The sequence below is a fragment of the Bufo bufo genome, chromosome 1, assembly GCF_905171765.1.
Source record: "Bufo bufo chromosome 1, aBufBuf1.1, whole genome shotgun sequence".
Taxonomy (NCBI): Eukaryota; Metazoa; Chordata; class Amphibia; order Anura; family Bufonidae; genus Bufo; species Bufo bufo.
The window spans coordinates 691110524-691182612 of record NC_053389.1 but is presented as its reverse complement, the minus strand read 5'-3'; the positions used below and the strand labels follow the sequence as shown (position 1 = coordinate 691182612).

The 72089-nt window shown below is 46.4% G+C and overlaps 1 long non-coding RNA gene across 1 annotated transcript; it reads right to left on the bottom strand.

The window, feature by feature from the left end:
• Window positions 1–24387: 24387 nt before the first annotated feature.
• On the bottom strand, window positions 24388–47916 carry LOC120987168. The gene is made up of 3 exons (XR_005775942.1): window positions 47877–47916; window positions 42376–42380; window positions 24388–24573 (listed from the first exon to the last, which is right to left on the bottom strand). It is a non-coding gene; the product is annotated as an uncharacterized LOC120987168 (long non-coding RNA).
• Window positions 47917–72089: the final 24173 nt, after the last annotated feature.

The following is a 72089-nucleotide window of genomic DNA, read 5'->3' as shown; positions in this document are numbered from 1 at the left end:
GCATGGAATTATAACAGGACGCATAATGGATAAGCACCCAAATATATTGCAGAAATGCCACCAGGAAATTAAAATGGGATGTATATAAGATGACACAATTCTGTGTCATCTAAAGACGCTATGACAAAAGGTGAAGCCAAGGGGTATAGACAGTGGTCGCCGGGCAGCAAGGGAAACATAAAACCCAGGTATCACCGACCTACTGAAATACAGAAAAAAAATATAATGAAGAAAAAAATATAATAATGTGTTTCAGATACTGAAAGTGTACTATGCAAGAAGGTGCTGTCACCCCTACTTGCTATTGTAATAGGGGGAACAATGGACTGCAGAACTCAGATAAAGCAAATGTAGCTTATCTGTTCATTTAATCCCACTGGCTGTATGGTGTGGAGCTGAAAAATCCATTGTGCTTCTTTTTGAAGTAAGAATTTATTGGGAGGGCCAAACTTTTAAAATTCCCTGGAAGGACAGCACCCTCGAATCATTGTTGTGGCAGGTCTTAACATGTCTTGCGACAGGGGTCTCTCTTTCATTTCTGATATCCCCTACATGTTCACCTATCCTCTGTCTAAATTCATGGGCAGTTTTGCCAACAAACTTCATTCCACAGCTGCAGGAGGCCAGATAAATCACCCCTGTGGTTCTGAAGTTAATGAAGGAACATATGGCATACTTTATGTTATTTGACATGCCTGTGAATGACTTCCCCGTACTAATGAAGTCACACGCTACGCAATTCCCACACTTGAAAGTGCCTGTGAAACCATGCGCTAACCAGGTACGCGGAATGGAGGATTCATAGAGGCTGTGCACCAAATGGTCGCGAAGATTGTGACCCCGTCTGATTGTAATAGACGGAGCAGCCCCCACAAGATGTCCAATGTCAGGGTCTGCCTGAAAAATACTCCAGTACTGTTCTAAAACATGTCCCACTTCCCGATGGGCAGTATCAAACGTGCCAACAATGCGAATAGGACCAGCATTTTTCCCCCTAGGTCTGGGATGTAAAAGTAACATAGTAACATAGTACATAAGGCCGAAAAAAGACATTTGTCCATCCAGTTCGGCCTGTTATCCTGCAAGTTGATCCAGAGGAAGGCAAAAAAAACCTGTGAGGTAGAAGCCAATTTTCCTCACTTTAGGGGATTAAAAATTCCTTCCCGACTCCAATCTGGCAATCAGAATAACTCCCTGGATCAACGACCCCTCTCTAGTAGCTATAGCCTGTAATATTATTACGCTCCAGAAATACATCCAGGCCCCTCTTGAATTCCTTTATTGTACTCACCATCACCACCTCCTCAGGCAGAGAGTTCCATAGTCTCACTGCTCTTACCGTAAAGTTATTCCCTATTACTGCACAGTGCGTGTTGGTAAGCGAACTTCAGTGTCTGTTGCGGGTAACCCCGCTGTTGAAACCTGTTGGTCAAATCTTTGGCCTCCCTTTGAAAATCAGAGATAGTAGAGCAGATGCATCGAATCCATAAGAATTGGCCCTTTCGGATTCCGCGATTGAGTGGAAACAGGTGCCAGCTATCCCACCTGAATAGATTGTTAGTGGAGGTGGTTTGCTAAATAAATCTGTCACCACGTGACCATCCGGTTCCTTGATTATGCGAAGGTCCAAGAACGTAATCATGGTCTCATGTATTTCAAAGGTGAAAAAGAGACCTAAGTCATTCTTGTTCAAGGCACCTACAAAATTCACTAAACTCCTCCTTCGATCTCTTCCAAAAAATCTGAATATCGTCAATGTAACAAACCCAAAGATCAATCAGGTCCAACCATCTGTTCATGTCCTCCCCAAAATATAATCTCTCTCTCCCACAAGCCCAGGTATAAATTGGCAAACATGGGGGCACATGGGCTTCCCATGGCCACGGCCCTGAGCTGGTGGAAGAGGCGATGGTCAAACATGAACACATTATGCTCCAATATGAATTTGAGCAGGGATAAGACAAATTGATTATGTCTAAGGAATTGTTTCCCTCTTTGATTGAGGAAGTCACTGTCATCTTCTCACATCCAGTGTGGTGAGGGATGCTGCTATATAAGGCCTCCACGTCCAAACTAGCAACAAAACTGCCCGCTTCCATGTCCAGATTTTTTAAGATGTCCATGGAGACACGCACATACAACGGCAAGGAATGGACAAATAGGCACAAGATAACATCAACATAGGTGCCCACATTGTGTGTGAGGCTATCAGTGCCTGCCACAATTGGTCTCCCCTTTAAGGGACTTGTACCTTTGTGCATCTTAGGTAAACTGTAAAAACAAGCTATTTTAGGATATGGTGGTAGAAATGCATACTCAGTCTGTCTAATGAGATGTTCATTGAGGGCCTTGCTGAGTATGCCTTGCAATAATTTGCGATGCTCCTGCAACGGATTGGAAGGAATAGCCCTATACCCTTGCCTGTCATTCAAGATGGTGTGGCACATGTTGACGTAATCATTTTAATCCATAATTACAATATTTCCCCCTTTATCGGAGGGCTTGATAATAATAGAGGGATCATTTTCCAAAGCTATCAGCGCTTCTGTTTCGGCAGTGGTCAAGTTATTAACACCACCCCTCAGTCCCTCTAATTTAGTCAACTGGTCAGTCACCACTTTCAAAAAGGTGTTGATGGGAGTGTTGTCATTAATGGGGGCCATTTTTGAAGAGACCAGCCTGAGATTTGTAAATGGTCCTCTATCTCTTTCCCCCTCTTCCAACAGATCCACTAGAGATCCCCTGGATCAATCCCCAGTTCCTGACATTGATGGCGGTCATGGGACGCAAACATTTTTTTCCATTTTAACTTCCTCCCCAATAGCTGAAGATCCTTTACCCATTTAAACAAGTTTAACCCATGAGTGGGCACAAATGAAAGTCCCTTGCTCAATAACATGTTTTCCGTGGGAGTGATAGGTCTCTTAGATAAATGTATGATCTGCAGGTCTGTAGTTATTGAGGTAGTGTGGGACAAAGGGGTCAGTTGTTTCGTTTGTTGCGTAGAAGGTAATCTGAGACAGGAGGATCTTTCCTTAAAAAATTTCCCCTGCTATTGCCTCTCGTCTTTCCTCTGGAACCCCGTCTGTTACCCCTGACTGTACCCCTATTTCATCATGAGCCCTGACTAAGATTGTATTCTATTTAACTCTCCAGAGAAGATTTTTCAGTGTCAATTTCCAACGCACGAGTACTTTTGCCTGCAAACTCAAGGATACGACCCTCCCTGAAATCAGTAGTATCTCTGATGAATTGAGAATGATTGGGCTCCTTGAGTTGTGCTGTAAATTTCTCTATAGCCTGCTGTAGTGTGGACTCTTTGCGACTATAGTCAGGATTGTTCTTAAATTTGCGTGTTGCCTCAAGAGTGACAATTTTTTCTTTATTATATTTTTTTCTGTATTTCAGTTGGTCTGTGATACCTGGGTTTTATGTTTCCCTTGCTGCCCAGCGACCACTGTCTATACCCCTTGGCTTCACCTTTTGTCATAGCATCTTTAGAGGACACAGAATTGTGTCATCTTATATACATCCCGTTTTAATATCCTGGTGGTATTTGTGCTCCGCACTTCATATATTTCTGTGATATATTTGGGTGCTTATCCAATATGCGCCCTGTTATAATTCCATGCCCTCTCAGTATATTTTTTTGTACTATGTACCCTCCTCCATTCCCTCACTGTACTCCAATTTTCCCTGTCCTTTGCAAGCCGCCTATATGTTCCATGTACACCGTGGTAGAGTTACCTTAGTGCGATCTTACACTAGCTGCATGCTGACTAGAGGGGTCAGAGCCTCACAGGGTTTGTCTCGCTCCTGCTGCCCCATTGGTGGCCGCAGCGCTTCTCGCTCCACCTAGGGGTGGGTCTTCATCCTTATCAGCTGGCCCGGTGGTGCGCGCACCTTAAGGCCATACTAGCGCCTGTAATGTAATAATCGCGTAATGCGCGCGAAATACAGTCGTGGGTACACTTTTGCTACATTTTCCAAGCTGCTAGTAGTTTCCTGAGACTGGAGAAAACGGTTGGCATGGCAGAACATTAAAAATGGCTTTACATGCCGTTAGAGTGCTCCAATATATTTGCGATTGCGCAAATCGGCACTAACGATTAGAGTTGAGAGTACTCCTGGTTGTTCGGGTTCGACGGGTTCGGCCGAAAGTGCGCTGAAGTACAACAATGGCTGGGTATGGCCGGTATACATGTCTATTCTGCACAAGGTACGGGCAAGTCCTGTGGGATCCCTGCCTGGCTAATTTTAATGAACGTGAGCTTGTCCACATTGGCTGTGGACAGGTGGCTGCGCTTGTCTGTGATAACCCCCCCTGCCGTGCTAAACAAATGTTCAGATAATACACTGGCTGCAGGGCAGGCCAGCACCTCCAAGGCGTAAAGGGCAAGCTCAGGCCATGTGCCCAATTTGGAGACCCAGAAGTTGAAGTGGCAGACCCATCAGTCACTACGTGTAGGCATGTGCACACAAGCTGCTCCACCATGTTGCTGAAATGCTGCCTCCTGCTAAGATGTTCTATATCAGCTGGTGGTGCTGGTTGTTGTGGAGTGCTGACAAATCGTTTCCACATTTCGGCCATGCTAACCCTGCCTTCTGAGGTGCTGGCGGTGCCCCAGGTTCGTTGGCGACCTCTTCCTCCTCCTCAGCCTTCGCCTTGCTGTTCCACTGAGCCTCCACTGTCAGGTGGGAATGCCATCAGCAGCACGTCTACCAGCATGCTCTTGTAGTCACGCATCTTCCGATCAGTAACAGACGTTTTTACTAAATGTAATTCCCTGTCAGCAATGCAGAGCAGGGGTTTTTCACTGCCAAAAATGGGTTAATGTCAACCTACAATGTAACAGACAAATTTTTGAAATTTAGGTCCCTGTCACCTATGCAGAGCAGGGGTTTGTATACGGCAAAAATTGTAAAATGTCACCCGAGAATGTAACAGATGATTTTTTGACATTTAGATCCCTGTCACCTATGCAGAGCAGGGGTTTATTTACAGCAAAAATGGTAAAATGTCACCCGAGAATGTAACAGACGCTTTTGCACTCTGCTCCCACTTTTGCTGTGCTGATGCCTCTGTGCCACCACCGCCTCTTCCTCCAAACTGCACATGTCCCTTGCATGACCTTGGTTCCATGTGGGGTCTAGTACCTCATCATCCTCCATATCATCTTCCACCCACTCTTTACCCCTGCCCTCCTTGTCGGTCTGCAGACTGCAGAAAGCCGCAGCAGTTGGCACCTGTGTTTCGTCATCATCAGAGACGTGCTGCGGTGGTCTTCCCATGTCCTCCCATGTTCTACTTCTGGGGCAGGGCTATGTGGATGGCCCACAGAAACCCTGCCAGCAGAGTCATCAAAAAACAGAAGATACTGCTGCATGACTTGGGGCTCAGACTGCTTGGCTGATTTGCAACAGGGTGAGTCGAAAGACAGATGGTCATGGGCTGTAGGTGCCAATTCTGAGCTTTCAGCAGGGGACTGGGTGGTAGACAATGTGAAGGAACTGGAGGCACTGTCAGCCACCCAATCTACTATAGCCTGTACTTGTTCTGGCCTCACCATTCGTAGAGCCGCATTCGGGCCTACCAAATAATGCTGAGGAAGTTGTTTCACTTGGGCGTGTAGCTTGCACAGATCGACCATGTCCTCTACCTGCAACAGGAGCTCCACCAACACCAGCAGCACCACGACCAGGGAAACGTCCCTTATTTGACGCTCTCCTCATTCTTTGCGTTAACTTTGCATACTTTATAGCAACAAAAATTTGAATTTTTCAACAAAAAATGCAACTGCAGTATTATGTGGTTTTATTGGACTGTCAGAAATGCAGTACAGGGCAAAAGGGTACTTTGTTGCCCAAAAAAAAGGATTTCTTTAACCATAAATGAAATGATGGATTTAACTGAGATTATATTTTAATCTCACAAATTAAGCACAGGAGTTTTTTACATAAAAAATGGTGGATATGTCACCCCTACAATGGAACAGATGGATTTGCTAAATTTATGTGCCTGACTGTCACATATGCAGTGCAGGCCTCAGAGGTACTTTACAAGAAAAAACTGTAAATATGTCACCCCACAATGGAACAGATGGATTTACCTTATCATATTTCACTCTCAGAAATGCAGCACAGGGGTACTTTACAGAAAAAAATTGGGATATGTCACCTCCTGGGTCCCTGAACTCACAGACGGTATTATTTTCCCTTTCGCTGGCATATATGCAGTGAAGGTGCACTTTAAAAATGGGTATATGTTGGCCACTGAACTACAAGAACAGGATTAAATGATTGTCCCTGGCACATATGCAGTGCTGGTACACTGCTATTGCACAAAATGGCCGCCGACGCCCACCTAACTGACAGATTAAAACTTTTTCTTCAGTCTCACTGGTCTCAGGTCAGGGTACAAAAATGTTGCAGTGCACCCCCAAACAAAAAACACTGCAGATTGCAGACTTCACACCAAGTGGAGATATCAGAGTCTTTCCTAATCTCTCCCTCACAGCAGCAACATCCTATCCCTACACTAGTAAGAGCAGAGTGACGTGCGGTGCTGCGTGATTCCAGCTTATATAGAGGCTGGGTCACATGCTGCACTTGGCCAATCATAGCCATGCCATTAGTAGGCATGGCTGTGATGGCTTCTAAGGGCACACGAGTTAAACGCTTGTTGATTGGCTGCCCTGCCCTGAGGATAAAAAAAAATAAAAAATAATGTGGCGAGTGGGCCAGCCGTGGCGCTGTGATAGGGGCAGGGCTCCAGATGGTCTCTCCCTCCCCCTGTGCTGCTGCCGCCGCGGCCAATAAGAAGAGGGGCAGGGCCGGGGGAGGGGCTGTGGCCACTGCGCCACCAATGAAGATAACTGACCTGTTAATACAAATGCAGGAGGCGGGTGCCGGCTATTTGAATCCGGCACCCGCCTCCTGCATTTGTATTAACAGGTCAGTTATCTTCATTAACATTGAGTGCGGCCCCCCCCAGTATAATAAACATTGAGTGCGCCCCCCCCAGTATAATAAACATTGAGTGCGGCCCCCCCCCCCCCCCAGTATAATAAACATTGGTGGGCAGTGGGCAGTTAAAAAATAAAAAATTAACTCACCTTCTCCAATTGATCGCGTAGCTACTGCCGGTCTACTTGTAATTTCTTCAGGACCTGTGGTGACGTCACTGAGCTCCAGCCTCTATCACATGGTCCATTACCATGGTGATGGATCATGTGATGTATCATGTGATTAGCTCAGTGACATCACCACAGGTCCTAAAGAAAGTACATGAGACCTGCTGCTACGCGATCAATTGGAGGTGGTGAGTTAATTTTTATAAATTTTTTTAACCCCCATTGGCACTGCCCACCAATGTTTATTATGTTGGGGGGGGGGCGCACTGTGCCACCAATGTTTATTATACTGGGGTGTTGGGGGGGGGCGCACTGCACCACCAATGTTTATATGTTTATTATGCTAGGGAGGGGGGGCGCACTGCGCCACCAATGTTTATTATGTTGGGGGGGCACACTGCGCCACCAATGTTTATTATACTAGGGTGTTGGGGGGGGGCGCACTGCACCACCAATGTTTATATGTTTATTATACTAGGGAGGGGGGGCGCACTGCGCCACCAATGTTTATTATGTTGGGGGGGGGCGCACTGCGCCACCAATGTTTATTATACTGTGGTTTAAGGGGGTGCAGGTTTTTATTTTATTAAGGAAGGGTTAAGGGGTCGATTAAGGGGTGGTTAATGGGTTTTATTAAGGGGGGTTAATGGGTTTATTTCGTTAAGGGGGTGTGCAGAGGTTTATTTTATTAAGGGGTTTTATTTTTATTTATAAATATTATTGAAAACATTGAAAAAAGTTTGTGCATGTTTTCTTAACTTTCTTGGGGGGGGGGGGGGGGGGCAAACAAAGGGTTCGCCCTGGGTGCCAAATGCTCTAGGTACGCCCCTGCATCAGCATTCATACCCACCCACAAGCCAGCTACCTAGCAGCAGGGTCGGCTTATGACCCTTTTTCCATACCATAAGCATATTATCGCATAGTACATGGTATGAATGACTTTCTGATGTGACGCTTGGTGCCATTGGTTAGCACCTTTAGGCCTCTTTCACACAGGCGTTGCAGGAAAAGGTGCGGGTGCGTTGCGGGAACATGCACGACTTTTCCACGTGAGTGCAAAACATTGTAATGCGTTTTGCACGCGTGTGAGAAAAATCGGCATGTTTGGTACCCAAACCCGAACTTCTTCACAGAAGTTCGGGCTTGGGATCGGTGTTTTGTAGATTGTATTATTTTCCCTTATAACATGGTTATAAGGGAAAATAATAGCATTCAGAATACAGAATGCATAGTACAATAGCGCTGGAGGGGTTAAAAAAAATAAAATAAAAAATTAACTCACCTTAATCCACTTGCTCGCGCAGCCCGGCTTCTCTTCTTTGCTGTGTACAGGAAAAGGACCTGTGGTGACGTCACTCCAGTCATTACATGGTCCATCACATGATCTTTTACCATGGTGATGGATCATGTGATGGACCATGTGATGACCGGTGTGACGTCACCACAGGTCCTTTTCCTGTAAACAGCAAAGAAGAGAAGCCAGGCTGCGCGAGCAAGTGGATTAAGGTGAGTTAAATTATTATAATTTTTTTAACCCCTCCAGCGCTATTGTACTATGCATTCTGCAATCAGAATGCTATTATTTTCCCTTATAACCATATTATAAGGGAAAATAATAAAGATTGGGTCCCCATCCCGATCGTCACCTAGCAACCGTGCGTGAAAATCGCACTGCATCCGCACTTGCTTGCGATTTTCACGCAGCCTCATTCACTTCTATGGGGCCTGCGTTGCGTGAAAAACGCACAAAATAGAGCTTGCTGCGATTTTCACGCAATGCACAAGTGATGCGTGAAAATCACCGCTCATGTGAACAGCCCCATAGAAATGAATGGGTCGGTATTCAGTGCGGGTGCAATGCATTCAACTCACGCATCGCATCCGCGCGAAATACTCGCCCGTGTGAAAGGGGCCTAAGGCCTCTTTCACACGAGCATGACGGATTGGCTCTAGATGCGTTCAGGGTGCGTTCAGTGAAACTCACACCATTTTGCAAGCAAGTTCAGTCAGTTTTGTCTGCAATTGCATTCAGTTGTTCAGTTTTATTCCACGCGGGTGCAATGCGTTTTTATGCGCTTTTCACGTGCGTGATAAAAAATGGAAGGTTCACAAACAACATCTCTTAGCAACCATCAGTGAAAAACGCATTGCATCCACACCTGCGATATGTTTTTCACTGAAGACCCATTCACTTCTATGCTGTTTTTCACGCAACGCAGAACTGATGCTTTAAGAAAAAATCGTTCTTGACCTTATTTTTGTTTCCAAAAAAATACAATGTGACTATTACGTTTGTAAACTCACTAAGCATATAGACGTATACAATATATCCGCCGTCATGTATACTGATAAAAATACCCTATATACTTACATGTATTTATCTATTCTCTGCTGCAGTCTGATGAAGGCACGGATGTGCCGAAACGTCACTTCGCCGCAGCAACCACCATTGTATATGCAAAATAAACAAAATTGCACAAAATACTACTTGGCTGGAGTCTTTGAATTTATTGTCTAAAGGGGAGGGAACCCTACTCCAGCAGAATACCCACTGAGTGCTACAAGGGCTCTGCTTGTAATTGTAATGAATCAGCATCTGGTAATTATACCCAGCATGGGGTCAGAGGTCATTATACCCAGCATGAGGTCAAAAGTGTTGATTCTATTATCCTAATTGGACAACATTGTGTACGCAGTCCAGTGCAATGATGAATGCTCAGAACTGTATATCGGCGAAACAAAACAACAACTACATCAGCGTATGGCTCAGCATAGAAGAGCCAAAACCTCTGGTCAAGATTCAGCCGTGTACTTACATCTAAAAGAAACAGGTCACACCTTTGAAGACAGTCAAGTACGTGTTTTGGATTAGGAGGCCGATTGGTACAAACGAGGTGTGAATGAGGCCATCTACGTAAAAATGGAGAAGCCATAGATGCGGGGGGGGGGGGGGGGGGGTTAGACATCTATTGTCTGCCACATACAATGCTGTCTTGACATCATTTTCTGGGAGGTCATTGTCACCTACTGACTCCAATTAGGATAATGGAATCAACACCTTTGACCCCATGCTGGGTATAATGACCTCTGACCCCATGCTGGGTATAATTACCAGATGTTGATTCAGTTACATATTTATTCCCAAAGAATTCTTGTACAGTTACTTAGAATTGAGAAAGCTCGTTGGAAGAACGAGTGAAACGTTTTCAAGAAATCTACAGTACGTCCAGTTGCCTTGATTTATTCTTTATAGATATACCATGACCTGGATAAATGAGAACCTTCACAGATATAATATACAGTATTTAATCACAATTTATGTACAGTATATGTACATAAATGACACAAATATATTGCAAATTCCACAAATGTATTAAAACAATAATACTACTGAGCTTGATGGTTTTTGGAAATGTGTGAGAAACAGAATTGTAATTTTAATCATTGTACGCAAGTGCAAACAATAATTTAAGCATAATTTCGGGTTAAAGCACTGTAAAGTCCTCTTCACACATGAGCTTGCTTTGGTGTTTTTCTACTAATAAAATCCAGCCAATGCATAATAAATCAATAATAGTTAATGTTAATATGCAAAAACTGGGGCTTCAGCGGTCAGCAATGTGAATACAATAATGAACCATTGCTTCAAACCTTAATATGCATTTCACACAATGGCTTTTCACCATGATGAAGTTGTTGGATTCTGTAATATGTCTTTTTTCAGCAAAATACTTCCATTAGTTCTGACGTGGGCGCACTCAGATTCTATTATATTAAGGGGAAGAATAGATGGTGCTTGCTGTTGTGTCTACCCATCAACAGGAAATAATAAAATCTTCTAGAATAAGAGGTTGGAAAAAATAAATGTTGGAATTACTCGGAATTATGTTTTATTTAGTTTAGACTAAAAAGACACAAAAATAATAAATATGTTCTTCACAATATGATAAATGGACACGGATGTACATGGCCACAATAAAAGAAAAACATAGCAAGCATAACAGCATTCTCAAAACACTAAATGCAAGAAAAAAAATATAGATAGATAGATAGATAGATAGAATAGATAGATATGCAATAGATAGATAGATAGACAGATATGATAAATAAAAATGAGGTTTTTAGTAAATATATTTTAATCAAAAAATATCCAACTCCAAGTCTGTATGCACTCCTATTACCCTATTCATTCCACGGGCTGCTTTTAATTAGTGTGATACATAGAGTAGAGTTTGCTCCTCCTCTCACTGGATTCCTGATGGTACACAGAGTAACAAATAGCAACACAGTATATGTATAGGTTCTGCTTTCCTAAATTTGGATGCCCATATGGCAGGTAATCAGGTATTAAATAGAGTAGTTTCCTGCCTGAACTGAGGTCATCTTGACGTGGTGGATGGGCACATATGTTTTTTAATCAAAATATATTTGCTTGGAACCTTATGTTTACTTATCATATCAAATGGATTAATAGTTTATATGCAGATTTTGCATTTAGTGCTATAAGAGTGCAGTTCTGTTTTTAGTTTTTTTCTATATTTAGCTTAGAGCATAATGAAAAATATAGTTATTAGGAAGACATTTGTTAATAGAGCACAGATTGATCGGCGTAAAAGCAATTAATGGTAGCATTTTTCACTGTTTGTCCTCCATTAACTACATAGTGAATTTTAAACAGAAACAATTTGTCATGTCTAAATCAATGGACTAAATTCTATGAAATAGAAGTAGATGTTTCACAGCAAAGTTTTCACATCTTGTTCTGTCTCCTGTACATGCTGTATAATTTTATCACATTCTTAGGCTTTGTTCACTTCACATTTTTGGGTTCTGTTTATCATATATACAAGATATGTGCATTAAACACATGCCACTGATGGATACCTTTGTCATACACTGGCATCCGTCACTCATAGGGTCCCATTGTAAAAACAGCAGATGATATGTATATCTATCTAAGTATCGATCTATCAATCAATTTTTTTATTTTTCTACTGTTTATAGTCTACTGTGCCATTTCATCCTTTTTTTGCAGCACCCTGCATGAATGGGTTATTGTGCATTCCCCGGGGCCTACTTACCCCACATATAAACTCCCCCCCTTTTTTCCCCCAACCCTCTCACGCCCCTTAAATGAATACACACAGTCCGAGTTGGATTAAATCGGCCACAGCAGCCGTTTATTAATAAAGAAATAAATACATAACATATATAAATATATATATAAATATAACAATAACTTTGCCATACCCCCTGACGAGGGAGTTCATATAAGCCCCAAATTTCTAACATATATGTATAAACACACCAACCCGGCACTTCCATCTTGCCTCCAGCCGCAAAACTCCAGCTCGGAGACACCAACTGATAGACGCCTCTCTGAACGAACCAAAAATGCCCCAACTATGAGAGTCCAACCCCCCCCTCCTGGGGGCCCTCCCATTTTCCACACCATCCAAGATCACCAGCTTCTATGACCTTCCCCCGCCAACAACGCGCGGCTTGACTCCTCCCTCAAGCCCGCGCGTTCCTCCACATGCAAAGCGCCCTCTCGATGCCTCCCTGCAAGCCCAAAGACCACAAATCAATCCCCACCGCGTTCAAATGAACACCATCAGCCCTCCAAAATCCTCCTGTACCCACCTCCAACTCCACATGCCGAACCACCACGGCCTCATTCCTAGCCGCAAACTTACCCACCGCCCTGTTCACCTTCACCCTTGTCTTATCCACCCTCTTAAACGACCTGGCCTCTCGCCATGACTGCCTGTACACCATGTCCGACCAAACCGTGATCATCCCAGTAAACAAAGACCACAAGCGCAACAAGTCAAACTTGATATCCTTGATCAAATCCCGACAAGACCTAACCCCCAAGTCATTACCTCCCACATGCAGCACCAGAATATCCAGGGCCCTATCCAACCTCGCATGCCTATGAACCTCACCCATCACACTCCCCCACAACATCCCTCTGCGTCCAATCCATCTCACCACCGCCTCATCCCGGCCTATCCCCAACTGCCGTCCGTTGGGCCTCACATCCGCCCGCAAAGCACCCCAAAAAACAAAGGAATGTCCCAGGATCCAGACTAACGCCGCCTCACCACCTGCAACAAGAAAAACGAGAATAAAAACACAAACAAAAACACTGTGCCCTCCAACCCCAACTCACAAACCCCCCAAACGCACATACAACTTAAAACGGGCCGACTCCCACCGCCCAATCTTCTTAATCACCTCGTCCCCCAACCCCAATCTCGCAGCCTTCGTCGCCGCCCCAATACGAAAGGAATTACCCGTAAAGCCACTAGAGTTCATTCACTTCTTGAATACCGCGACAAATTGGAATCTTGACAAAAACAAACCATCCTGATGCCTCAACAACGGACCCTCCCCCACCCAACCTACCCCCGCCCTATACTCCCTTAAACAATTAACTGGACAAACCAAGCACCCTGCTACTGCATACAGAGACACATTACGACCCCTACCCTCCCTGTCCGTCTTAGATACCCTAATCCATACAACCATCCTCGTACAAGTCCACATCATCACTCCCCAAACCGCCCCCACAAACCGTACTCTTACTCACCAGTTCCCCCAGCCGGAAAGCCCCGAAATTGCCAACGCGAATGCAAGCCTAAACAAACGGACCTCACTCTCCGAGCTACAAACCGACTCCACACAAACCCCCACTCTCAACAGCAACTCAAAGGACACCGGCCTCCGACCGTCCGCCGCCCGGCCCCCACGTCGAAAACCCTTCAGCACCCGCTTTACCAAAAATGATTTGGTAACATCCGGAAGGCCCCTCCATCTAAAACCAAAAACTAAACCCGCAAAACACCGGTTAACCCTTGCCACCGACCAACCCTCCTCCACCATGTGCCCCAAAAACAACACCAATGGGATTTTCCCCCTATCAACACCAACCCCCACACTCACACACCACTGCTCTGAAGAACGCCACGACTTACCATAGTCAGACCAAGTACCTTCACTCAAAGACCTACTAAACAAATCCGCTATGGTACCTCCAATAGGTCCCAGAGCCACACCGGGCACTCCAACCCCTCCTCCTCCGCCTCTGTAGCCAGCTGACGAAAACGCTCCCACTGCAAACGAGAAAGAGAGTCAGCCACCCCGTTATGAACACCCGGCATATGCACCGCCACAACCCACGTGTTCAGAGGCAAACACATCAGCACCAAGTGCTGCAATAACCTAACCACAGGAGGCGAAGATGACATAAGACTATTAATTGCCTGCACAACACCCAAGTTATCGCAATGCCACCTTACTTTCTTATCCTTGAACTTGCCCCCCCACAGCACTACCGCCAGCACTATCGGGAACAATTCAAGCAATGCCACGTTCCTAACCCAACCCCTCTCAAACCAACTCACCGGCCATTCACCTGCACACCACTGTCCTTCGCAATACACACCAAAACCCACCCCCCCAGCGGCATCCGAAAACAAGTCAAAACTCTCCACCGCCTCCCCCATGACCAATGCCCTGCCATTAAATTGTCCCAAAAAACTGTCCCAAACCTCCAAATCCCTCCGCAATTCCTTCCTCAGCCGAATAAAATGGTGACCCGACACCACACCTGCCGTCGCCGCCGCCAACCTCCTACAAAATATTCTGCCCATCGGAATAATCCTACAAGCAAAATTCAACTTCCCTAACAAGGATTGCAACTCCTTCAACCGAATCTTCGCCCCCCCCCCCCCCCCCCTTTGCCGACCGCACCGCAGACCTCACATCAACCAATTTGTCCTCAGGTAACCTACATTCCATCCGAACCGTATCCAGAACTATGCCTAAAAAACATAACTCTGTAGTGGGGCCAACTGTCTTCTCTGCCGACAACGGCACCCCGAACTCCCTAAACACCGCCTGCAACGAAGCCAACAGCAACCCACACACCCCGGAACCCGCCGGCCCCAAACAAAGGAAGTCATCCAAATAATGAATGAGCGACTGACACCCCGCCACATCCTTCACTACCCATTCTAAGAAGGAGCTAAACTTCTCAAATTAAGCGCAAGAGATTGAACACCCCATCCGCAAACACCCGTCCACAAAATACCCCCCTCCCAAAAACATCCCAACAAGCGCAAACTATCCGGATGAACCGGCAATAAGCGAAACGCGGCCTCAATGTCCGCCTTTGCCAACAGCGCACCCGGCCCCAACTTCCTAACCCAACCAACCGCCGTATCGAAAGAGGTGTAAACAACCAAACACAATTCCGGATCAATCCCATCATTCACAGATGATCCCTTTGGGAAAGATAAATGGTGAATCAGCCGAAAAGCATTCGGCTCCTTCTTTGGAACCACCCCCAATGGAGAAACCACCAAGTTCCCCAAAGGTAACTCCAAAAACGGCCTGTACATTCTCCCTAAACTCACCTCCTTAGCTAGCTTCTGAGACACCACTTCCGGGCGCATCAAAGCCGACATCAAATTCTTACCTCTTCCACCCCCCGCATCCTCATGACAAGACGGAATCACAAACCCCTCCTCAAACCCCCTCCGCAACAGCTCCGCCCCCACCCTATCCGGGTACCTACTTAAATACGGCCCCATCACGTCCACCCTTACCGGAGTCCGCCCCTTTTCTAACCGTCTCTCCCCCCCTTGGCCTAAGCCCCCGGAAACACCGGCTGGCCCCGTGGCTCCCCCCACACCCCGAACACTCGTGCTTAAACTTAAATTTTTGACCGAACTTACAACTCCCCTCATTGAACAAAAAGCACAAGCCCTTGGCCGAGGCAGCGGCAAAACTTGACTGCCCGCCCCCCCTCCCCCCCCTGCTCTGCACGAAAAGGCTGCCCCTGTCTACCAGCCCCCATCACCCTCATCCACAGCCCTATGTCTTTATGGTCCCACCGCATACTGGAGCGGACCGCCTTCCTCTGACGAAACTGCTCGTCATACCGCAACCACCCGTATCCACCTTAAACCCGATAAGCTTCCCCTATGGCATCCATGTAACAAAACAGAGGCGAATAACTATCTTGCGCCTTCTCCCCTATCACACTCGCCAAAATAGCAAACGCCTGAAGCCAATTACTAAACATACGGGGTATCAGCCTATACCGTCTCTTCTCCACCTCCTCCTTCTTTCCCAAATCCTTCCTAACAACATCAAAATTAAAGCGCTCCAACGGGAGAAGCGAAAAAATATCCACGTACTCCCCCTTCCAAATTAGCTCCCTCACTTCCTGCTTTAAATGCACCCCCAAAGGGCCCTCAAACCACACATACACCTCACCCCTTGCCGCATCATCAACCCGCGGCCTATCTTCCTCACCGCCTACCTGAGACTGCACTGAAACCCCCCCCCCCACTCGCCCCCACCACCGGGGCCCACCCCCCCAAAACCTGCCCAGATCCCCCAGCCACCGCTTCAACCTCGCTTCCCCTACCCAACCCCCAAGCTTCCAATGGCCCTGCCCCGCCATGCCCTAAACCAGCCAACCCGCACAGTAACCGCCCTAAACCACCAAATAAATCAGCCTGACCACCCCCGCTGGCCCCCAACCCCACACCTTGCAATAATGTAAACAGTGTCCCCAAGGTTGCCTCACCTGGCTGCCCGGGTGCTGTGAACCCCGCAGCTGTTGATCCGCCGCTCCACTTCCGACCGCACCATCCTGGACCCCGCTTCCGGTAATCTTCCACTGCAGCCCGACGACCCAGCACTCTCAGGGCTGGCCGCGTCTTGTTCAGCCCCTGCCATCTGCTCACTCGACTCTTCAATAAGACCAGCCGCCGGCTGTCCGTCATTCATAAGGGGCCTGTGCACCCGCTCCGCCTCACGGTGCACAGCCCCGCAGACCCTCGCTCCACTTGCTCTCCCACGTCGGGCAGGCCTCCCCCAGGCCTAGGAGGGGAGCCTGCAGTACCTGGTCCCGCATTCCCGCCGTCTGCAGCCGCACGCGATGAAGGGGGCCGCCCCCCTCCCTTCACTGAATCCCGCCTTGCATGTGGATTCCTCCCGAGCAGTGAGGACTTAGGGAGGGGTTGAGAGTGTCCCCCACGGCCCGGAGGGTCCCTAGAGGGGCTCCTAACTCGGCGCTGGACTCTGGGGGTGTCCTCCTCAATCAGGCGCGCCGGCGGCCTAGCCCGCCGCGGCCGTTTTTCCTCTGACGGCGGGCAAACTGCACCCGCCGCCTCCCCCTGCAACAAGCCAGCTACCTGGTCTTCAAGCCAGCCTTGACCACGGACCTCCGCCGCTGCCCGCAGCCTCTCCAGGACCTCCTCGACACCCAACATGGTAAGCTGGGAGCTGGAGAGGATACCGAGATGTCCGCTCTCCTGCTCCTCTTCTCCCGAAATGGCGCCGGTCCGCTTGCTCCGCCCCCTCTTGAAGTTCTGCCCCACCCCGTGCCACTCCGCCCCCTCACTATCCTGACCCCTCCTAGCCACTCCTCGGCCCCGGAGCCCAAAACCCCTCATGCAGGCCTACCTCCAGCGTCCGGCCTTTCTGGAGTGGAACTGTATTGTTGTCCTCAGGATCCGATGGTTAGAGGACAATAAAGGGGCATTGTTTTTACGGGGGACACTTTGTTCTGTGATATACACTGCTCAAAAAAATAAAGGGAACACAAAAATAACACATCCTAGATCTGAATTAATTAAATATTCTTCTGAAATACTTTGTTCTTTACATAGTTGAATGTGCTAACAACAAAATCACACAAAAGAAAAAAATGGAAATCAAATTTTTTAACCCATGGAGGTCTGGATTTGGAGTCACCCTCAAAATTAAAGTGGAAAAACACACTACAGGCTGATCCAACTTTGATGTAATGTCCTTAAAACAAGTCAAAATGAGGCTCAGTAGTGTGTGTGGCCTCCACGTGCCTGTATGACCTCCCTACAACGCCTGTGCATGCTCCTGATGAGGTGGCGGACGGTCTCCTGAGGGATCTCCTCCCAGACCTGGACTAAAGCATCTGCCAACTCCTGGACAGTCTGTGGTGCAACGTGACGTTGGTGGATAGAGCGAGACTTGATGTCCCAGATGTGCTCAATTGGATTCAGGTCTGGGAAACGGGCGGGCCAGGCCATAGCATCAATGCCTTCGTCTTGCAGGAACTGCTGACACACTCCAGCCACATGAGGTCTAGCATTGTCTTGCATTAAGAGGAACCCAGGGCCAACCGCACCAGCATATGGTCTCACAAGGGGTCTGAGGATCTCATCTCGGTACCTAATGGCAGTCAGGCTACCTCTGGCGAACACATGGAGGGCTGTGCGGCCCTCCAAAGAAATGCCACCCCACACCATTACTGACCTAATGCCAAACCAGTCATGCTGGAGGATGTTGCAGGCAGCAGAACATTCTCCACGGCATCTCCAGACTCTGTCACGTCTGTCACGTGCTCAGTGTGAACCTGCTTTCATCTGTGAAGAGCACAGGGCGCCAGTGGCGAATTTGCCAATCTTGGTGTTTTCTGGCAAATGCCAAACGTCCTGCACGGTTTTGGGCTGTAAGCACAACCCCCACCTGTGGACGTCGGGCCCTCATATCACCCTAATGGAGTCTGTTTATGACCGTTTGAGCAGACACATGCACATTTGTGGCCTGCTGGAGGTCATTTTGCAGGGCTCTGGCAGTGCTCTTCCTTTTCCTCCTTGCACAAAGGCGGAGGTAGCGGTCCTGCTGCTGGGTTGTTGCCCTCCTACGGCCTCCTCCACGTCTCCTGATGTACTGGCCTGTCTCCTGGTAGCGCCTCCATGCTCTGGACACTACGCTGACAGACACAGCAAACCTTCTTGCCACAGCTCGCATTGATGTGCCATCCTGGATAATCTGCACTACCTGAGCCACTTGTGTGGGTTGTAGACTCCGTCTCATGCTACCACTAGAGTGAAAGCACCGCCAGCATTCAAAAGTGACCAAAACATCAGCCAGGAAGCATAGGAACTGAGAAGTGGTCAGGTCACTACCTGCAGAACCACTCCTTTATTGGGGGTGTCTTTCTAATTGCCTATAATTTCCACCTGTTGTCTATCCCATTTGCACAACAGCATGTGAAATTGATTGTCACTCAGTGTTGCTTCCTAAGTGGACAGTTTGATTTCACAGAAGTGTGATTGACTTGGAGTTACATTGTGTTGTTTAAGTGTTCCCTTTATTTTTTTGAGCAGTGTAGTATTTAGGGACATTGGAAAACACAGTGGGCACAGGCACAGTATTGGGCAGGATGACACTGTTGTGACAACAAGGTGGGGAAGATGAATGAAATTGAGGCATCTAAGATGTCTGTGTGACAAACACTGCAGAGCCATTTCATGACTGAGATAATTTGTTATGATGGTCTAGTCTTAATAGAGAAAATGAGAAAAGAAAATATGTACATCAGAGGAGACGTCAGTGAAATACATTTTCAAGGCGGTTTGGTTTGACTCGAGAAGATGAAGAAAGAGAACATCTACATCATATCACGTAGTAGGTATGTAGTGCTGTGTTCTACTGTATGTTTGGTAGTGCTAAAAGAGCAGGCAGGATGCTGAATGTAGCGCTGTCTTATTGTTGTGGCCCATTTCTCACTTCCTCACCCCCATCCCCTCAATATCCTAATTAGAGACAAGTGAAGAAGGAGGAGAAAGGAATGTGTCAGCTGGCACAGGACACTAAAGGGGGAAGCATATGTGGAAATATCTTGTGCTTCTGGGACACTGTATTGTACAGTAGTATTTGGTCCTGCTAGGGCAGTATATTGTGCTATACTGAGGTATCTTTTCTCCTTGGGCGGTGTATTGTGCTGCACTGTGCGCATTTGGATCTGCTGGACAGTATTTTGTGCTACACTGTGGTATTTCTGTCCCTGCATACTTGTATGGCCACTTTTCAATTTTATTCTGGGGCATCTTTAAAGTCCCAGCCAACCACTGCTGATGTGCACCAGTCAAAAAGATACATTAAAGGGAAATTGTCATCCCAAATTTGGATCATTATTTACAATACTACATGAGTAGTCCTGCAGCTATGGAGTCCAGAGCGTTATTTTTTTTCTACTGCTCCCCCTCCCCCCCATTCCACCACTGTCAGCTCTCAGAGCTGCAATGAAATACATTGTCAGGACTGCAATGCATGCGCACTGGGGGACTGTGGACTGTAGGAAAAAAAAAAATTGCAATCTGGACTCCAAATCTGCGGTACTGTTCATTAGGGAGGAATAAAGCAAGCTTCGGATCCTTACCTAAAACAGGTGTAGAAAATGCGCAAGCGGGGCGCGAGCGGTGAAAAGTCTCAGATTGCAGTGTAAAGCTCCTTTGCACAATAAATATGACTAATATAGGTGTATTTCTGTTTAATAAATGACCTTCTTAGTTCTGGACTAAATAGAAAAATGCCTGCACAGCACTGAAAGCAGAGCAAAATAACATGTTGGGCCCACAAATGGAATTAAAAAACATGTTTCTTCTAGTTGAAGAACACTGTTCAGTCATTTTGTAGGGAGTTTTTGAGGGACGATAGACCCAGTCTAGCCATACAAAGTCTTAGAACTGATCACTCACTTCAGCTCCTCCATCCATTTTGATACTGAATTATTGCAGGCATCTCTAATAGCTACTGCTCAACTTTCCATTTCATGAAAGCCCCCTTCTGGTGATAAATCTTCATAAGATAGGTCAAAACCCGGCATCCCGCCAATCAGCTGTTTGAGTGTATCTCTGTCACCAGACGTTGGCGCCAGAACCATACGGCTCCGTCAACCCAGTAGTGGAGGGATCTTGTTCCCATTGAAGTCAATCAAAGCAGCGTTATAGTCATTTTTCAGAATGGCAAGCGCCCGACAGTATAGGGAGGGTGCTTGCCATTCTGAAAAATGACTATAACTCCCCCCCTCCCCCCTTTTCCCCTTAGGAGCGTTCAGGGAGCTGGCCCCGTCTCAGTAATGGTTACGTAGATTGCAGATTAGGGTCATTAAGGGTTAATTCACTGAGGATCCTCCTTAGACAGGATGGGGGTGGTGCAGGAAATCCTGAAGGTCACATATACCTCCTCTCTGTGCTGGTCACTTCCTCTTGCAAGTGGAATCAGATTGGTGTGGTATGTACCATTTTGCTCTGTCCACACCAAGATGCCGTGGGAGGTGCTGCCCTCAAGGAAGCCTCCTGGCGAGTTTCATTAGGAGGGTGAGGGTTAGCTGCGCTCAGTTTTGAGCAGCCTCAGCTCTCCCCTGACATCCTCCTCCCCTGTGCCTGCTTTTGTGCCGAGTGTGGAGCTGTCGCAGTATGCATGCAGCTTCAGCTGGGGGCCGGCGGTCTGCTAGGCGTACCCGTCCCCCCGCCCGACTTGGTCATAATCCCCCAGCTGCCCGCTTCCTCTGGCATGTCTAGAGCGGAGTGCGCGCCATTTTTCTGTCCCAGCCTAGGGAAGTTTTGCAGCGCTGTGCCGGGGCTCTGCCCCTCCCCTGCAGCGCTTCTGGTACATGGGTGTTGGGCAGCGCATGACAGGCAGGATTGTTAGACATGAGGGGGGGGGGTGAAGGGGCGCGAGACAGCTCCTCACTCCCTGAAGAATTCAACCCCCCTCGACACCACCTCCATTGTAGCCTATTGTGCCCCCCTGCTAATGTGGGGCAGCATGAGGGGGTCAATGCTTCAAGGTATCTTCGCTCAGTAAGTTATAGTAGGTGGTGTCTGCCCTTGTTCTGTGGGCGTCTCCTTCTCCTAGGCTTCAGCGCTGGCCAATCGCAGCGCACAGCTCACAGCCTGGGAGTTTTTTTTCTCCCAGGCTGTGAGCTGTGCATTGCGATTGGCCAGCGCTACAGCCTAGGAGAAGGAGACTCCCACAGAACAAGGGCAGACACCGCCTACTATAACTTACTGAGCGAAGATATCGGAGGGCATAACGGGAGAACGGAGCCGCGCCCAGGGATAATAGTAAGTGCAGTGAGATCCCTGGGCGCCGCTCTCCATGTCAGCATACTTAGTTCACAATGTTTTTCCAGGTGAAAGGTTCTCTTTAAGTGGTTAAAGAGTAAAATAAATAATAAACAAACACAGAAAGCGACGAAGCACCTCTGTCAGTGTTGGTTTCGGGACGTCTATTTCTCCCCGGCATGTAAGCACGACTTCCCCCCTTTAAAGGGATTCCTACAGTGGTCGTCAAAAGTAGTGAAATGAGTAATTCATTTGTATGGTGTAGAAATCTTGTTGAGTTCAGAATAGGTCGTTCCTTAGTCGCCAGTTTCTTTATTTTGTCTATGCGATACCCCCCCCACGATCCATGTAACGGTTCTTGGTCCCACCGGTCTTTTGGCAGGTCTTCTTGCAGCTGGTTTTAGGTAAAGCTCAGTCCTTCTGGGTGTCCTCCCGTTTTCCCTTACAGCTTGGAGTGTAGGAGCTTCCTTCTCCTAACTGAATCGTATTTCTCCTTTTATGCAGCAGTTATAAAGTAAAAAAAAAAAAAATTGTAATAAAAAAAAAAAAATTATATATATATATATATATATATATATAAAAAAGAAAATAATGGTGGCAAAAAACACAAGGAGGGTGCTATGTCTAGGGATGTAGCAGCTTACCCCGTCTGATAGAGTTGAAAAAACGGACAGCACTCCAAGTAAAAGCTAGTGGTGTTTATTCACCCATGTGGATGGCAACGTTTCAGCTCATACAAGAGCCTTTTTCAAGCTTGAAAAAGGCTCTTGTATGAGCTGAAACGTTGCCATCCACATGGGTGAATAAACACCACTAGCTTTTACTTGGAGTGCTGTCCGTTTTTTCAAATATATATATATGTTGAACCAACAAGGTAATTCTATTGTTTTTATTGTCTTCAGGGGATGGTGTCAGTGGATCTGCTTTGTGCCAGGGGAGAACGGTGCAGGGCCAACCAATTGGATCATTATGGGACCTGGATTAGTCATACCACAAAGTTTTATTCTTTTTTCTTTATATACATTTAATAATTGGTAGTCCTTGAGCACTACAATATATGATTAATCCTTTTTGCACCTGGCTTATGATTATTGTCATGTGTAGTATTGCAGTGGGTGACCGATGATGTTCAGAATATGACCTACATTCTCTGGCCGATTATGGTGGTTGTTTTTGGAGTCACTGGTATCAGAGGGATAGGCGACACGAGGATTTTTCTTATGGGTGTTTCCTTTGTGATTGCCCCCCAACCTAGAGGATGACCCCGGGCTGTTACATCGGATCTCCAGGAATGGAATCCTATGAACAGGGGGTTACTTCAACCTGGGGCTATACGGTGACAACCGGGCCACATTGGTTGTGTTCCTCGATATGACTGGGAGGCTCCAGAATGACCACTTTGAATTTACAACTCGAATTGGTGCTCTGGCGGTACTACCGCTCACTACACACCTTTTCTTTGTTTTCCTCATAAGAGCGGTACTTCCGTTTAAGATGTTGCCGTGTAATCCCCTGACTAGCCAGTGACCCATATATATATATATATATGTATATACCTCCTAAATCGGGACCGGAGAAATGCGGCCAACACTGACATACGGTGTCCACTGTATGCGGATACAGACAAGATCTTCATATGCCGAGATGCAGACACCATTACGATTACTGTATAATTTAGCTGTATTCTTTTACATGTCAATATTTCTTTATGATGAGGTGATTATACATTTGAACACATGACTGGATATACGATCAGCTGTCCCTATACGATACATAGTGTGGAACATCAGCATCCCCTCCCTTTCTTGTGACGTGATATCCTTGATCACGTGATCGGGTGCGAGATCACGTGGTGCGATTACAAGCTCCAAGGTCCTTGGACATGCGCACTACGTGACCGGTGTACGCGCGATCACGTGACTACACTATTCTGAAAGGTCCTTAGACATGCGCATTGCATTGTCTGATACGCCGAGATCCATGTGTTGTGACTGCACTACGTGTTCCCGTGATCCTTGTCATCTCCCACTGAAGGTACACCTGTGCACTGTATATCATTAAGATATTGTAAAGATTTACACCTGTATCCACTATTTTCACAATTAATGAATTATGCTATATTTTCGATGGCTAAGATGTATTGTATAAAAAGGAACAATGCCATTGTATTACACGTAAATGATATGCTGAGTCTGATTGATTTAAAATAAGCGATAACATTATTTGTTTTGGTATTTTTTGTATTATATGTGATAAATGTATTTGATTTGTTAATTGACTAATCATGTTTAAACCGCATAAATATGCACTATGCACTGCCCACTTTTGTCACTGCTTGAAAAAGATCCCATTGAGTGGATCGAAACGTCGCGTGTCTGGTGAATAAAGTCGTTTTTTACTTTTTACAACTTGGATGTGCTGTGGATTTTTCAACATATATATCGTTGGAGGTGGATCGCCTCCTCAGCCGCTGGCACTCCGACCGCACCGTACAGACAGCTGTGCTGCCCACACCTTTCTACCTGTATCATTACTGCATCAAGTGGAGCTAAGCACGCCGATATACACAGGATGATTTCTGATACTACTTTTCCCACTGGGGATCAGCCTACACCAGGCGTCTTTTCATATTCTCAGGAGCAGGCGAGCAGAATCCTTGGTGCCCACAAAGGAAATGCCGAGTTTTTGTCCACCCCAAATATCATGGATACCAAACGGGACTTTGAACGTATTACCAAAAAACTGGTAAGTCTTGATTTACATCTTACCACCTTGGGAGAATATTTCAAAACCAATAGAATACCTCGTGGATTGAGGACACATTCACAACCTACTATGTACATGCATGACAGTGATTTTCGCATTAAATATGAATCTATCGCTAACAAGTTTGCATTGGACCTTATTCTACTTAATATGGAGTTTCTTCAAAAAGATTTAGCTGATACTACTGAAAAACAGGAAGCTTTACAAGCTACACTGTGCTCCCTGTTGTCCACAGATGAATATCAGGAATATTTATCTAAATCTCAACCGTTCCTGGATAAATTAAGGACTGACATACAGGATACCAAGCGCAGCAAATGGCAGCGCGATTCATCGGATTACAACACAGGGAACGTTTATAACTGGACAATGAATCACCAGCTACAACAACGCCCTCAAAAAACTGGAAAGAAATCCCTAAATAGGGACTTAACCCAAATGCAAGGAAATAATCTTGTTACTGAGCCTTTTTTAGAGCATACAGCAAGCTCGTCAGGAAGAAACGAACGCGACGCGGAGGACGAAAACGCCACCGCTATCAATACAAAAACAAGGAGCAAGAGGCCATTTGTCAAAAAACGCAACTAAATGATACCAACATTGTGGTAAATATTTCATCACATGTTTTGTCAGATACACAATTGAATGTGTTGGCCAGGGGTCTGAGCTTTTGTCCCAATAGTAACACAGATTGGTTGCAACTTGAAGCGGACTTATATCAATTTTTCCGTAGACTTAAGCTCAGAACCTGGTTTTCAACACATTCATTTACAGATAAAATCAGTACCCATACTGAATTGAAATTGAGTGATTTTAACCTGTACAATAAGAGTGATTTTGTTCCTCCTGTGTCCTCGCCAGCAATTGAGTTATTCATTGATGCAGTGACCAAAGATGTAAATACATTGAAATCGAATGCTCAAAGTAAATTTGTACATCCTAATATGACATTACTGGAATGGCGTGCTATTGATGAGTTGGTCCGTGACCACAGTCTCACCATCAAGCCTGCTGACAAGGGCGGTGGGATTGTGGTCATGGACACTCATCAGTACATTGCAGAGGCCAATAGACAGTTGGATGATTGTGAGGTCTACCAGAAATTGAATACTGATCCCAGATGGGATATTGAACGTAAGATACAGTGTGTGATACAGGGAGCCATCAATGCTGGCATCATTGATGACAAACTTAGAGATTTTTTAATAATTCCACATCCTATGATACCTTTTCTATACTTGCTGCCTAAGATCCACAAAAATCTTAAAATTCCACCTGGGAGACCCATTGTCTCGGGCCGAGGCTCCATCTTGTCTAATATTTCTATCTTTTTAGATAGGGTATTGCGACAATATGCAGTATCGGCTAAATCTTATCTTCAGGATACTTCAGATTTTTTGAATAAACTGGCATTGACTACTGTTCCACCGAATGCAATTTTAGCATCACTGGACATTACCAGTTTATATACCTCAATCCGACATGACTTTGGGATCGAGATAGTCACTAGGGCTCTGATCCAATCGACCTTTTCAGCTGAATGTCAGGACTTTATTTTGCAACTATTACATCTGGTACTGACATGTAATTATTTTTTGTTTGGAGATTATTTTTATCTCCAGAGGAAGGGGACCGCCATGGGGTCCAATGTGGCCCCGACTTACGCCAACATGGCGGTCTCCTTCCTCGAAGAGATGTACATCTATGTGTCGCCCCACTTCCGGCATGTCCTGAGGTGGTGGCGATACATAGATGACATTTTTTTGATTTGGACTGGGACAGAGAGTGCACTTATTGAGTTTTTTCATTTTTTGAATACGGTTGATATAGATATTAAATTCACATTGGAACATTCAAGTGAACAGATTCATTTTCTGGACACTGTTGTGACCATCAAGGAGGGTGTGCTATCGACGGGCTTGTATTCCAAGCCCACCGATCGCAATACCCTGTTGAGTTACAACAGTGCACATCCAAGAGCTATGGTGAAATCACTGCCTTTAAGTCAGTTTTACCGCGCTAAACGCGTTGTGAGTAATAATGATGAATTACCGGATACCCTCAAACGCATGACACAGGCCTTTGTGGATAGAAACTATCCTCTATCTTTATTAAATGAACATCTCATTACGACACAAGAGAAAACACGTGACAAGCTTCTCAAAAAGAAGGAGAAGAATAACAACAAACAAATCAAGAGAATTCCTCTAGTTACAACATACACTGAAGATAGTACACAGGTTAGACAAATCATATTAAAACACTGGCCGGTACTCAAGAGTGGACATGGGGGAATTGAAGAATTTTTTCTTCCTCCCCTCATGTCATACAAGAGGGCCAGGAATCTTAAAGATAAAATAATACACACTGACATAGGCCCACAGAAAGAATCTGGACAGACCTTTTTACGTTGCCCTAAATTGGGAAGTTTTCCTTGTTTGAATTGCATTAATTGTCGCTATATGCAAAAAGGCAGTTTCTTTCTGCATCTCTCGACACAGAAAAAATATCAAATTAAATATTATTTAACATGCGAATCCTCATTCGTTGTGTACATTCTCTGGTGCCCATGTCAGTTACTATATGTGGGGGAAACCTCACTGGAGTTTAAATGTCGAATCAACCAACATCGGTATACCATTCGCAAAAAACGTATGGATCTCCCGATTCCAAAACATTTCACTGACATGGGCCACAAAGAAAGTGACCTTAAATTTATGCTCATTGATCACATTCCTACTCCCCGAAAAGGTGGTAACAGAAATAGTCTACTAAAAAAATGTGAGATCCGATGGATCGCCAGGCTAAATACCCTGAGACCTCAAGGGTTAAACGTTGATTATAGGCCCTGGCTTTTGTCCTGAGTTGTCATGTTTGGACTCTGCTCGCCTACTCCATTTTTGAAGTTATTTGTGGTAGTGCCCCTTGTTGAACCAACAAGGTAATTCTATTGTTTTTATTGTCTTCAGGGGATGGTGTCAGTGGATCTGCTTTGTGCCAGGGGAGAACGGTGCAGGGCCAACCAATTGGATCATTATGGGACCTGGATTAGTCATACCACAAAGTTTTATTCTTTTTTCTTTATATACATTTAATAATTGGTAGTCCTTGAGCACTACAATATATGATTAATCCTTTTTGCACCTGGCTTATGATTATTGTCATGTGTAGTATTGCAGTGGGTGACCGATGATGTTCAGAATATGACCTACATTCTCTGGCCGATTATGGTGGTTGTTTTTGGAGTCACTGGTATCAGAGGGATAGGCGACACGAGGATTTTTCTTATGGGTGTTTCCTTTGTGATTGCCCCCCAACCTAGAGGATGACCCCGGGCTGTTACATCGGATCTCCAGGAATGGAATCCTATGAACAGGGGGTTACTTCAACCTGGGGCTATACGGTGACAACCGGGCCACATTGGTTGTGTTCCTCGATATGACTGGGAGGCTCCAGAATGACCACTTTGAATTTACAACTCGAATTGGTGCTCTGGCGGTACTACCGCTCACTACACACCTTTTCTTTGTTTTCCTCATAAGAGCGGTACTTCCGTTTAAGATGTTGCCGTGTAATCCCCTGACTAGCCAGTGACCCATATATATATATATATATATGTATATACCTCCTAAAGCGGGACCGGAGAAATGCGGCCAACACTGACATACGGTGTCCACTGTATGCGGATACAGACAAGATCTTCATATGCCGAGATGCAGACACCATTACGATTACTGTATAATTTAGCTGTATTCTTTTACATGTCAATATTTCTTTATGATGAGGTGATTATACATTTGAACACATGACTGGATATACGATCAGCTGTCCCTATACGATACATAGTGTGGAACATCAGCATCCCCTCCCTTTCTTGTGACGTGATATCCTTGATCACGTGATCGGGTGCGAGATCACGTGGTGCGATTACAAGCTCCAAGGTCCTTGGACATGCGCACTACGTGACCGGTGTACGCGCGATCACGTGACTACACTATTCTGAAAGGTCCTTAGACATGCGCATTGCATTGTCTGATACGCCGAGATCCATGTGTTGTGACTGCACTACGTGTTCCCGTGATCCTTGTCATCTCCCACTGAAGGTACACCTGTGCACTGTATATCATTAAGATATTGTAAAGATTTACACCTGTATCCACTATTTTCACAATTAATGAATTATGCTATATTTTCGATGGCTAAGATGTATTGTATAAAAAGGAACAATGCCATTGTATTACACGTAAATGATATGCTGAGTCTGATTGATTTAAAATAAGCGATAACATTATTTGTTTTGGTATTTTTTGTATTATATGTGATAAATGTATTTGATTTGTTAATTGACTAATCATGTTTAAACCGCATAAATATGCACTATGCACTGCCCACTTTTGTCACTGCTTGAAAAAGATCCCATTGAGTGGATCGAAACGTCGCGTGTCTGGTGAATAAAGTCGTTTTTTACTTTTTACAACTTGGATGTGCTGTGGATTTTTCAACATATATATATATATATATATATATATATATATATATATATAATAATAAAAAGATAAAAAATAAAATAACAAATAATTAAATAAAAAATAATGAACATAGGAGAGTATATGGGAACGGTATATGCGGGTGCTTTCATGTGTAATGTAGTACTGCCTGTTATGCTCCTATATGCGGGCACAAGGCTGTGTGTATGGAAATAAAAAAAAAATAATGTTCTATTTGGCCTTTCAATAATGACATATAGGGCATGGTCAGTTCATATGTACGGTGGCAAGGCGCAGTAGTAGTAATCCCTCTAGCATTCAGCTCTATAGCCCGTGGCTATGGACCTTCCTTTAATGTAAATGGTTGTGAGTTCATATCATCACAGCCGCAATTACGGTTTTCTTTCTGCAGTCTACGGTACTGGTCCGCCGGCCCAAGGTTCCGTTGGTATGGTTGATAACTGGGCACTTCTGCTCAGCTTCTAACATGTCTATGCAGACTGGCAGCTTGGTGGTGATGCACTTGTCTCATGTCCAGTGTTACAGGAGTTACAGTGCGGTGGGATCCAGTAGGGTCGAATCCAAGGGAGATGTGCAGTTTAAAGCTATAGCTCAGTGGTAAGCAGGGCTTTTTTTCTGGCGGAACGCACCGGAACGGTGTTCCGCCACCTTTTGACATCGCAGCCTGCCATGCTCCAGCATCGCAGGCTGCGATGTATCAGCGGGGAGGGACTGAGAGGAGGAGCTGGGGGCCGGTGCGTTCACTGTGCTCCGGCCCCGCCGCTCCAGTACAGTTATAAAATGTGTAATTCAATTAATAATGATTCATGCTGCCCCCTCTGTAGTATAACATTCAATATATCCTACTCACAGGGCTACTGTTATATCGTAATGCAGGCGAGCGGCAGAGTGACTGACTGACGTCACGTGCCTGCCCGGCCTACTTTATGAATGAAGCAGGCGGCGCAGGCACGTGACGTCAGTCAGTCACTCTGCCGCTCGTCTGCCCGGCTGGCCTGCATTACGATATAACAGTAGCCCTGTGAGTAGGATATATTGAATGTTATACTACAGAGCGGGCAGCATGAATCATTATTAATTGAATTACACATTTTATAACTGTACTGGAGCGGCAATGGGGGGTCTGTGGATGACACTGTTAAGGGGTGGGGGGGTCTGTGGATGGCACTGTTATGGGGTGGGGGGTCTGTGGATGGCACTGTTATGGGGTGGGGGGTCTGTGGATGGCACTGTTATGGGGTAGGGGGTCTGTGGATGGCACTGTTAAGGGGGGGGTCTGTGGATGGCACTGTTATGGGGTGGGGGGGTCTATGGATGGCACTGTTATAGGATGGGGGGGTCTGTGGATGGCACTGTTATAGGATGGGGGATCTGTGGATGCCATCCACAGATCCCCCATAACAGTGCCATCCACAGATCCTCCACCCCATAACAGTGCCATCCCCAGATCTCCCATTAACAGTGCCATCCCCAGATTCCCCATTGACAGTGCCATCCCCATCTGGGGGGTTTCTTTGCTGGGCTGGACTTTAATAGCCCCCCCCAAATTCTACTTGCATCCCTGTTCTCTAAAGGGGCAGTTTTAGGGGGCGGTCCTAGGGGTGGGTAGGGGCATGGCCAGGTGAGGGGGGTGAGTTCCGCCACCTTTTCTCTGAGAAAAAAAGCCCTGGTGGTAAGACACTTGCTTTGCATGTAATGTACATGGGTTCATAACCCTTTTCAGGCTTTCGATGTTAGCAGTACAAGAGACTTTATTCTAGTTCAGCTTGGTTGGTTGCCATGAGGGCGGTATTAGTATACTGGTGCCGCATGGTTTGTACGAAGCAGGGTTGCCCCTTGTTGAGTGAATATGACAAAATCAGTAGTCACAGGTATAACTAGCTGGTAAGCCAGAAGCGGATAACCAGGTCCATTCGTAGACATCGCTCAGGGTAGAGCCTTGATACAAACATAATTCATGGAGTTACACAGTAAAACGGCAGCCTTTCATTCCCCGTTCAAATCTAGGTTTTGATGCTGGTCAGACCCACTGACTGGTCCTCTTGACGGGACTTCACAGGTCAGCATGGTGACCCTCCAAGCATTACTTTGCATGTGTATCGTTTCATTGTACGGTAGGCGATACGGGTTTAGTTAGGGAGTATTTAGCTGGATAGCTATGTCCCGTCTCCTTCAGCCTTCTGTTCTGGCTTATTAATATTTTCTCCAAGGTGTTTGTCTCTTCATTCAAGGCCGCACTGCACGGGGGGTTGTTATTCCAGAATTTTTGTATGGGGTAATAGTACTCGGGATTGGGGTCCGTCTATACATGTCGATCCAGTTAATATAAAGGGGGGTGTACCTCCCCTCTGCCTGTTTTTGGTCCGGCTGGTCGGTTCGTTTGGTATTCGGTAATGACTTCACGCATGGTGGGGCTCCAATTGTTTTTCCCTTTAGGTTGGTTTGACAATTTACCTTGGTCATTTAAAAAAAAATAATAATAATAAGAAGAAAAAAGATTATTTTTTTGGATGAAATATAACTATTTTGTGGCTAGTTACACGATCCTCTTTTGTGTGTTGAGGCTCGGGCTAATTGTTTTTTTCTTTCAGATTTGTGGCATTCAGCGGTTTGATGGTTGGCCTTTCGTATATCTTCTGTGCGGAGAGAGGAACACAGGCCCGGTGGGTGCTCTTTGGTTTTTTCGAGTGGTGGAAGTCTTTCGGAAAGGGTCCTGGAATTCAGGTGGTCATAACTTCTTCCGGAGGTGGTTGGTATAGAGTTCCGCCGGAGGCGCGGTGATGCTGGTGACCCTCGCTGTGATAATGCCCCTTTGTCTATTCCAGAGCTCTGGACCTCATGTGTCCTGACATATGATTATCCCTTTCTTTTTCAGGAAGTTGGTAGTAGGGTGGTTGGTGGTTATCTCCCGGGTGGGTTGTTCTGGGCCATTTATGGAAGGCGTTATGAATATAATTCAAAGGTAGAGATCAAGGGGCGGTAGTTCGGCACTGTTATCGGGAGGATGCAGCTATATAGTGTAGTGGTTACAGTCCCTGGATCAATGACCCCTCTCTAGTAGCTATAGCCTGTAATATTATTACACTCCGGAAATACATCCAGGCCCCTCTCGAATTTTTGGTGAACTCACCATCACCACCTCCTCAGGCAGAGAGTTCCATAGTCTCACTGCTCTTGCCGTAAAGAATCCTCTTCTATGTTGTGAAAAAACATTCTTACCCATACTGAATGCATTCTACAGCTTATATACTTCCCCCATGGCTAAAATATGGGTAAACGGGGTGTTTTCGGAACCTTTCCAGATAACCAATGGGTCTCGCCAAGGGTGCCCATTGTCACCCCTCTTGTTCATTTTGGCCTTGGAGCCTCTAGCTCAGCATATTAGGAATACCCCCCTCATCCAAGAGGTAGATATTGGTGGTCGGGGACCACAGATTATCTCTCTATGCGGATGACATTATACTTACCCTATCTAACCCTCCTCAATCATTACGTTCTGCCTTTGACATAATAACGCGATTTGGCACACTTTCTTATTATAAAATAAACAACTCCATGTCCCAAGCCTTACCTCTCAATATCCCCCAAAAAGATATCACAATATTAAAATCCCAATATTCCCTGGACTGGCAAGATTCAGAACTCCAATACTTGGGAATTAAGCTAACATACCCTTGCTCCCTTTTAAACAAACAAAACTATGAGCCCCTCCTCTCGACCATGTCCTCTGATTTTTCCCAATATTCCATGAAAGAGATTTCATGGATGGGAAGGGTGGCAGCATTTCAGATGATGACATTGCCTAAATTGATCTATGTTTTCAGAGCTCTCCCCATCTCAGTTCCTATTATATTCTTCAAGAAGGCACAGTCAATTCTCTCAAAATACATATGGAAAGCGTCTAGACCCAGAATTGCCCAGAAACAACTCTTCCTACGAAAAAAAGCAGGAGGGATAGGTCTTCCTTGTATTAGTGACTACCACAAAGCAATTGGACTGTCATTAGCTAGAGAGTGGTGGAAAAAAAAGATTGTACCAAGGCTTGGCATCAAATTGAATCCCACTCAATTAACGAGGGCTCCCTGAGAGACTTGTTAATTGGCATCATATGGAATGGGAAGGTTCCTGACCTCTCCCTTATGATCGTGAAACACACAGGGAGGCTATGGTTACAAATACACAGCACATCCACAGACTCTAGAGAAGCCTTATTCTATCACTCAGACACCTATTCTCTGGAATGATTAATTCAGAATATCAATTTGCGCAGATGGCGAGAGAAGGGGATTGAGAGGATCTCTCAGCTTATTAATACTGATGGGATTCTCCCATTTAATACCATTCAGCAATTGTTTCAACTCCCACCCGGCGAGATATTTAATTACCTCAGGATTAAACACTTATTAATGACCACAGTCAAAACACCTCCTCCCACACATTTGGGGATCCTCCAACTATTCTGCTCCCAGGGCTTATTGAAAAAAGGGGCAACTGGACGTATCTATGATTTTATGGGTGATAAAACTCAGTTTGTTAAAACCAAACCTGTTGAGAAATGGGAACGAGAACTGGGCAGCACATTCCCTGAAGATAATTGGTCATTCGCCATTGGTTTTTTAACCTCCAACTTTAAATGTGTCACTCATTATGAGGCCGGGGTTAAGACGCTTCTGCATTGGTATTTTACACCCCAAAGACTCCATATTATATATCCTTCTACTTCTCCCCTATGCTGGAGGGGATGTGGCAAGGTGGGTTCACTGATTCATGTCTTATGGTCATGCCCAATTATCGCTAATTTCTTGAATCAGGTATTTGTGTTATTAGGAGAACTGTCCAAAAATAAGATTTTCCCATCCCCAGAACTTGCTCTATTATTCTTGGGTATCCAACATTTTCACCCTTCATATAGACCCATAATAGGGCATGTCCTGCTCAGTGCTAAGTTGATCATAACTCGCCACTGGAAGGAGATATCTCCCCCTGACATCTTAAAAGTAATAACTGAATTAAACACAACTTGTCCATATGAAAAGAGGATTCCACCCTCAATGCTTTCTCCAGTGAAATATAAGTACACATGGAACCCATGAATGGTTCACCCGAGGTTTTCCCCCTAGTTTGATATTCACAAGCTCGGCCTCCTGTTAGGGGAAAAGCTGGGAATACCTCTTAATGTTTCCTCATCTAGGTCCCTCTTGATGCTAAGCCTCCTTAAAAGACAGATCTCTTTATTAGTATTAGTTATCTGTAGTTTTATGTTAGAATACTAGAATTTTTATCATCTAGTTAGGGCCTATAAAGGACCAGTCGGGTCGTTAAAGTTGTCATAGCTACCTTGTCGATATCTAAATTTGGACGAGACAACAACTGTGACTTGTAATCATCCACAAAGATACTATAGAATACGTGGTTGTCAATATATATGCAACTTTATTATATGCAAATTCTCATACCCTTCATGTAATAAGACATAAAGTCATGGATGTTAATTGAAGTTTGGGCATATTGTACAATATCATTTGTCAGTGGCTGCGTCCACTGTAAACCACATTGCATTGTTATTCTATGCTATACTTTATATGAAAATTTATAATAAAAATGATGGAATAAAAAAAAAAAAAAAACATTCTTACCTCTAGACACAGAGTGTTCCTCCTTCACAGTCCTGGGGATAAATGGATGATGGGAGAGATCTCTGTACTGACCCCTGTTATATTTATACATAGTTATTAGATCTTCCCTCAGTCGTCTTTTTCTACAGTGAATAACCCTTATTTTGCTGATCTTCCGGGGCCTGGATGTATTTTTGGAGCATAATAATATTACAGACTATGGCTACTAGAGAGGGGTCGTTGATCCAGGGATTTTTTCTGATTGTCTGATTGGAGTCGGGAAGGAATTTTTTATTCCCCTAAAGTGGGGAAAATTGGCTTCTACCTCACAGGGTTTGTTTGTTTTTGCCTTCCTCTGGATCAACTTGCAGGATAACAGGCCGAACTGGATGGAGAAATGTCTTTTTTCGGCCTTATGTACTATGTTACTATGTTACTGTAGTTCCCTCATTCCAGTCATTACTTTAGTTGCCCTCCTCTGAACCCTCTCCAGCTCTGCTATGTCTGCCTTGTTCACAGGAAACAGAACTGTATACAGTACTCCATGTGTGGTCTGACTAGTGATTTGAAAAGTGGTTGGACTATGTTCTCATCACGGGTCTTATTGCCCTTGGTTTTTAATGGGACCTGATGGTGTCTTCTTCTTGGGTGTTAATTTGGACAATTCCTTTTCTGGCCTGTATGAGAGCTAAAACAGACTCGGTTCTGCTGGGTGGTGGTCGGAGCCCCGTTGGGAGAACGGGTCTCCTCCGTGGCGGCATTTGAGTACAGCAGAGATATGGTGGTAGCAGATGGGGTAACTGCCCAGCGGTTGGCACACCGCTCTGATGATTATGGTTTAACTTGCCCGCTGGGAGTCCAGCCTTTGGCATACAGCTCCGATATTATTGTTTATTAAGGTTTGCCGCTTTAATAAAGAAGCTGTGGCCGATCACCACCCAGCAATAAAATGATAGTTGTTGGTGTCTTTTGTTATGGGTCAAGGTTGGGTAAAGGAACCAAGGGTGAGTTAAAGGTGGCACCCCCTCCCCTGTTTCCCTGGATACCAGCAGTCTAAGTTTCCATTTATATGTGAGGAATAACACTATATTTGTCCATCATATGATTATTGTATCTGGCATTTTTAGCAGATTGCACATTAAGTCTGTAATTCATATTTTCTGAGCTACTGGGTGGAGACTAGCTGGTTTCATGTCTGCCTAAAGACAGGACATAGAGAAACAGGGTTTCAAACCCGCTAACTATCTGTAGCACACCTTCTTAAACAGCAGCAGTAATGTAGAACATTGCATAACAGAACTGAACAGTTTACATGTGAATCCAGCAGTTAAAGGGGTTATCCAACCTAACAAATGACCCCCCCCCCCCCCCCAAAATGCCCGGTCCCGTCACACAGTACTTACCTCGCTCCCGCATTGCTTCTGCTGCACACTGACCCATCACGCGCGATGCTATGAAGGCATGTCCCTGTTGTGTGCTGCTATTGACTGAAGCCCCCCCTAACTACCAGTCAGCGTGACACAAGTGACATATTTTCATTCTCTGAAGATGATGCCAGGAGAATCACTTCCATGGTAACAGCGTCTAATGATTTCCTATCCGCTACACTTCCAAGAGTGTCTGCCAACACATTGGAAAAAGCACTGAAGGCCTAAAATTATATCTGGCTGAATAAATCACATAATATTTCACCCTCAATTTTGGAGTGCTGTCAATTTGTTTATGCAACAAGAATAGGTTCCCATAGGTGGATTTGGGGACCCGCACAGACGAGCATCCTGTGAAAAGCCAGCAATTAGATGAGTGCTGTGATCAACCGTATTTGAAATACTACAAGATTCCCCTCCCCTCGTACGGTAGGTGTGTGGGCAGCAGAAGCGATGCAGGTGCTGGGGCGCGAGGTACGTACAATCTGTGTGAGAGGCCCAGGCGGGGGCATTTTTGAGGTTGGATAACCCCTTTAAGAAATTTACAAATCAGCAGCAGTCTATATGTCAGTTTCTTTCCCTATGCCTGTCTGCAGCAGCCCCTCTCTTCTCCTTCTCTCCCTTCCCTACTCTATAGACTCTATAGAATTCTATTCCTTCATTGAGGAATCTAAGCAATGAATTGAGAGTTGGTGAAAAGGAGAAGGAAGCAGAAAAGGAGCCTGATAAAATGGAGAAAGAAGTACAGATGAGAAAACCTCTGAACATTCGGTTAAGGTTCGTCATAGAGACTAATATGCTATGTGTTTCTCTGCAATATATATTCGTTGTCTGGGGGGTACTCTTTCTCATTGCAGAGAGCACCTAGTATGCGTTGTACATATGTGGAGTATTGCAGGCCAAATTAGCTTTGATAAGCCATTCTGATGTGAGCAGATGTAAGAGATAAATATGACTCTATAAATAAAATTTGCTACGAATTTAATAAAAATTTGTCAAATGAACATGAGGGTTTTCAGGTTCGCTGCAGATGGATCTAGAAGGACAGCGTGCAGTGACATTTTAGTGCACATGTAGGCAGGCAAAACCACAATTGAGGAAGAAGAAAGATGCTCACATGACCCCGGGAGGACGTCAGGGGGAGTGCTTGTCCTAATTGGCTGTGCAGAACCAGCAGAACATCATTCTGTGTTGAGCTATAAATGAGGGTGGGTGGGTGCATGCATTGTCTGACAGAAAGTGATGTTAGACAGTATACAGAGTCACAAGCAAACATATATTCAAGTGTAACAGGGATAGTGGAGGAAAAGAATAGAGAGAAAAAATTCAGGTTTTTTTTTTATCAGGGAAAGAAGTTGGAGGGAGTGAGCAGCTGGGGCACAGTGCTTAATAATACATCTGCTGCAAAACCTCATTCTACTGTTCTGCGCTACAAAACCAGCCACCTATGAGAATTTTATTTTTTTCTTATGTGAAGTTTTTTTTGCCAAAACCTTAAGTTTCTACATATTATTGCCAGCACAGCACCTCAATAGCATTCTGCTGCTGAGCAAGTGCACATTTTTTTTTATTATAGCAAAAACATTTTGTTTCAATAACACCATTTTAGACCAGTGAAATTAAATGCAAATTACACTGTAGACAGAAATATTACCATCGTTCCTGCATCGTCATCTTGCTGTTAAGGGGGTAAGAGTGGAATAATCTCATACCAGGTTTACAACATGTTTTTAAACTAGAAAGGACTTTTTGGAAACTGCTTAACATAGTAGGCAGAAATCATACAGAAAATTGTCACTAGCAGTGTTCAATGTGTTTGTTGAAAAAGAAGGACATTTAATTGTGCCTTTTAGTGTTGATCGAGCACCGTAGTGCTCGGGCCCTCGGGCCGAACACATCGGGATGTTCGGGTGCTCGACTGAGCACCTGAGTTTAATGGAAGTCAATGGGAGGACCCGAGCATTAAACCAGGTACCCCCTGCTCTGAAGAGGGGAGGGTGCCTGGTTCATAGGAAAATGTCAGAAATTGATGAAAACACCACCGAAATGGTTCGGGAACAGCATGGGGAGGATGTATGGATGCATCTTAGACTCCCAGGTCGCTGCTGGAAACGATGTTGTCCGATTAGTATGCCATTTTTACAGACTGACAATAATACGCACAAAACTGAAGATTAAATTGATTTTAGAAGAAAAATTGTTAGGAAACATTATTTCCTATATATTTACTTGTATATAAAGTGCAAGTTCAGCCAAAAATGTTGTTGATTTTCGGAATTGATTAAGAGGGACGGCCGGTGGCATCCATATTGCGCCGCTAGAGGTGAAATTCGTGAACCGGCGCAAGACGAACCACAGTGAAAGTATTTGCCAAGAATGTTTTCATTAATCAACAACGAAAGTCAGAGGTTCTAAGACGATCCAACAGGCGATCCGGCTACATTATTCTCATGATCCGCCGGGCAGCTTCCGGGAAACCAAAGTCTTTGGGTTCCGGGGGAAGTATGGTTGAAAAGCTGAAACTTAAAATAGAAGGCGGCTTAATTTGACTCAACACTGCAAACCTCACCCAGCCTGGACACGGAAAGGATTGACAGATTGATAGCTCTTTCTCGAGTCTGTGGGTGGTGGTGCATGGCCATTCTGAGTTGGTGGAGCGATTTGTCTGGTTAATTCCGATAAACAACGAGACTCCTCCGTGCTAATTAGTTACGTGATCCCCGGCGGTGTGGATTGTACTGACCAGACTCTTATGGGAGAGTGCCTGCTGCTTAGCTGACCATCAAAAAAAATCATGGTTGAGGTCCTGCAGGTGAGCTGACCATCGCAAATATTATGGGCGAGGGCCTGCTGCCGCTTTGTTGACTCTAGATAACTTCTGCCTGATCAAACGTCCCCGTGACGTCAATGATCCATTTGGATGTCTGCCCTATCAACTTTCGATGTTCTTTTATGCGCCTAACATGGTGACCACGAGTAACGAGGAAACAATGTTCGATTCCGGAGAGGGAACCTGAGAAACGGCTACCACATCCAAGGAAGGCAAGGGGGGGCACGCAAATTACCCACTCCCAACTGTCAGAAGAGGACACCGTCTATTTAAAATTACATTTTATGTCACAGGAAAATGTTAGAAGCGCACACGTTACACAGGAGATGTGGGCTTGGTCAGGTCAATGTCAGAAGAGGACACCGTCTATTGAAAAATAAAATTTTATGTCACAGAAATTTTTTAGAAGTGCACACGTTCAGGGCTGCCATCAGAAATTTTGGGGCCCCTTACACAGCTCAAGGCTTGGGCCCCCCTCCCTCTGTGGCCCCCTCCTACTCCGCCCCTTTAGAATCCATCCTGACTCCGCCTCCCAGCCCCCCCTCCACATCTTCAGGGCTGCCATCAGAAATTTTGGGGCCCCTTGCACAGCTCAAGGCCTGGGCCCCCCTCCCTCCGTGGCCCCCTCCTACTCCGCCCCTTTAGAATCCATCCTGACTCCGCCTCCCAGCCCCCCTCCACCCCCAAGTATCCACCCCCAATTTCATTATTTTTTTTACAACTACAAAGACAGTAAAAAGTGATAATCAGTGATTTCAGTAAGGATTTTTTTACCAAAGAATATGAAGCCTGCTACCACGACAAGGTAGACTCTTTTGACACTGTTATGGGCATCTGTGGATGACACTGTTATGGGCATCTGTGGATGACACTCAACCGCTCTCAAACCCAACTGGTCAAACTTGTTGAATGGCTCCCAAACACAATATGCACAATAACAACCCCCACCCCCTCCAACACTTAATTAACCTCTTCATGGACTAAAAAATGTTCAAAGCAGAACACACAGCAAAATGGGGCTGGGTGGGCTGGCAAAGGAGGGGTTAATAACAATAAGTGATAGAGGATGGCCCTGTGTTAACTAGACAAGCACCTGTTGTGACAAGTGCAAGGCGATCTCGTAACTGTATCCCCCCCCCCAGTCCTGCCAGACAACTTCACAATGCAATTAATAGCAGCACCCCCTACCCCTTCACAATGTTAAATGCACAGGCACAGCACTCTACTCAGTCAGCAGCACGTGGCACCACACCAGGCAGTGCAAGCTGCAATCAGGCTGTCTGCTCTCATATAGATACATTATATGATTATGTATGAATATACAGTCAGGTCCATAAATATTGGGACATTGACACAATTCTAACATTTTTGGCTCTATACACCACCACAATGGATTTGAAGTGAAACGAACAAGATGTGCTTTAACTGCAGACTGTCAGCTTTAATTTGCGGGTATTTACATCCAAATCAGGTGAACGGTGTAGGAATTACAACAGTTTGCATATGTGCCTCCCACTTGTTAAGGGACCAAAAGTAATGGGACAGAATAATAATCATAAATCAAACTTTCACTTTTTAATACTTGGTTGCAAATCCTTTGCAGTCAATTACAGCCTGAAGTCTGGAACGCATAAACATCACCAGACGCTGGGTTTCATCCCTGGTTATGCTCTGCCAGACCTTTACTGCAACTGTCTTCAGTTCCTGCTTGTTCTTGGGGCATTTTCCCTTCAGTTTTGTCTTCAGCAAGTGAAATGCATGCTCAGCCGGATTCAGGTCAGGTGATTGACTTGGCCATTGCATAACATTCCACTTCTTTCCCTTAAAAAACTCTTTGGTTGCTTTTGCATTATGCTTTGGGTCATTGTCCATCTGAACTGTGAAGCGCCATCCAATGAGTTCTGAAGCATTTGGCTGAATATGAGCAGATAATATTGCCCGAAACACTTCAGAATTCATCCTGCTGCTTTTGTCAGCAGTCACATCATCAATAAATACAAGAGAACCAGTTCCATTGGCAGCCATACATGCCCACGCCATGACACTACCACCACCATGCTTCACTGATGAGGTGGTATGCTTAGGATAATGAGCAGTTCCTTTCCTTCTCCATACTCTTCTCTTCCCATCACTCTGGTACAAGTTGATCTTGGTCTTATTTGTCCATAGGATGTTGTTCCAGAACTGTAAAGGCTTTTTTAGTTGTCGTTTGGCAAACTCTAATCTGGCCTTCCTGTTTTTGAGGCTCACCAATGGTTTACACCTTGTGGTGAACCCTCTGTATTCACTCTGGTGAAGTCTTCTCTTGATTGTTGACATTGACACACATACACCTACCTCCTGGAGAGTGTTCTTGATCTGGACAACTGTTGTGAAGGGTGTTTTCTTCACCAGGGAAAGAATTCTTTAGTCATCCACCACAATTGTTTTCCGAGATCTTCCGGGTCTTTTGGTGTTGCTGAGCTCACCGGTGCGTTCCTTCTTTTTAAGTATGTTCCAAACTGTTGTTTTGGCCACGCATAATGTTTTTGCTATCTCTCTAATGTTTTTTTTTTTTTTTTTCAGCCTAATGATGGCTTGCTTCACTGATAGTGACAGCTGTTTGGATCTCATCTTGAGAGTTGACAGCAACATATTCCAAATGCAAATAGCACACTTGAAATTAACTCTGGACCTTTTATCTGCTCATTGTAATTGGGATAATGAGGGAATAACACACCCCTAGCCATGAAACAGCCAAGAAGCCAATTGTCCCATTACTTTTGGTCCCTTAACAAGTGGGAGGCACATATGCAAACTGTTGTAATTCCTACACTGTTCACCTGCTTTGGATGTAAATACCCTCAAATTAAAGCTGACAGTCTGCAATTAAGGCTCATCTTGTTCATTTCATTCCAAATCCATTGTGGTGGTGTAAAGAGCCAAAAATGTTAGAATTGTGTCGATGTCCCAATATTTATGGACCTGACTGTATAATATAATCTCATGATGAAGTTGTGTGGCAGGACTAGGGGATAGGAGATCGCTTTGCACCTGTCACAGGTGCTTGTCAAGTAGCAGGGAGCCTCAGACCACAATGACCCTGTCCCTAGTTTACCACCAGTTCCCCTTCCTTGGGCCATATCCATTTTTGGTTATGTGCTTGCACTTGACTAACTGTGACAGAGGAAAATTTCACCTGTGCTGAATCTGAATAAGTAAATATCCAGTCTGGTATAATCCAGAAAAAAGCTTTGCATTTTACCCCCGAGCAAAGACCACACAACATAGAGCTAGACAACATAAGGATCAATATGCTAAATAAATAATTTGGAGCCTTTGAAATAGCTCAGCATGCCATTTTATCAGTAAAATGATGGATACCATTATGAAAACCTAATGGACCCCTTATTAAGGTCACCTTAATGTAATCAGTGGGGTGGTCCGTCAGTGGCCGCTGTGCCTCCAACATGTAATGGAGGCTGGAGCATGGAGCCGGCACTGACTCCTGGGCTGACTAATGGCAGGCTTTCACTTCCCGAAGTTCCCGCCACGCGCGAATCTGAAGGCGGCGTGCGGCAGAATCTGATGTAACGTGCGCTCCTCTGCACAGCAACTCAGCGAGTAGTAACTGACTCGGATCAGCGCGGCGGCTCAGAGTCAGAGCCTTAAATTTTGTTTTTAAAGGGAAAAGCAGCGCCAGTGGCACGGGAATAAGCGGGGGGGGGGCAAGGGGGGGCAATTGCCCCCCTGTAGTGACGCGGCCTATCAAGTCAATTAAAAGAAAAGGCTCAGGACCGGCCGGGCCCCCCAGGGTCCGGGCCCCTTAATGGGGTATCGGCTGTACCCCCCTGATGGCGGCCGTGCACACGTTACACAGCAGATATGGGCCTGGTCAGTTCACTGTCAGAAGCGGACACCGTCTATTGAAAAATGTAATTTTATGTCACAGAAAAAAATTTGCACTGGAGATGTGGCGCAGCTAATCTCACTGTCCGCAGCGGACACCGTCTACTGAAAAAGTTCATTGGAAGTCACTCATATTTTAGGGATGCGCACAATTTACACAGGAGATATGGCATAAATAATTGAACTGTCCGCAGCGGCCTATTACGCGGTATTTTGCGCAGGATGCGCAAAAAATATATATTGCTGCTGTCAAACACAAAAGGCCTTAAAAGGACTTTTGGGTCTCTGAAAAGTTTTTTGTAAAAAAATCTTCCTATTACTCTCCCTACACTGTCAGTCCCTTCCTATGCACAGCTCTCCCTAACACTGAGCAATTTAGCGCATGTTGCGCTACAAAAATATATTGCTGCTGTCACACACAATAGTCCTTACAAGGACTTTTGGGTCTCTGAAACATTTTTGTACACTTATAATATTCGATTACACTCCCTACACTTTCTGTCCCTTCCTATCCTCAGCTCTCCCTGACTTAGAATGAGCCGAACACGTGTCATCGGGTGCTATATAGCACCCAATAATGTGTTCCGGCCTGCCAATCACTGTAATGCCAGTAGCCAACATGGCTACTGGCATTACAGCAAGGCCAGTACTTACCTACACGTTTATTGGCTGCTTAGCAGCCGCAAAACATGCGGGGAGGAGACTCGAGCATTGCGCTCGAGCACATGCAGTAAATGTCTCATATTTGTATGACTGTGTACCAAAGACGCTACTTTCCATTTAGGAAAATTCTAAATTTTTATTATGCCTCATAATACAATGTCTGGAAAATGGAAGAGTGTAAAACAGAATACCCATGCCTCATCATCCAAGAGTCAGAATTTATTTATTAGCAGCTTAGCTATCTGGCCAGTAGTAGCAGTAGTAGTAGTAGTAGTAGTAGTAGTAGTAGAAGAAGCAGTAGTAGTAGTAGTAGTAGTAGTAGTAGCACTTGTAGTGGTGGTACAGTGATGGCAGTTGGAGCAAATACAGAGGAGAGAATTGGCAGGGAGCTAAGGAGTTCATGATGACATATCACAGTCTACTAAAAGTGACGGGGAGGGTAAGAACTATGGTGATGATTGCGTTTTGAACAGAACATCCATCGGGGTGCTGAGTAGGAAGAGAAGAAGATATCTGAGCAAACGGGCGGTATGCTTGGTGGCAATAAAGAGTGGAGGCAATGTACAGCCAAAACTTACAAAAGAACTGCCAGAGCCAGATCTGCTTATATTGTGGTCGGCCTTGGAACTGGTGTAGCCGCTGATAACGTGGATACAGAAATACACCAAGCTCAGCTTCTGCTAGCTCTGTGAGACAAACTCCTGTATGGTGTTTTCAGTGCCGGTGCAAGGATTTTTGCCAACACAAGCGAAGTTACTACATTTTGGCATCCCCCCCCTCGCAGCTCACCTGGTCCTGGTCTCATCTGCAGCAGCTGGATTCTCCTCTGTGTGGTCCTGGTATATTCTCTCTGCTTCAGACAATCGCTGGTTTGAGGACCGTATTTTTTGCCCTATAAGACGCACCAGTCCATAAGATGCACCTAGGTTTTAGAGGAGGATAGTAAGAAAAAAGTAGTTTGCTTTACACCTCAGGTCAGACCAGCAATCAGACCCCAAATGTTAATCAGACCTCAGCTCACAGCCCCAATCAGACCCCCAATGTTAATCATACCTCAGATCAGAGCCCCAATGTTAAACAGACCTCAGATCAGACCCTCAATGTTAATCAGACCTCAGATCAGACACCCAATGCCTCAGATCATCCCCCCATGTCAGCCATCATGCCCCCATGTCAGCCATCAGCCCCCCATGTCAGCCATCAGCCCCCCATATCAGCCATAAGCCCCCATCAATCAGCCCCCCATGTCAGCCATCAGCCCCCATTGTCAGCCATCATTCCCTTATGTCAGCCATCATGCCACCATGTCAGCCATAAGCCCCCCATGTCAGCCATCAGCCCCCATTGTCAGCCATCATTCCCTTATGTCAGCCATCATGCCACCATGTCAGCCATAAGCCCCCCATGTCAGCCATCAGCCTCCCATGTCAGCCATCAGCCTCCCAGCCATCAGCCTCCCATGTCAGCCATCAGCCCCCATTGTCAGCCATCATGCCCCCATGTCAGCCATCATGCCCCCATGTCAGCCATCATGCCCCCATGTCAGCCATCATGCCCCCCATGTCATACATCATGCCCCCCATGTCAGCCATCAGCGTAAATAAAATTAAAAAAAATAACTTACCTCTCCTGCTCCTGGAAGCCGCCGCTCCTCACCACCAGCACTCTCTCTCTTCCTCCTGGTTCTCGGCTGTCAGCTGTTAAGGCTGCGGACAGTGAGGTCACATGGTGCGCAGCCCTGCACAGCAGACAGCTGAGCGGAGGACCAGGAAGCGGTGAGTACAGATCCTTCACCTCTTCCCGGTCCTCCAGTACTAATAAAGCGCTTCCAAAATGGAAGCGCTTCATTATTATTTGCCCCATAAGATGCAGGGGGGGGACAGCGCCTTATGGGGCGAAAAAAATACAAAAAAGTTACATTTTTCCGCCCCTCGTCTCTGCGCCCTTAGGCAAACGCTTGGTCTACCTTATTATAGCGCCGGGCCTGGGTATCTTTTTCTCCACAAGACCGTCACATGAAACCACAGCTGTGTCCAAGATCTAAAATAAGCAGTGAGCGATTAAACACAGACATAAGTACCAGGGCTTTATTACAGTACTTTAGCGGCATCACCGGATGCTTTGGGAAACAGAACTGCTCAACATTCCCAATCAGAACAAGTCTGTTCTACTTCTCCTGGTCTGTGACAGCCTGCATGTCCAGTCATTGCAGTGTCCTTGTCATCATCATCAACCTCTTTTTCTCCTGCTCAGACTCCACCTCTTTGTCCACCACTCGATCGTGAGACATCCATAACAGAATGTGTGACCATTAAAAAACTATTTTCGACCAGCAATTAGCGTATCTGCAAGCTAAACCCGCACCTGACCAAGTTGCTGGCTGTTCAGTTGCTGATGTACCACTTACTTGTGATAATTGTCGCACAGTTCTCCACTTTCACCAACATTTCATTTTGCTGTATGATATTCATAATTCTGCCCAGCTGTTTATTTTTTTCCCTAAACAATTGTTTGCAATTGCAATTCTCACTGTGCAGTAAGCTTCTACATGTATATCCTCCCATCTGCCACAGTAGCAGGGCTGAGTGTCACTCCCCCTCCTTATTATCATATGTGTAAAGCCAAGTATTGCCATGCATAAAGCCGTGAATGATTTTGTCATACACCAGACTACCTAAACAGAAAAAATGTGTTGCTTCAAGGTCAGTCAGTGGTAGCTCACCACATTTCTTGTAGGCGACCAGTAGCGCCCCACTCTCTCCTCTCATGGTGTACCAACTTTGGACTCTTTTTTACTCACAAGCGGCACAGTGCCTGAAGAAAGCTGATCATATCAGCCGCAAACGTTTGCACAAAAATGCCGCACTTTATTTGCATTCAAATAAACAAAATTTGCATTTCAACTACATTCTATTGGCTGTGATTTACAATATTCAGCTCATTAGATACGACCACCCTGCAACTGTTGGGGAAAAACAAAGAGAAAATCTCATTGAGAAGGAGGATAAAGATGAAGAGCTACCACTGGAGAAGAAAGAGATGGAGGAACAGTAGGATGATGATGACACCGACCACAATATCCAATCATCTTGGGGGGGGGCAGAGCAGGAAAAGGTTGGATTTTTGGGATCATTGGCCAGAATGGTGAGCTGCATGCTTTTTTGCGATTTTCAGAGCATTTAGAGCAACTTTGGTTCATGTAGAATTAATTCGGATCCTATCAAACTTTTCTAAAAATGATGCGAACAAGTAACAAACTGAATCTCTAATTGTCTGCTTAACTCTACTGTAAATGCATGCGTTCATGTTTCTAGTTGAATGTCTGATATTACAGTACTTCTCACCTAAAACCATTATTGTATCTGTTTAGCCCAAATAACATAGATTCTGTGCACCCTGGCTTGAAGTTAATCTAGTCTTCAGGCATCATGTCAGTTACTGTATCGGTTTTCATGTACCATCTGTGTATATTACTTTATTAGATTAAGAAGCTATGATGATAAATTTTCAGTGAAGCAGAAATGCATCAAGTCTTTTAATCCAGGCTTGAAAATGTCCCAAAAGATACGCTCAATGCACTTATTCTATCATGACAGGCATGATGGAAATGCCCCATTGAGTTAATTGCATCGATTGAGATAATCAATAAAATATAGTAATTGTTTGTCCCTGAAACTCCCTGCCCATAGCACACAGTTAGAATCCTTGTTCACATTCTATTAAATAGGGCAGTGGAAGAAGTGTAGCGGAGGAGGTGAAGTCACACTGTTCCAGAAGCATTGCAGTAAAAAGCAGCCCTTGTGTTGTAAGCGTAAACACAAAAGAGAGGAGAGTTCAGGTCTAGCCTGGATAGATTCCAAAAGGATAATTCTGTTATTTGTGTGGTGACAATATATCAATAGAAGGAAAGGCTACCTAAGATCAGATATTGCAGCTTTGAAAGAAACTAGCCTTTCCACTGTGTATCTTGCCCTCTATCATTATCTACTCCTGACTGTTGAGTGTTACATCTAACAAACAAACAGGTGCAGCAAACCTGATAACTGTTGCAATTGACATATACTGGGGCATTTTATCGATTTCTGTTTAGATGTTATAACCTTCTTTCAGTAATCCATTAAGTAATACTATATATATATATATATATATATATATATATATATAGTATCTCACACAATATTATATATATTTTATTATATCTTTTCATGGGACAACACTAAAGATCTGACACTTTGATACAATGTAAAATAATCAGTGTCCATCTCGTATAACAGTGTAAATTTGGTGTGCTTTTAAAATAAGGCTGGGTTCACACGGGCGTTGCAGGTGCGTTGCGGAAAAGGATGCGGGTGCGTTGCGGGAACATGTGCGTTTTTCCCAGCGAGTGCAAAGCGTTTTAATGTGTTTTGCACACGCGTGAGAAAAATCGGCATGTTAAGTACCCAGACCCGAACCCGGACTTTTCCACAGAAGTTCAGGTTTGGGCTCAGTATTCTGTAAATTTTATTATTTTCCCTTATAACATGGTTATAAGGGAAAATAATAGCATTTTTTTAATACAGAATGTTTAGTAGAAGGTCAATTGAGGGTTAAAAAAAAAATATATTAACTCACCTCCTCCAATTGATCGCGTAGCTGTCCGTCTCCTGTTCTTTCTTCAGGACCTGTCAAAGGACCTGTGGTGACGTCACTGAGCTCATCACATGGTCCAGCACCATGGTGATGGATCATGTGATGTATCATGTGATGAGCACAGTGATGTCACCACAGGTCCTTTGACAGGTCCTGAAGAAAGAACAGGAGACCGGCAGCTACGCGATCAATTGGAGGAGGTGAGTTAATATTTATTTTATTTTTTTAACCCTCAATTGACCTTCTACTAAGCATTCTGTATTAAGAATGCTAACCATGTTATAAGGGAAAATAATACAGTGAATAGACTTTCATCTTAGCATCCATGCGCGAAAATTGCACCGCATCCGCACTTGCTTGCGGATGCTTGCGATTTTCAAGCAGCCCCATTGACTTCTATGGGGCCTGCGTTGCATGAAAAACGCACAGTATAGAGCATGCTGCGATTTTCACGCAACGCACAAGTGATACGTGAAAATCACCGCTCATGTGCACAGCCCCATAGAAATGAATGGGTCCAGATTCAGTGCGGGTGCAATGCGTTCACCTCACGCATTGCACCCGCGCGGAAATCTCGCCCGTGTGAACCCAGCCTGACTCAAATGCATTTATACAGACCCAGTTAGCCGGTGGATGGGCGTATTATTACAAACATTTCATTTACTTATGGACTCAAGTACTTAGTGATGAAATTCTTTATGTGACACTGGCTTTTTTTCCGGAAAATGTATGGATGAATGTTGTAACAGATCTCCTGGCACCCCGACTGGGTACCTCCGTTGATGGATGCTCCTAGTGCTTCCCGAGGACTCCAAGCACTCCACTCGACACCGTAACCACCACAGGAACCAGGAACAGGAACAGCTCTTACAAGTGCTAGTAGTTATAGCCAGGGGAGTATAGCAAATCTTCAGCGTATAGCAATCCCCAGTATCGATCAGTTACCCAAACACCAGCCTCAACATGATGAAGGATAAAACAGGAACTCTTTATTTAACACACAAGCATTGACTTATATACACATTTTCCAACAAGGGTACCACCCCCGTGGACCTGGTTGGGAACTGAGGACATAACATACCAGCCAATCCTTCACAGTTTTACAGTTTAAACACAAAAACGATACATTCCACAAACACCATGGCATTGTCTGTGACGCAATTAACAAACACAATGGCATTGCCGATGACGCACTCAATAACAGAATAGGCATTGTCTTTGACGCAATCAACAAAATACAATTACCAAAACACAATGGGCTCTGCCTGTGATACAATTATCAAACATAATGGGCTAACTTAATCACTCACAGGCAGAAAACAATTATTTTTTCTCAAAACACAGAAACCACCTCAAAACCCAACATATCCCCATAATTTATACATCCATGGATAGCTCTGATCTGGGTGAACAACATATCCAAAAATCACCCAGATCCGAGCAGGGGTTCCGAATTCCATGGAAGTCACATTTGGCCGACCGCAAGCATGGCTTTCCTGCCCAAAACAGTTCCACAGATTTAGGCTGTGCGGCTGGTCTGTCTTCTCCTTCAAAGTTAGTATATGGGCCATAATCCTGAGGTAAGAGGCTGGCAAACAGGCCCCTCCAAAACCCAGTGGTGAGGTTAGTTTTGCCACACATCTCCCCCTCCCAGGGAAGACTAACCAGATACCTGACCTCACGCCGGTCGGTATCTGAGTTAGTCTGGCAGACCACCCACAACCAAATACTGGACCTGTTGAATTTGGTAGCCTGTCTCTGTCCAGTGAGTCCACCAAGGTTGTGTTGGTAACTGGTACTCCCGGTCTCTGTGTTGCTCCCTGGCTTGGAGTGGAGGTTGCTTTGTGGGCAGGGATCAGAGGTACACCTAGGCTAGTCTGTGGGGAGTCAGCCTCTGGACAAGAGGATAGGGGAGGGCAGAGGCCGACTGCGCTCTGCCCAGATGCCAGCTTTTCCGCTGGGGTAGCCTGTGGGAGTCAGGCTCTGGACAAGAGGATAGGGGAGGGCAGAGGCCAACTGCGCTCTGCCCAGATGCCAGCTCTTCCGCTGGGATGGGGTCAGGGAATCCTACCCCAGGACCTTGCTGCGGATCAGCTGTGGAGAAGAGGGATTGCTTACCTCCTCCTCCTGGCATTCCTGCGGGGTTGGTGGGGGATCTGTACTGGCCGTCCAGCATCCCGGTAGGCCTGGTGCAGAGACTGCGGTCCCATCTGCACCATCGGAGTTAGGGGTGCTGTCCCCCTGTGGTTGGGGAGAGAGACCGGTTGTCTCCTCTCCCTTCAAGGTACACTGCCACTGGGAAATGGAGACGATGCTCTTCTCTCCCTGCAAAACATACTGCCGCTGGGGAGCAGGACCGACTGTCACTACTCCCCGAAAATGCGGCTGCCGTTGGGGATCTGGGCCGACTGCCCAGCATCTTTGTAGGGCCGGTGTAGAGACCTCGGTCCCATCTCCACCTGCCATATGGGGTTCCCCCCAGGACCAGTCTATGAGGTCCCCTACCTCCGCAGCTGGTACTAAAGCAGGGGATACTTCAGTCGGGTCTTCCCAGCTGTAGGGTTGTAGGTCTGGGACTGCCACCCAGCTCTCCGGCAGTGTATATTGGGGCCAAATTGAGCTGAGGAAGTATTGGTAATCCTGCTCCAGCTCCCACTCTATTGTCACTAGAGATGCCAGGTCTTGTCTCACCTCTCCCGCTGTAGCTCAATCATGCATAGCCTCCCTGTAGTCATAGATATCCCAGAACCGGGACTCTCCAGCATCTCCGAACTCCGGTTCTGCGAAGGCCTCAAACAACAGGCCAGGGCCATCATAATCCTCACCCTCAGGTCTGTTCTGCTCAGCCATCCAGGGGGAGTGCCGAATCACGTACCACCAGAGTGCCTGGTAGGCATCGTCTAGCCAAAGCTCCTTCCATACCAGGCTCTCGAGTTATGTCACTCACTCATCCAGGGGTTGCTCTCCCAGAAGGGGCATTCGCAGGGCCACTCGCATCCGCAACTGCTGCTCCTCACTGGGGAGACTCTCGCCCCACCGACGCTGTACATCTTCCAGGGCCTCGTGACAGATGCCTTTCCGGACTGCATCCCTCCAGTCCGGGTCATCCTCCTCCTCGTAGTGGAACGCTGTCCGAAGACTAGCCGATTCCATCCTGCTGTAGCCAGGGGCGCTGTACGGATACTAGCGTTGCACTCAATATACTCCACGAACTGTGTCTCCCAGCTGCTTCTCCTCACACTAGGACGCCATCCCACTGCTGTCACCACTGTAACGGATCTGCTGGCACCCCGACTGGGTACTTCCATTGATGGGTGCTCCTAGTGCTTCCTGAGGACTCCAAGCACTCCACTCGACACCGTAACCACCACAGGAACCAGGAACAGGAACAGCTCTTACAAGAGCTAGTAGTTATAGCCAGGGGAGTATAGCAAATCTTCAGCGTATAGCAATCCCCAGTGTCAATCAGTTACCCAAACACCAGCCTCAACATGATGAAGGGTAAAACAGGAACTCTTTATTGAACACACAAGCATTGACTTGTATACACATTTTCCAACAAGGGTACCACCCCAGTGGACCTGGTTGGGAACTGAAGACATAACAGAGCAGCCAATCCTTTACAGTTTTACAGTTTAAACACAAAAACTATACATTCTACAAACACCATGGCATTGTCTGTGACGCAATTAACAAACACAATGGCATTGCTTGTGACGCACTCAGAATAGGCATTGTCTTTGACGCAGTCAACAAAATACAATTACCAAAACACAATGGGCTCTGCCTGTGATACAATTACCAAACATAATGGGCTAACTTAATCACTCACAAGCAGAAAACACAAATTTTTCCCCAAAACACAGAAACCACCTCAAAACCCAACATATCCGCATAATTTATACATCCATGGAGAGCTCTGATCTGGGTGAACAACATATCCAAAAAATCACCCAGATCAGAGCAGGGGTTCTGAATTCCATGGAAGTCACATTTGGCCGACCGCAAGCATGGCTTTCCTGCCCAAACAGTTCCACAGATTTAGGCTGTGCAGCCGGTCTGTCTTCTCCTTCAATCCATAATCCTGAGGCAAGAGGCTGGCAAACAGGCCCCTCCAAAACCCAGTGGCGAGGTTAGTTTCGCTACAAATGTACACCTCCTTTTGAGGTATGGACCGACGTACTTAGTGGTGAAATTCTTTACGTGACTGGCTTTTTTTCGGAAAATGTATGTGTGAATGTACACCTCCTTTTGTGGTATGGACTGAAGTACCTAATGGTGAAATTCTTTATGTAAAAGGTATACGCAGAAATCCGCAGCACTCTTCCTTTTGTGCAAAAATGTTAATTGGTTTATTTCAAATAAGCAGCATCAGCCTGCTGCTGATTTGAAATAAACCAATTTACATTTTTGCACAAATGGAAGAGTGCTGCGGATTTCTGCGTATACCTGTTACATGTTGGGACCCTTAGCCAGGATCTCTATCTGCGAGCACCACCTCACCTATCAAAGGTAGATATATTTTTTTCAATTGTTGGACTCTGTAGTGCTGCTTATCTTTCATCATTGAAATTCTTTATGTGACACTGGCTTTTTTTCTGAAAATGTATGGGTGAATGTACACCTCCTTTTGCGGTATAGAACGAATTACTAAGTGGTGAAATTCTTTATGTGACACTGGCTTTTTTTCTGAAAATGTATGGGTGAATGTACACCTCCTTTTGCGGTATAGAACGAATTACTAAGTGGTGAAATTCTTTATGTGACACTGGCTTTTTTTCTGAAAATGTATGGGTGAATGTACACCTCCTTTTGCGGTATGGAACGACTTACTAAGTGGTGAAATTCTTTATGTGACACTGGCTTTTTTTTGGAAAATGACAGGCAGAGGAAGAGGCAGGCCATTCCACAGGGGTGGTAAGGGTCAGGCAGGTGCACCAGGCCGGAGCCTAAGTGGGAAGTTGGAGAAGGTGCATGCAATTACATCAAAGGACGCACTAGAGTTGGTTGAGTGGCTCACTTAGCCTTCCGCTTCTGCACCCTCCTCATCCGCTGTATCTGCACCCTCCTCACTTTCTGCTGTGTGCACCCCCAAAGACACCACCACCATCACCACCACCAAAGCCCCTCCACTCGAGTCAGAGGAATTATTTTCCCATCCATTCCCAGAACTTACCAATGCGCAGCCATTCTTGGCATCGGATGAGGAAGAGAAGGTAGCAACGGCCGCCACCCAGCGGACTCATGACAGTACCCAGATCAGCCCAAGGAGGGTGGTCCCCGCTGTTGCTTCCTACTCCGAAATCTCTAATGTCAGTGGTATTGAAGGTGACGATGATGACCTGTCAATGGGCATCAGGTGGGTGCCCACAAGAGAGGAAGAGGAGGGGAGTTCAGAGGGAGAGACAGAGCATCAGATAGGGAGGAGAAGGAGGAGAAACAGGCAGAACTCGCAGTGCACAGGAGGCAAAAAGCAGACTGCAAATGTATCTGGAGCGAGCCATCCACCATGCACGGTGACATCTTGCCCTCCAAGGACTCCGGCACATGGCTCCGCAGAGTGGGATTTTTTTAACGTGTCAGGTGCTGACAATAGTGTTGCCATCTGCAGCCTGTGATGTCAACGCATAAGTCGCTGTAAGCCCAACACTCACCTAGGGACTAGTGTTGAGTATGAATATTCGAATCGCAAATTTGAGAATTCTCAAATATTTAGAATATAGTGATATACCGCTATATTCATATTCACGAATAGTGTGGAATATTCGAATCGCGAATTTATTGTGAATTTATCGTGAATATATTTATTGCTGATTTTTCGCAATCAAGTAAATGATGACTGGAGATCACGAATTCTCGAATTTGCAAATTTATGGTGAATATTCGGCCAAAAATTTGCAAAATATCATGAATTTGAATATTGCCTATGCCGCTCATCACTACTAGGGATGACCGCCTTAAGAAGGCACCTGGCCTCCCATCACCGAGCCCAGTGGGAGCAACGCCGTCAGAACCCACAAAGCCACACTCCCGGCGCTCCAATTCCTGCCTCTTCTCCTCTCTCCTCCCATTTGTCCTCCACCTTCCACCGTGCCGTCGTCGCATTCATCTGGCAGAAGGCAGGCTTCCGTGGCCCAAAATGTGCGTAAAAAGTTGATTGCCCAACGGCTGACCACTGGATTGTCAAAACTGCAAGCAAGCCAACTACTGCAATATAAACTGGTGGACTCTGAGGCCTTTAGAAAATTTGTGGCCATTGGCACACAGCAATGGAAGGTCCCTGGAAGGAAATATTTCTCCCAGAAGGGAATGCCAAGGCTATATGGCCACATTCAGCGGCAATTAAATATATATCTAGCACAGTGTCGGTGCCAAGAAGGCTTTCAGAATGCATCGGCCTAATATACCTCTAGCCACATAATAACTTGTTTTTTTCTGTCCGATGAATGCCTAATGTTTGGGGCCTGTACTCCACTAGCCTACAGTAAAATTGTTATCCACTGACTGCATAATATACCTCCAGCCACATAATCACTTGTTCTTTTCTGTCCTGTGAATACATATTTTTTGGGGCCTGTACTCCACTAGCCTACAGTAAAATTGTTATCCACTGACTGCATAATATACCTCCAGCCACATAATCACTTGTTCTTTTCTGTTCGGTGAATGCCTAATGTTTGGGGCCTGTTCTCCACTGGCCTGCAGTAAAACTGCTATCCACTGACTGCCTAATATACTTCCAGCCACATAATCACTTGCCCTTTTCTGTCAGGTGAATGCCCAATGTTTGGGGCCTGTACTCCACTGGCGTGCAGTAAAATTGTTATCCACTGACCGTCTTATATACCACCAGCCACATAATCACTTGTTCTTTTCTGTCCAGTGAATGTATAATTTTTTAGGCCTGTACTACACTGGCCTACAGTAAAATTGCTATCCACTGACCGTCTAATATACCTCCAGCCACATAATCACTTGTTCTTTTCTGTCAGGTGAATTCCTAATTTTGGGGGCCTGTACTCCACTGGCCTACAGTAAAATTGTTATCCATTGACCGTCAAATATACCTCCAGCTACATAATCACTTGTTCTTTTCTGTCCAGTGAATGCATAATTTTTGGGGCCTGTACTCCACTGGCATGCAATAAAACTTCTATCCACTGACTGCCTAATATACCTCCAGCCACATAATCACTTGCTCTTTTCTGTCCAGTGAATGCATAATTTTTGGGGCCTGTACTCCAGTGGTCTACAGTAAAATTGTTGTACGAGTGTCTGAAATGCATGCAAAGTTTCCTGGCCATTTTTATGATACGTCTTGCAGATGGATGGAAGACTTCAGGAAATGCTTAACAACCAGATTGAAAACGTGTGCCATGCAGGGCATATGGCATGGCTCAGCCCTCCTTGATGCAGCGCCAACACAATGTTCTACCCGTTGTCAGTCACCATGGTTCCGATTTCGAGTTGTCGGGGAGAAAGCCAGGATTCGATTTCTTGCTAAAGGACACGGAGCAATTCCTCCTGTGTGACTCCGTTTGCCAAGGCAAACGAGGTCAAGAACAGGATGACACCGCCGTGCCCTGCACATGTGGTATGCTGGAGGGGCACTGTGAATTGTCACTGCAGTGGAGGCTGAGGACACGGTGGGGGATGAGGAGGCAGAGGCGGACATTGTTGCTGGACCAACGGCGTGGCAACGTAGAGGCAGAAGCGGCATCACCTGGCCAAGTTGCTGGTGTGGCTGTGCAAGAACCACATTCACCCAATGGGCCATAAAGGACATGTATTGTCCCAGACCGTAGTTATAGCTCCACAAGTTGGTGCTTCCATGTACTTTGGCAGACACCGAAAGGCTCAAGGACTGGTACATCTTCTGTTCTACATATTTGTGCAGGGCTGGTACTGCCATTTTTGGCAAAGAAATGATGGCTTGGGACTTTCCACCTCGGCTCGGCACAAGCCATCAGTTCTCTGAAAGGTGCAGAGTCCACCACTTAGAAAGGGAGGGAATGCAGCACCAGCAACTTGGACAGGAGCACATTCAGCTTTCATCGCCGTTGGATGAGAGCATGCACACTGTTGTCTCGTTGGCAATTGCTACGGTGATCGATTGCTGACGGAATGATTGATGAGGAGTAGGAGGAGGAATAGCAGGAGCATCGGGACCAGCAGATGATGGGAATGACAGACAGCTCCCTTTGGCTGAGGTGGAGGAGCCTTGATTGCCTGAAACCAGGTGCGTGCCACTGGGTGATGCAGGGGTTGCTGCAGCAGGCTGGAACACCACATAGGAGCCACAGTTCTCCCAGGACACTGCATGGTGACGCTGCATATGTTGACGCAGGACCGTAGTGCCAACATTGGCACCCTGGCCATGCTTTACCTTCTGCCCACTGATTCTACTTATGGCCACATTCACCTCCTCCTGCAGCTTAAAAAGAAACTGCCACACCGCCAACACTACACACTGACTGAATGCTACCACTGCTGCCTCCTTTAACTCCTACACCGCTACTTACCAGGCAGGTAGGCTCCCACGAAGTGGGAGGTCTACTCCTGGCACATTTGGCTCCTGACCTCCCAATGCTGCCACTCTGCTGACTCCCGCCCATGCTAGCCACTTGCTGGCTCTACCGCTGGCTCACGGGCAAGCTGCCACCCTCTTCTCCTGATGATGATGAAGCCCCTTCATCACACGGCTCCCAAGTGCGATCAGCTACATCATCGAGTACTGTCTACACGTCACTGATTTCCTCCTTAACAGTCTCTGGGTCATGAGCCTGACTGCTTGCAAAACAAGCTCCCGCACCACTCTCCTCATCACTACTTGCCCGCCTAGTGAAGAAAGAGGTGGATGTCTCCTCCAGATCTTGTCTGGGCAGTAGCTGCTCACTGTCCTTTAGTACAATACTTCTGTGGCTCTGGGAACAGAAAATGACAGGTGGAGGTTGAGGACAGGGGAGGGCGCAGCGCCTGCTACATGGCCATGCCAACTAAGTGTTGTATCTGACGAACCCACTGACTCTTGGCTGGGAGTGTCTAATGTCACTTGCAACGAAGTCGAAGATCGAGTCAACCACTCAACAACCGCTGGGTTGCTGATCATTAGAGTTGAGCGAACACCTGGATGTTCGGGTTCGAGAAGTTCGGCCGAACTTCCCGGAAATGTTCGGGTTCGGGATCCGAACCCGAACCGAACTTCGTCCCGAACCCCATTGAAGTCAATGGGGATCCGAACTTTTGGGCACTAAAAAGGCTGTAAAACAGCCCAGGAAAGAGCTAGAGGGCTGCAAAAGGCAGCAACATGTAGGTAAATCCCCTGCAAACAAATGTGGATAGGGAAATGAATTAAAATAAAAATAAAAAAAATAAAAATGACCCAATATCAATTGGACAGAGGTCCCATAGCAGAGAATCTGGCTTCACGTCAGCAGAGAATCAGTCTCTTCATGCCATAGCAAAGAATCTGGCTTCAAGTCAGCACAGAATCAGTCTCTTCATGCCATAGCAGAGAATCTGGCTTCATGTCAGCACAGAATCAGTCTTCATGTCATAGCAGAGAATCAGGCTTCACGTCACCCACCACTGGAACAGGCCACTGTCACACATTTAGGCCCAGGCACCCAGGCAGAGGAGAGAGGTCCCGTAACAGAGAATCTGGCCTTATGTCAGCGCAGAATCAGTCTTCATGTCATAGCAGAGAATCAGGCTTCACGTCACCCACCACTGGAACTGGCCACTGTCACACATTTAGGCCCAGGCACCCAGGCAGAGGAGAGAGGTCCCGTAACAGAGAATCTGGCCTGATGTCAGCACAGAATCTGTCTTCATGTCATAGCAGAGAATCAGGCTTCACGTCACCCACCACTGGAACAGGCCACTGTCACACATTTAGGCCCCGGCATCCAGACAGAGGAGAGCGGTCCCGTAACAGAGAATCTGGCCTTATGTCAGAACAGAATCTGTCTTCATGTCATAGCAGAGAATCAGGCTTCACGTCACCCACCACTGGAACAGGCCACTGTCACACATTTAGGCCCCGGCACCCAGACAGAGGAGAGCGGTCTCGTAACAGAGAATCTGGCCTTATGTCAGCGCAGAATCTGTCTTCATGTCATAGCAGAGAATCAAGCTTCACGTCACCCACCACTGGAACAGGCCACTGTCACACATTTAGGCCCAGGCACCCAGGCAGAGGAGAGAGGTCCCGTAACAGAGAATCTGGCCTGATGTCAGCACAGAATCTGTCTTCATGTCATAGCAGAGAATCAGGCTTCACGTCACCCACCACTGGAACAGGCCACTGTCACACATTTAGGCCCAGAAACCCAGGCAGAGGAGAGAGGTCCCGTAACAGAGAATCTGGCCTTATGTCAGCACAGAATCAGTCTTCATGTCATAGCAGAGAATCAGGCTTCACGTCACCCACCACTGGAACAGGCCACTGTCCCACATTTAGGCCCAGGCACCCAGGCAGAGGAGAGAGGTCCCGTAACAGAGAATCTGGCCTGATGTCAGCACAGAATCTGTCTTCATGTCATAGCAGAGAATCAGGCTTCACGTCACCCACCACTGGAACAGGCCACTGTCACATATTTAGGCCCAGGCACCCAGGCAGAGGAGAGAGGTCGCGTAACAGAGAATCTTGCCTTATGTCAGCACAGAATCTGTCTTCATGTCATAGCAGAGAATCAAGCTTCACGTCACCCACCACTGGAAAAGGCCACTGTCACACATTTAGGCCCAGGCACCCAGGCAGAGGAGAGAGGTCCCGTAACAGAGAATCTGGCCTGATGTCAGCACAGAATCTGTCTTCATGTCATAGCAGAGAATCAGGCTTCACGTCACCCACCACTGGAACAGGCCATTGTCACACATTTAGGCCCAGAAACCCAGGCAGAGGAGAGAGGTCCCGTAACAGAGAATCTGGCCTTATGTCAGCACAGAATCAGTCTTCATGTCATAGCAGAGAATCAGGCTTCACGTCACCCACCACTGGAACAGGCCACTGTCACACATTTAGGCCCTGGCACCCAGGCAGAGGAGAGAGGTCCCGTAACAGAAAATCTGGCCTGATGTCAGCACAGAATCTGTCTTCATGTCATAGCAGAGAATCAGGCTTCACGTCACCCACCACTGGAACAGGCCACTGTCACATATTTAGGCCCAGGCACCCAGGCAGAGGAGAGAGGTCGCGTAACAGAGAATCTTGCCTTATGTCAGCACAGAATCTGTCTTCATGTCATAGCAGAGAATCAGGCTTCACGTCACCCACCACTGGAACAGGCCACTGTCACACATTTAGGCCCCGGCACCCAGACAGAGGAGAGCGGTCCCGTAACAGAGAATCTGGCCTTATGTCAGCGCAGAATCTGTCTTCATGTCATAGCAGAGAATCAGGCTTCACGTCACCCACCACTGGAACAGGCCACTGTCACACATTTAGGCCCCGGCACCCAGACAGAGGAGTGCGGTCCCGTAACAGAGAATCTGGCCTTATGTCAGCGCAGAATCTGTCTTCATGTCATAGCAGAGAATCAGGCTTCACGTCACCCACCACTGGAACAGGCCACTGTCACACATTTAGGCCCCGGCACCCAGACAGAGGAGAGCGGTCCCGTAACAGAGAATCTGGCCTTATGTCAGCGCAGAATCTGTCTTCATGTCATAGCAGAGAATCAGGCTTCACGTCACCCACCACTGGAACAGGCCACTGTCACACATTTAGGCCCCGGCACCCAGACAGAGGAGAGCGGTCCCGTAACAGAGAATCTGGCCTTATGTCAGCGCAGAATCTGTCTTCATGTCATAGCAGAGAATCAGGCTTCACGTCACCCACCACTGGAACAGGCCACTGTCACATATTTAGGCCCAGGCACCCAGGCAGAGGAGAGAGGTCGCGTAACAGAGAATCTGGCTTCATGTCAGCACAGAATAAGTCTTCATGTCATAGCAGAGAATCAGGCTTCACGTCACCCACCTTTGGAACAGGCCACTGTCACACATTTAGGCCCCGGCACCCAGACAGAGGAGAGCGGTCCCGTAACAGAGAATCTGGCCTTATGTCAGCGCAGAATCTGTCTTCATGTCATAGCAGAGAATCAGGCTTCACGTCACCCACCACTGGAACAGGCCACTGTCACACATTTAGGCCCCGGCACCCAGACAGAGGAGAGCGGTCCCGTAACAGAGAATCTGGCCTTATGTCAGCGCAGAATCTGTCTTCATGTCATAGCAGAGAATCAGGCTTCACATCACCCACCACTGGAACAGGCCACTGTCACACATTTAGGCCCCGGCACCCAGACAGAGGAGAGCGGTCCGGTAACAGAGAATCTGGCCTTATGTCAGCGCAGAATCTGTCTTCATGTCATAGCAGAGAATCAGGCTTCACTTCACCCACCACTGGAACAGGCCACTGTCACATATTTAGGCCCAGGCACCCAGGCAGAGGAGAGAGGTCGCGTAACAGAGAATCTGGCTTCATGTCAGCACAGAATAAGTCTTCATGTCATAGCAGAGAATCAGGCTTCACGTCACCCACCTTTGGAACAGGCCACTGTCACACATTTAGGCCCCGGCACCCAGACAGAGGAGAGGTTCATTCAACTTTGGGTTGCCCCGCAATATAATGGTAAAATGAAATTAAAAATAGTATTGAATGTGAATTATGAACGTCAGCTTGTCCACATTGGCTGTAGACAGGCGGCTGCGTTTGTCTGTAATGACGCCCCCTGCCGTGCTGAATACACGTTCAGACAAAACGCTGGCCGCCGGGCAGGCCAGCACCTCCAAGGCATAAAAGGCTAGCTCTGGCCACGTGGACAATTTGGAGACCCAGAAGTTGAATGGGGCCGAACCATCAGTCAGTACGTGGAGGGGTGTGCACAGGTACTGTTCCACCATGTTAGTGAAATGTTGCCTCCTGCTAACACGTTCCGTATCAGGTGGTGGTGTACTTAGCTGTGGCGTGGTGACAAAACTTTTCCACATCTCTGCCATGCTAACCCTGCCCTCAGAGGAGCTGGCCGTGACACAGCTGCGTTGGCGACCTCTTGCTCCTCCTCTGCCTTCGCCTTGGGCTTCCACTGGTTCACCTGTGATATTTGGGAATGCTCTCAGTAGCGCGTCTACCAACGTGCGCTTGTACTCGCGCATCTTCCTATCACGCTCCAGTGTAGGAAGTAAGGTGGGCACATTGTCTTTGTACCGGGGATCCAGCAGGGTGGCAACCCAGTAGTCTGCACACGTTAAAATGTGGGCAACTCTGCTGTCGTTGCGCAGGCACTGCAGCATGTAGTCGCTCATGTGTGCCAGGCTGCCCAGAGGTAAGGACAAGCTGTCCTCTGTGGGAGGCGTATCGTCATCGTCCTGTGTTTCCCCCCAGCCACGCACCAGTGATGGGCCCGAGCTGCTTTGGGTGCCACCCCGCTGTGAACATGCTTCATCCTCATCCTCCTCCACCTCCCCCTCATCCTCCTCGTCCTCCAGTAGTGGGCCCTGTCTGGCCACATTTGTACCTGGCCTCTGGTGTTGCAAAAAACCTCCCTCTGAGTCACTTCGAAGAGACTGGCCTGAAAGTTCTAAAAATGACCCCTCTTCCTCCTCTTCCTCCTGGGCCACCTCCTCTTCCATCATCGCCCTAAGTGTTTTCTCAAGGAGACATAGAAGTGGTATTGTAACGCTGATAACGGCGTCATCGCCACTGGCCATGTTGGTGGAGTACTCGAAACAACGCAACAGGGCACACAGGTCTGGCATGGAGGCCCAGTCATTGGTGGTGAAGTGTGTCTGATCCACAGTGCGACTGACCCGTGCGTGCTGCAGCTGAAACTCCATTATGGCCTGCTGCTGCTCGCACAGTCTGTCCAGCATATGCAAGTTGGAGTTCCACCTGGTGGGTACGTCGCATATGAGGCGGTGAGCGGGAAGGCCGAAGTTACGCTGTAGCGCAGACAGGCGAGCAGCGGCAGGGTGTGAACGCCGGAAGCGCGAACAGACGGCCCGCATTTTATGCAGCAGCTCTGACATGTCGGGGTAGTTGCGAATGAACTTCTGCACCACCAAATTCAGCACATGCGCCAGGCAAGGGATGTGCGTCAAACCGGCTAGTCCCAGAGCTGCAACGAGATTTCGCCCATTATCGCATACCACCAGGCCGGGCTTGAGGCTCACCGGCAGCAACCACTCGTCGGTCTGTTGTTCTATACCCCGCCACAACTCCTGTGCAGTGTGGGGCCTGTCCCCCAAACATATGAGTTTCAGAATGGCCTGCTGACGTTTACCCCGGGCTGTGCTGAAGTTGGTGGTGAAGGTGTGTGGCTGACTGGATGAGCAGGTGGAAGAAGAGGAGGAGGAAGCTGAGTAGGAGGAGGAGGAGACAGGAGGCAAAGAATGTTGCCCTGCGATCCTTGGCGGCGGAAGGACGTGCGCCAAACAGATCTCCGCCTGGGGCCCAGCCGCCACTACATTTACCCAGTGTGCAGTTAGGGAGATGTAGCTTCCCTGGCCGTGCTTACTGGTCCACGTATCTGTGGTTAGGTGGACCTTGCCACAGATGGCGTTGTGCAGTGCACACTTGATTTTATCGGACACTTGGTTGTGCAGGGAAGGCACGGCTCTCTTGGAGAAGTAGTGGCGGCTGGGAACAACATACTGTGGGACAGCAAGCGACATGAGCTGTTTGAAGCTGTGTGTGTCCACCAGCCTAAATGACAGCATTTCATAGGCCAGTAGTTTAGAAATGCTGGCATTCAGGGCCAGGGATCGAGGGTGGCTAGGTGGGAATTTACGCTTTCTCTCAAATGTTTGTGAGATGGAGAGCTGAACGCTGCCGTGTGACATGGTTGAGATGCTTGGTGACGCAGGTGGTGGTGTTGGTGGTACATCCCATGTTTGCTGGGCGGCAGGTGCCAACGTTCCTCCAGAGGCAGAGGAAGAGGCCGAGGCGGCGGCAGCAGCAGCAGAAGAGGCCGAGGCGGCGGCAGGAGCAGAAGAGGCCGAGGCGGCAGCAGCAGAAGAGGCAGCAGGGGGAGCCTGAGTGACTTCTTTGTTTTTAAGGTGTTTACTCCACTGCAGTTCATGCTTTGCATGCAGGTGCCTGGTCATGCAGGTTGTGCTAAGGTTCAGAACGTTAATGCCTCGCTTCAGGCTCTGATGGCACAGCGTGCAAACCACTCAGGTCTTGTCGTCAGCACATTGTTTGAAGAAGTGCCATGCCAGGGAACTCCTTGAAGCTGCCTTTGGGGTGCTCGGTCCCAGATGGCGGCGGTCAGTAGCAGGCGGAGTCTCTTGGCGGCGGGTGTTCTGATTTTGCCCACTGCTCCCTCTTTTGCTACGCTGTTGGCTCGGTCTCACCACTGCCTCCTCCTCCGAACTCTGAAAGTCAGTGGCACGACCTTCATTCCATGTGGGGTCTAGGACCTCATCGTCCCCTGCATCGTCTTCCACCCAGTCTTGATCCCTGACCTCCTGTTCAGTCTGCACACTGCAGAAAGACGCAGCAGTTGACACCTGTGTTTCGTCATCATCAGAGACGTGCTGAGGTGGTATTCCCATGTCCTCATCATCAGGAAACATAAGTGGTTGTGCGTTAGTGCATTCTATCTCTTCCACCCCTGGTGAAGAGCTAGGTGGATGCCCTTGGGAAACCCTTGCAGCAGAGTCTTCAAACAGCATAAGAGACTGCTGCATAACTTGAGGCTCAGACAGTTTCCCTGATATGCATGGGGGTGATGTGACAGACTGATGGGCTTGGTTTTCATGCGCCATCTGTGCGCTTTCTGCAGAAGACTGGGTGGGAGATAATGTGAACGTGCTGGATACACTGTCGGCCACCCAATTGACTAATGCCTGTACCTGCTCAGGCCTTACCATCCTTAGAACGGCATTGGGCCCCACCAAATATCCCTGTAAATTCTGGCGGCTACTGGGACCTGAGGTAGTTGGTACACTAGGACGTGTGGCTGTGGCAGAACGGCCACGTCCTCTCCTAGCACCAGAGGGTCCGCTAACACCACCACGACCATGTCCACGTCCGCGTCCCTTATTAGATGTTTTCCTCATTGTTCCCGTTCACCACAATTTTGAGAATGGCAAATTTGGGAATAGTTTTTCAACCCAGAAAAAAAAAATGTGCTTTTACGGTCACTACAAATAACTTGACCAGCTAAAACAGTACAGATTTGCTTGAATAGAAATGTGAGACCTGTTTTTTTTTTGCACTGTGTGACAGGTTAAGGTTTAATCACAGAATCAGACTTCTATCTGCACGGTAGCGTGTGTCTTAGGTTTTTCTGAATGACACTATCAGTACCTTCAATGTAAGATATCCTTTTTGGGATAGATTTCAAGTAGGCCTCAAATACCAGAAACTAGTTATTTTGAGAATGGCAAATTTGGGAATAGTTTTTCAACCCAGAAAAAAAAATGTGCTTTTACGGTCACTACAAATAACTTGACCAGCTAAAACAGTACAGATTTGCTTGAATAGAAATGTGAGACCTGTTTTTTTTTGCACTGTGTGACAGGTTAAGGTTTAATCACAGAATCAGACTTCTATCTGCACGGTAGCGTGTGTCTTAGGTTTTTCTGAATGACACTATCAGTACCTTCAATGTAAGATATCCTTTTTGGGATAGATTTCAAGTAGGCCTCAAATACCAGAAACTAGTTATTTTGAGAATGGCAAATTTGGGAATAGTTTTTCAAACCAGAAAAAAAAAGTGTGCTTTTACGGTCACTACAAATAACTTGACCAGCTAAAACAGTACAGAGTTGCTTGAATAGAAATGTGAGACCTGTTTTTTTTTGCACTGTGTGACAGGTATAGGTTTAATCACAGAATCAGACTTCTATCTGCACGGTAGCGTGTGTCTTAGGTTTTTCTGAATGACACTATCAGTACCTTCAATTTAAGATATCCTTTTTGGGATAGATTTCAAGTAGGCCTCATATACCAGAAACTAGTTATTTTGAGAATGGCAAATTTAGGAATAGTTTTTCAACCCAGAACAAAAAGTGTGCTTTTACGGTCACTACAAATAACTTGACCAGCTAAAACAGTACAGATTTGGTTGAATAGAAATGTCAGGTCTATTTTTTAGGCGCTGGGTGACAGGCTCAACTTGCCCCTGATGTAGTATATGGCCAAAAAATAACCACACTGTTGATGGTTAAATGCACTTGGGTGACACAGGCTCAGCCTGCACCAGATGTAGTATATGGCCAAAAAATAATCAGACTGTTGATGGTTAAATGCACTTCGGTGACACAGGCTCAGCCTGCAGCTGATGTAGTATATGGCCAAAAAATAACCAGACTGTTGATGGTTAAATGCACTTCGGTGACACAGGCTCAGCCTGCAGCTGATGTAGGATATAGCACAAAATAACCACACTATTGATGGTTAAATACACTTGGTGATAGCTTGTGCTGGCGCACCACAAGTCACAAAATGGCCGCCGATCACCCCAGAAAAAAAGTGATCTAAAAACGCTCTGGGCAGCCTCAAAAAAGTGAGCAAGTCAATATTAGCACTTCAATGATCCACAGCTGCAGATCGATCACAGAATGAAGTCTTTTGGAGGAGTTAATCTGCCTAATCTCGCCCTAACGTCGCAGCTGCAATCTTTCCCTATGCTTCAATCAGCAGAGTGACGTGCAGCGCAACGTGACCCAAGCTTATATAGAGGCTGGGTCACATGCTGCACTGGCCAATCACAGCCATGCCAATAGTAGGCAAGGCTGTGATGGCCTCTTGGGGCAAGTAGTATGACGCTTGTTGATTGGCTGCTTTGCAGCCTTTCAAAAAGCGCCAAGAAAGCGCCGAACACCGAACCCGAACCCGGACTTTTACGAAAATGTTCGGGTTCGGGTCCGTGTCACGGACACCCCAAAATTCGGTACGAACCCGAACTATACAGTTCGGGTTCGCTCATCCCTACTGGTCATGACACGACCGCTAGCTGAGACTGGGAGCTCAGGCCTCTCAAAGTGACCCCTGCTGCCACGGTCCCTTACCTTGCTGCGACCTTTGCCTGCGCCAGAAACATTTACGCCTCTGCACTACCCTGTGCAGGGCCTGGCACTTCTCTGCCTGACATAATGTTAGATCAAATAAATAGAAAGGAAATTAAAACACCCCACAAAAGCCTTTACTAAATTTTTTTCTTTTTGCGCTAATACACGTCACAAAAGGCTATACAAGAAATAACTACACTGCTGAACGGCAAATATATTTTTTTCTTTTTGTGCTAATACACGTCACTAAAGGCTTAACAAGAAATAACTGCACCGCAGAACAAGAAAAGGTATTTTTTTCTTTTTGTGCTAATATACATCACAAAATGCTTTACAAGAAATAACTACTCCGCTGAGCGGCAAATATATTTTTTATTTTTGTGCTAATACACATCACTAAAGGCTTAAAGGGGTTATCCGACTTAAATAAATCTATTCTAATTGCTTTATTGTAGACCAGTGAAAGATTCTTAAAATCACTTTCATCACCTATCTATCACTGTTTGGCCAGTTCAGTTCAGGGTCATGTTACACCTGACGTCAGTAAGCCTGCTCTGCTGATGACGTTTCGTTTACAAGCTTCTCCCTGCTTGAGGGAGTGTCCAGGCTCTGTAAACGAAACGTCAGAGCCTCTGGTGCCCTCCCCCCTCCAGCTCTCCTCACACTGCCCGGCTCTGCTCTGCTGATGATGTTTCGTTTACAGCCGTCTCCCTGCTTGAGGGAGTGGCCAGGCTCTGTAAACGAAACGTCAGAGCCTCTGGTGCCCTCCCCCCTCCAGCTCTCCTCACACTGCCCGGCTCTGCTCTGCTGATGATGTTTCGTTTACAGCCGTCTCCCTGCTTGAGGGAGTGGCCAGGCTCTGTAAACGAAACGTCAGAGCCTCTGGTGCCCTCCCCCCTCCAGCTCTCCTCACTGCCTCGGCTCTGGTATGCGATCGCTCATGTGCAGTACATACCAGAGCCGAGGTGATCTCTTCTCCAGCAGCACAGGGTATGTTTGTCCCTCCTGCATTCACTGGGGCTAGAGGTGGCAGTTTGTAAACGTTCCCCTCTACATCTGGGGATCGTTATTACAGCCCTGGCAACCCCCCATCCCCCCACTAGTACACATTGAACACCCCCTGGGAAATATAAATAAATAATTGGCCATCATTATTATCATCATCATTATTCAGCTATATAAAATCCTTATCTGCCACCAATATATGTATTTATCTAAGCAATATCCATATTGAATATATATTTGAATAATATAGATATTGCTTAGATACAGATAATGCTAATGATATTTTCACACTAGCGGCAGGACGTATCCGACAGGCTGTTACCCTGTCGGATCTGCCCTGCCGCTATTTGGCCGTGCCGCTGGACGGATCCGTTATTGCAATGCATTTCTAGACGGATCCGCACCTGGATCCGTCTACAAATGCTGTCAGCTGTCACACTGATCGGCGGATCCAGCAGGCACGCAGCTCCGACAAAGAAGCTGCCTTGCGGATACGGCGTTGCAAAACAACTGAAGGACGAATCTGTCCTTCCGGTCTGCGCATGCACAAACCAGGAATACTGTGAAAAAGACTGCCAGAGGGATCTGTCCATCCGCATGACAAGCGGATAGACTGATCCATTATTGCAATACATTTCTAGACGGATCCGCACCTGGATCCGTCTACAAATGCTGTCAGTTGTCACACTGATCGGCGGATCCAGCAGGCAGCTCCGACGATGGAACTGCCTGCCGGATCACACTAATGCTGTGCGAAAGTACCCTAAAAAGTCGGAAATCCAGTACTTTTAGTCAAGCGGCAGCTCGCTGTGCACTGCCGTGCTGCGCCATAGCTCCACCACCGTCCCCTTTATAGTCAATGGGGACAGAGCGGCAGTCCAGCGGCACGGCCAAATAGTGGCAGGGCGGATCTGACAGCGTGAACAGCCTGTTGGATCGATCCTGCCTCTAGTGTGAAAGTACCCTTAGGCTCCATTCACACATCCGCAAATGGGTCCACATTCGTTCCGCAATTTTGCGGAACGGGTGCGGACCCATTCATTTTCTATGGTGACGGAATGGATGCGGACAGCACACAGTGTGCTGTCTGCAGCCGCTTTTGCGGAGCGCGGCCCCGATCTTCAGGTGCGCAGCTCCGCAAAAGATAGAACATGTCCTATTCTTGTCCGCAGCTTGCGGACAAGAATAGGCATTTCTATAGGGGTGGCGGGCGGGTGTGTTGCTGGTCCGCAACACACAACGTACGTGTGAATGGAGCCTTAGTGTGATCCGGCAGGCAGTTCCGTAGTCGGAGCTGCCTGCCGGATCTGCCGATCGGTTTGTCAACTGACAACATTTGTAGACTAATCCGTGTGCGGATCCGTCTAGAAATGCATTGCAAGAACGGATCCGTCTACGAATGCACCGAAAGGATGGATCCGTCGATCCACTTGCCATGTGGATGGACGGATCCCTCTGGCAGTCTTTTTCTCTGTTTTCCCGGTCTGCGCATGCGCAGACCGGAAGGACGAATCCGTCCTTTAGTTATTTTACACTGCCGGTGTTCTGGAAAATTTCTATACCTTGCCAGAGCTCTATACCGCAAGTGATGCGGCCACACAGAAATCAGCTGGATAAGGGTTTGTGCGGCATTTTGCAAGCGCACATCCACTTGATTATCAAAAATTCATGGAAGCGCTGGGGTCATTAGTACAGCATGTAGCAGAGCTGTGTGTGTACAGGGTGTGTAGTATAGCATGTAGCAGAGCTGTGTGTACAGGGTGTGTAGTATAGCATGTAGCAGAGCTGTGTGTGTACAGGGTGCATGCAGCAGTGTAGCAGAGCTGTGTGTACAGGGTGTGTAGTATAGCATGTAGCAGAGCTGTGTGTACAGGGTGTGTAGTATAGCATGTAGCAGAGCTGTGTGTACAGGGTGTGTAGTATAGCATGTAGCAGAGCTGTGTGTGTACAGGGTGTGTAGTATAGCATGTAGCAGAGCTGTGTGTACAGGGTGTGTAGTATAGCATGTAGCAGAGCTGTGTGTACAGGGTGTGAAGTATAGCATGTAGCAGAGCTGTGTGTGTACAGGGTGTGTAGTATAGCATGTAGCAGAGCTGTGTGTACAGGGTGTGTAGTATAGCATGTAGCAGAGCTGTGTGTACAGGGTGTGTAGTATAGCATGTAGCAGAGCTGTGTGTACAGAGTGTGTAGTATAGCATGTAGCAGAGCTGTGTGTACAGGGTGTGTAGTATAGCATGTAGTAGAGCTGTGTGTGTACAGGGTGTGTAGTATAGCATGTAGCAGAGCTGTGTGTACAGGGTGTGTAGTATAGCATGTAGCAGAGCTGTGTGTACAGGGTGTGTAGTATAGCATGTAGCAGAGCTGTGTGTGTACAGGGTGTGTAGTATAGCATGTAGCAGAGCTGTGTGTACAGAGTGTGTAGTATAGCATGTAGCAGAGCTGTGTGTACAGGGTGTGTAGTATAGCATGTAGCAGAGCTGTGTGTGTACAGGGTGTGTAGTATAGCATGTAGCAGAGCTGTGTGTACAGGGTGTGTAGTATAGCATGTAGCAGAGCTGTGTGTGTACAGGGTGTGTAGTATAGCATGTAGCAGAGCTGTGTGTACAAGGTGTGTAGTATAGCATGTAGCAGAGCTGTGTGTGTACAGGGTGTGTAGTATAGCATGTAGCAGGGCTGTGTGTGTACAGGGTGTGTAGTATAGCATGTAGCAGAGCTGTGTGTACAGGGTGTGTAGTATAGCATGTAGCAGAGCTGTGTGTACAGGGTGTGTAGTATAGCATGTAGCAGTGCTGTGTGTGTACAGGGTGTGTAGTATAGCATGTAGCAGAGCTGTGTGTACAGAGTGTGTAGTATAGCATGTAGCAGAGCTGTGTGTACAGGGTGTGTAGTATAGCATGTAGCAGAGCTGTGTGTGTACAGGGTGTGTAGTATAGCATGTAGCAGAGCTGTGTGTGTACAGGGTGCATGCAGCAGTGTAGCATAGCAGGAAGTCTGGTAGGGACTCGGTGACACGATTCTTTTGACTAATAAACTCTCAGACAATTCTCTGAGTCCCTGCAATAACTATAGCCACTACATCACAGTCTGCTCCACTGCATTCACTGCAGCAGAGCTGTGTTTGCCAGGAGCAAGTCCCTCCTGACCTTCGGTTCACTTGAGAGCCGACTCAGCAAGTGAACCAAAGATTCAATGAGCTGAGCATGCGCATTGATCTTCAGTTCACTTGCTTCTGCTGGCTCAGGAAGTGAACCGAAGATCCGATTCATGAATCGGTTCTTTTGAGTGAACTGATTCAAATGAACCGATTCATGAAAAAGATCCGAACTTCCCATCTCTACAGCTGCAATGTGACAGGAAGATCTTCTGCCCTGTGTGTGTATTTTTTATTTTTATGCAAAGTGCAGAGCAGGGTGAAGGAAAGGTCAGGTTGTTCACGCCCAGAAATATTCATGAGGCAGAGCTCAGGCTTTGTTGTTATACGCCCCCTCAGCATGTACTTCAGCATGTAAACAAAGCAAGGATAGAACCATGAAAAGGTGTAAATATGGGTTTTAACTTGATGAAATCTAGCTTAACCAAATTATATGTATATCCTGATGGATTTTAAGTGTTTTTTTTTTTTTTTTATTAACTCGGATAACCCCTTTAAGAAGAAATAACTGCACCGCAGAGCGGGAAAAGGTATGTTTTTCTTTTTGTGCTAATACACGTCACAAAAGGCTTAACAAGAAATAACTGCACCGCTGAGCGGCAAATGTATTTTTTCTTTTTGCGCTAATACACGTCACAAAAGGCTTTACAGGAAATAACTACAACGCTGAGCAGCAAAAATAGTTTTTCTTTTTGTGTTAATACCTGTAACAAAAGGCTTAACAAGAAATAACTGAACTGCAGAGCAGGAAAAGGTATTTTTTTCTTTTTGAGCTAATACACGTCACAAAAGGCTTATCAAGAAATAAAGGCATTTTTTTCTTTTTGTGCTAATATAAGTCACAAAAGGCTTTACAAGAAATAACTACACCACTGAGCGGCAAATGTATTTTTTCTTTTTGCGCTAATACACATCACAAAATGCTTTACAAGAAATAACTACACCGATGAGCTGCAAATATTTTTTTTTCTTTGTGTGCTAATACACGTCACCGCAGAGCGGGAAAAGGTATGTTTTTCTTTTTGTGCTAATACACGTCACAAAAGGCTTAACAAGAAATAACTGCACCGCTGAGCAGCAAATTTATTTTTTCTTTTTGCGCTAATACACGTCACAAAAGCCTTTACAAGAAATAACTACACGCTGAGCAGCAAAAATAGTTTTTCTTTTTGAGCTAATACACGTCACAAAAGGCTCATCAAGAAATAACTACACCGCAGAGCAGAGAAAAGGCATTTTTTTTATTTTTGTGCTAATATAAGTCACAAAAGGCTTTACAAGAAATAACTGCACCGCTGAGCGGCAAATGTATTTTTTCTTTGTGTGCTAATACTCGTCACAAAAGGCTTTACAAAAAATAGCTACACCGCTGAGCGGCAAATATAGTTTTTATTTTTGTGTTAATACCTGTAACAAAAGGCTTAACACAAAATAACTGCACTGCAGAGCAGGAAAAGGTATTTTTTTCTTTTTGAGCTAATACACGTCACAAAAAGCTTATCAATAAATAACTGCACCTCACAGCAGGA